This window comes from Ahaetulla prasina, chromosome 5 (assembly GCF_028640845.1).
Source record: "Ahaetulla prasina isolate Xishuangbanna chromosome 5, ASM2864084v1, whole genome shotgun sequence".
Lineage (NCBI taxonomy): Eukaryota > Metazoa > Chordata > Lepidosauria > Squamata > Colubridae > Ahaetulla > Ahaetulla prasina.
In genome coordinates, this window is record NC_080543.1 from 106,198,731 (window position 1) to 106,270,819 (window position 72,089).

The following is a 72,089-nucleotide window of genomic DNA, read 5'->3' on the forward strand; positions in this document are numbered from 1 at the left end:
GGCAGGAGCTGGGACAAGCAACGGGAGCTCACCCCGTTACACGGCAGCACTAGGGATTCGAACCGCCGAGCTGCCGACCTTTCAATCGACAAGTTCAACGTCCTAGCCCCTGAGCGTCCCCACTTTTGACTCAGTAGTACATGATAAACTCCTAAAACTAAAATCCTACGGCATTTCAGGACCTCTTCACAATTGGATAAATGCCTTCCTGTCAAACAGACAACAATTGGTCAAAATTGGCAATGCTCTATCAAATCCTGTTCCTGTCAAAAGTGGCATTCCCCAAGGCAGCGTTCTTGGATCAATGCTCTTCATACTATACATAAATGATCTCTGTGACCTTCTCTCAAGTTATTGTGTCCTCTTTGGTGACGATGTCAAACTATTTAACACCCCCAACAATACTTCTACCCTTCAAAAAGACCTTGACTTTGTATCCGATTGGTCTAAAACTTGGCAACTCCAAATCTCAACCAGCAAATGCTCAGTCTTACATATTGGAAAAAAGAACCCTAACACTAAGTACAAGCTTGATGGACATTACCTTACAGATGACCCCCTACCCTGTTAAAGACCTTGGAGTTTTCATATCAAATGATCTAAGTGCCAAAGCCCACTGCAACTACATAGCAAAAAAGGCTCTAAGAGTTGTAAACCTAATTTTACGCAGCTTCTTTTCCAAAAACTCTACACTACTAACCAGAGCATACAAACATTTGCTAGACCTATTCTTGAATACAGCTCACCTGTCTGGAACCCATACCACATCTCTGACATAAATACAACTGAACACATCCAGAAATATTTTACAAGAAGACTTCTCTGCTCCTCTGAAAACAACAAAATACCTTATACCACCAGACTTGAAATCCTGGGATTAGAAAATTTAGAACTCCGCTGACTCCGACAAGACCTGTGTTTAACACACAGAATCATCTATTGCAATGTCCTTCCTGTTAAAGACTACTTCAGCTTCAATCACAATAATACAAGAGCAAACAATAGATTCAAACTTAATGTTAACCGCTTCAATCTTGATTGCAGAAAATATGACTTCTGTAACAGAGTTGTTAACACTTGGAATGCACTACCTGACTCTGTGGTCTCTTCTCAAAATCCCCAAAACTTCAACCAAAAACTGTCTACTATTGACCTCACCCCATTCCTAAGAGGACTATAAGGGGCGTGCATAAGAGCACAAAAGTGCCTACCATTCCTGCCCTATTGTTCCCTTTCATTATATCAAATTAATTTAGTTGTTGCATACTTTTGCTTACATATTATGTTTGTGTATACTGTTGTGACAAAATAAAATAAATAAATAAATAAATAAACAAGATCAGAATAATAATGCCAGCACTGACCTTTGGTATACCAAGCCTTAGGGGAGAAAAGACAGAGAAGGAGGAGGGTTAGAAGATAGGCTAAATCCTATTTTTGGCCCAAAGTTATTCTGTTCCTGGACGAGGCATAGTAACAATACTGGTAAAGACTCCATCACTGCAGGCTTTCAAAAAGAGACTGGACAACCATTTCTCTGACATGTTATAGAGTCATGATGGCAAACCTATGGCACGCATGCCAGAGCCTCTCTGTTGTCGCCCCAGGTCAGATTTCTATGGTGTTTCTTTCATGAGCTTCTGTTTCCCTGCAAACGACGAAACAGAAGCTCACAAAAGAAAAAGATCTTACCTTTTGTTGTGCTGCTGGTGTTGGGATGCCCCACCTCCCGTCGGCCAGCTGGTCTTCGGGTCTCTGCTGCGCATGTGCACATGCATGCATCTATGTGCATGTGCATGCCTGTGCATGCCTGTGCATGCACACACATGTCCACACATCATGCACTCGTGCACACAGACACATCTTTCAGTTTGGGCATGCACACGTGCACATTTTGGGCACTCAGTGTCTAAAAGGTTCACCATCATTGGTATAGAGAATCTCCTGCTTGAGCAGGGGGTTGAACTAGAAGACCTCTTAGGATCCTTCCAACTATATTATTCTATGTTCTAGGGTGTCAATGGGCAACCATTCCTTTTCCTTTATCAGTAATGTGCTATAAAGACAGTAGCAAATGTTTTGGGTTTTTTTTCCTTTTCTCTTTTTGTACTGATGTCTTCTCATTCTAATGTGCTAACAAGGAAAACTGCAGGCCAGGAAATGTTTCCCAATTCATAAATTTGCAACTTTCTCAATTAATGGTTTTTGTTTTTGTTTTAAGTTCACGCTGTCATAAACTGTCATGCTTACTATAAACCAATAATGCTACTTAGGATCACTATCTTATTCAATGTGCACATAAAGAAAATAAGGAACAGGAAGGAGTTAGAATAAAACAGACATGAATGACCAGCAGAGTAATCATCGTATTCCCTTTCAGATCTGGAATGTTGTGAGATAAGCAAGTATTTCATTTTCTTTCTTTTTCTTTTCACCTTTGCTTCCTGCCAGGTGTAAAATAAAGGAATAAAAAGCTCTATTGCTTGAACAGACAACAGTGATTATTGTCTGCAAGCACTCAAAGCCACATAATTTCAGCAGTTTTTATTCACAAGAGTACCATTATTTACACTCCTGGTATATTAAGGGCCTTTTTTAACCTTATTTTCTTTGGCCAAAAGAGAGAGGGAGTGGAGAAAGAGTTATCTGATATAGGCCTCAATTGACAATCTAAGAACTATTTCAGTGTGATACTGTATATTAAGCCATTGTGTTAATGCATCTGTCAACATGGCAATATTCATAAAAGCAAGATGGAAAGAGAAAAGGTTCCACAATTTGGTTTTCCAAAGATCCTCTGTCTCAGTCTGAACACAAATTACAAGGAGGTAACAGAGCAGATATGGAAGGAGTGGATCACATTTCTGAATGTGGAAAATTCCCTACAAATACAAAGGTCGAAAAATAGGTGACATGTTCCAGGGTTGTTGGTTTTTTTCCCCTTTCTGATTTGCTAGTTTCTCACCTGGAGGGTTATGTCCATATGCAGCATCACTAGGAACTTCAAGGGTTTTGTTATACCAATGCAGCAGGGGTAAAATCTAAAAATTTTCCTTACCAGTTCTGTGGGTGTGGCTTAATGGGTGGGCGTGGCTTGGTGGCCAGGTTACCAGGTGGGCATGGCCAATAACAATAAATAATAAAAATAATAAACAAAGTACACAAAACAATAAGAGGTACCAAAAACCAACTTTCACACTTTACACACACACAACACAACTGACTCACACACAATGTAAAAGCAGCTGTACTTCACCCAAAATGGCCCCTGCAACAAGCTTGAACCTTACACAGCCACAAAAAGCTCAAAAACCAACTGTCACACTTTACAGACACACAACACAACACAACACAGCTGACTCACACACAAAGTAAAAGCAACTGCACCTCACCCAAAATTGACCCTGGAACAAGCAGGAACCTCACAAGCCGCAAAAAGCTCAAAACCCAACTTTCACACTTTACACACACACAACGCAACACAACTGACTCACACACACACACACACACACACAATGCCACATACAGCTTTGCGAGATTTTGTGTTTGTGTAGTTAGAGTGAAACACTACAGAAACACAGAAAGCTGCACAAATATTTTATTTTATTTATATTTTTTAGATAAAAGCAGCTAAATTTAAAACTTCCTTAACTTTAAATTGCTGTCTAAAAAAAAACTCCTTAAAAAAACCCAATTAACTATTTTTTAAAGCTCCCCTCCCCCCAGTTACTTACCCAATTGGAGGCAGGCAGATTGAGTTGCTCACCAATGAGATGGATTGCAGGCAGGCAGATTCAGCTTAGCTGCCTGAAAGAAGCAGCAATTAGGCAAGTGGGGACCGGGCGATTGTGTGGGCATGGGCAGGGGTTGTTGTAAGAGGTTGTAAAAAATGATTTTAAAAGCCTGTGATGATAAGGCAACTCAGCTGGGATCGCCAGAGGAAAAAAAGCTTTTAAAAGGCTCCTCTGACGATCCCAGCTAAAGTTGCCTGATCGCCAGAACCTCTTAAAAGGATTTTTTTTAACAACCTCTTTGACCGAAGAGCTTGTAGAAAACATGCTTTTTAAAAGTTCTGGCAATCAGGCAACTCAGCTGGGATCACCAGAGGAGCCTTTTAAAGGTTTTTTTTTACAACCTCTTTGGCGAGGTTTTTTTTTACAACCTCTTTTTTTTACTTTTAAAAGCATTTTTTGGCTGAAGAAAAAATACTTTTAAAAGTAAAAAAAAAAAACTCTGATGATCACATGGCTCAGCTGGGGCAGGGGGCGGGGCCAGGGATTTTTGCTACCGGTTCTCCGAACCACCAGCCGCCATCACTACCGGATCGGGCGATTCTGTCCAAAACAGGAGCATTTCACCCCTGCAGTGTAGTCTTTTTAACTAACTCAGAACAGTGTCCATCTCTGTCTGGATTGAGATTCCAATTTCCATCAGGCCTATACAGGGGTGGGCTTCAAAAATTTTAGCAAGGGGTTCTCTGCCAGGTTGCTGGGTGAGTGCGGCCATGGTGAGCGTAGCCTAGTCAGCCTCCTGCACCACAATGGGGGGCATTTTTACCCTCCCCAGGCTCCAGTGGTTGTTGTTTTTTCCGAGCCTCCAAGAGGGTAAAAACGGCCTCCCCAGGCCTTTCCAAACTTCCAGTAGGCCCACTCCCCAAGCCTCCATGTGTGCCCTGTACTTACCTGCATCCAAAACAGGCCGCATGGGGACTCAGAGGAGGGGAGGAAAGGGGTGGGCAGGACCAGACAGGAGTTGGATTTGGGAGTTCTCTGAACTGCACAGAATCTTAGCTAGAGATTCTCCCGAACCCCTGCGAACCCCCAGAAGCCCACCTTTGGGCCTATCCTTTATTGTCCCTACCATTATATTAAGCGACTGGCATTTACCTGCTTATCATACCAAGATATGCTAGAAAAATGTTCATTTAAATGTAAAAGAAATGAACAAGGAAATAAATGCAACCTTATTGGTTTCTCATTCGTCTATAAATGAAAATATTGAAATGAATAGAAAGGTGGTGGTGAAGGCATGGTTAAGCCAGTACTCCAGGAAGTTTAAGTTCAAGCAGAAAGAGCAAGTATTGCATTATAGGCTTCCCTTGTCATTCACAAAGGGAGCCATGAAAACTTTTTTTTTTCTAAAATAAAAGTCACTGCATTAGGAAATGTTGTTGTTGTTGTATAAAGAAAGAATGCTTATCAGAGACAGATCTTTTGTCTAATCTGTCTGAAACTTGGCAGTAGTGCTGTCCAAGGGGGGTTTCCAAAATTTTAGGCATCAAGAGATAAGATGGGTCTTTATTAGTATCTGCCTAGAAACAACATGATGCATAACATAAATTAAAAGTAATATTAATGAAGAAGCAGTATGAAGAAAGCAATAATTCAGTGTGAATGAAAATAAAATGGGGTCCCTAATAGAAAATAACAGATGAAACAATCTCCTCCTCCTTCTCCAGGTTTTGGTGCTTACATTAGGTTGGCAGTGCTACCATGATTTTTTGCAGAGCTTGAAGCCTTCCTTCCTCTTGGGTGTATAAGCCAAGGCTCACAACAAGGTTGCAGCATTCTAGATTTATCCTTCCTCATCTCTGTCCTCTTGTCCTCATTGGGTTAATTCTGGCTAACTGGTTGCCTCACCCATGGGCACCTGCAGCAACTGGATGTCTAATCAAAATGACCAAATGTCGATAATGAGATCAAAACACAGGCCCCACCTCTTATTTTCTTGCATATAATGTTACCATGGAAGAACAGAAGAAATGAAGTATGTATCAAAATATTTCAATGCACATTTTGTCATTTACTGCCCATTCCACCCCATCTCACAAGCCCATCATCTAAAATATACCAGAAGAGGTCCTTTGGATCATGCAACTTAGTCTTCTTAGTCTTGACATCAACAGTGGGGTGAAGTAATTAGCCAATTCACAGCATATGATCAAATCAAAATGGTTCTTGCCCCAGTAAACTCAATGTTCCCATTTTAAATTTTATCCTTAACTTGCTAGTGAAAAATCTCTCCTCTTTTGTGAGCATTTTTCCATGTGTTATGAAGTGGTCTTCTAAATTCAACAACGTTTGTGTGCAATGTGCTCTGAATACCACCAATCTAAATTAAGTTTGACAACATGTAAATGAATCTGCTAGATTCCATAAAGGTGAAATAAGATTTGACACCCAGGTGCAACTACTATCTTGTCACAGCACAAAACAGAAAGTCATAATGTTGGGAAAGTTTGGAAGAAGGCTTGATTATACAAAAAAAATGATTCTGAAGCTCTTTAGAAAACTATATTGCAACCCATCAAAATCAACCTGATAGAAAAAATTAATTCTACTTGAAAGCCATTCCAATGTGCCTGTGCTCTCTCTCTCTCTCTCTCTCTCTCTCTCTCTCTCATATATATATATATATACACACACACACACACACACACACACACACACACACACACTATAGGTATGATCTTATTATTCTGCGGGTTTTGTGGGTATTTTTGATTTTGATTTTTTTATATCGAGGAATAGAGACATCAGACATCTAAACTGTAATGAAAATCTGCAAACGTGTCAAATGGAATCAACGGGTCATGTCTTTCTCCCTCTCTGTTATTAGAACTAATGCAATTGGATAAATTGGAACTACAGCAATTTTAATTCCATGAAAATCCCAGACCATCTGTCATGTTTTGTTAGAAACTAAACAATGCAAAATTAATTCCCTTTCCAGCTCACAGGTGTGTGCCACTAACTGAAATGTGGCATCATCCCAATAGAGAACACAATTTCATCAGCAAAAGAAGAGGAACGTCATCGGGGGAAAAAATGATAGAACGAGAAGCATAAGGTAAAAGGTTAGCAAATACTAATTTATATTTATAGATACAAGTTTAAGAAAAGCACTGTAGTCAGAACAGAAATATAGTCTAATAGAAAAGACAATGAAAATTATCTACTTGTTAATTGAAGCTGCTGTCCAATTGTTAACTAGTTGATGGACATTAAGGGACTAATACTTTCTTCTTAAGAGTTTTACAGTAATCATGAGTCCACCTAATCAGGCAGCCTTTCAGAAAGAATTTGGAGGCAAATTTCGGATTGTCTCCTGAGGGCAGCCTTCATAATACAGAACACTTGACTATTCTTTGCATAAACATGATGAAAGCAAGTATGCATATAGAAAGATTTAGAACCATTCAGAAGATACAAGCTGTATGATTCTTTATCCATGAGAAATTATATATAATATCTGTGAATTTTAGCTAGAGACGCTGTTGAGGTCCCACAGATTTCAGAATTTAGATAGGTTGCAAGCAGCTCAGATGGCATCTCATGTATGTCTGGTCTGTATCTGCTTTTTCCAGTTGAGCATTCTCTAAATGCACTGGGACTACAATAGCCAGCAATTCTGTTTAGAAAGTTGAAGTCAGACTTTTATAATGCATAAAGATGGAAGATAACAGAAACACCAGTAACAAAGAAATGGATTGGGAAGATGGTTGAGTTTGCAGAATTGGCTAATTGACTTGTTGAATTAAATAAGGCGTTCTAATTTTATACAAAAAAAGTGGGAAACCCTTTATGAACCTTTTGCTGAAAATGGATAAAAAGTGATTTTGAATTATATTGATTTAAAAGGTTTGCTGATAAGAAAAAGGAAACTATGATATGAAATATGAAAGGTGGAGATGGTAATTCCTATGTTTATTATTGTTGCAAAGAAGCTGGGGAGTTGCTCAGGGGTGAAATCAAAAAAATCTCCCTACCCGTTCTGTGGGCATGGCTTAATTGGTGGATGTGGCTTGGTGGTCAGGTGACCAGGAGGGTGTGGCCAATAACAATAAATAATAAAAATAATAAACAAAGTACACAAAACAATAAGAGGTACCAAAAACCAACTTTCACACTTTACATACACACAACACAACACAACTGACTCACACACAATATAAAAGCAGCTGCACTTCACCCAAAATGGCCCCTGCAATAAGCAGGAACCTCATATAGCCACAAAAAGCTCAAAAACCAACTTTCACACTTTACACACACACAACACAATACAACTGACTCACACACACACACACACAAAATGCCACATACAGCTTTGTGAGATTTTATGTGTTTGTGTAGTTAGAGTGAAGTACTACAGAAACACAACAAATCTCAGAAAGCTGCACAAATATTTTATTTTATTATTTTATTTTATTTATATTTTTAGATAAAAGCAGCTAAATTTAAAACTTCCTTAAATTTAAATTGCTATGTCTAAAAAAAAGATTAAACTCCTTAAAAAAAAACCAAGTAACTATTTTTTAAAACTCCCCCCTTACTTACCAAATTGCAAGCACAAGGCAGGCAGATTGAGTTGCTTACTGATGAGATGGATTGCAGGCAGGCAGATTGAGTTGCTAGCTGATGCAATTGATTGCAGCAACCAAAGCAAGGCAGGAATAGCGAGTGAGCCTGAAAGAAGCAGCAAGCTGCTAAGTAGGCAAGTGGGGACCTGGCAATTGGGTGGGCATGGACGGCGGGGTCAGGGATTTTTGCTACTGGTTCTCCAAACTACCCACCCCCATCGCTACTGGATCATCTGATCCGGTCCGAACCGGGAGCATTTCACCCCTGGAGTTGCTTCTTTAGATATTTTTCTTTTTCATTCTTTTTTGCTGTCCTTCACACTTTTTTTACCTTTTTCTAATTTCCTTTTCTACTTTTTCTTTTAAAAAAATTAAAAAAAGGAAAATTAAAGTCTCAATGCTTCTGAAGGAGGTCATGTTGGTGATGCCTGATGTGGATCATTGTGACTATATTAGATATAGGTTAAGTAAGATGAATTTTAATTCTCTAAGTTTTGATTTAGTACTCTACGAAAAAAATTCAGAAACTTGGAATGACAGAGATGTTATGTTAAAAACATCTGAAAGCCATGAAGTTGTAAAAGGACCATATATACTTTGATCCCAATGTCTCTTTCTGCACTAGTTCCAAAATTTTATATTTGGTAAATTTCAATCTTTTTAATGTCCAATTGAGAATAAGTTCTTTCCCTTTATCTCTAGTCTTTCTGACATCTCAATCAGTTAGAGCCATAATGGAAATGAGTATACATAAGAAGGTGCTTTTTCACGATGTTCACTTAAATACCATTTCTTTTCAATACCCCACCCTCAAGGGCTACTGAAATGGAATGTCAAAAATTAAAACAACCATTGCAACAAGAGAGGCGTGCAACTCATCACTCCCTCCTAATGGTTATATGGATTTTGGCAGCAATTAGGTAACCCTAAACTAGCTGGGATTAGAGTGGTAGAGTCAGGGAGCCTTCCTGGCAAATGCTCATGAAATGTTTGGAACTGCTTGGAGAGTCCCGCTAACGTGATGTTCTGAAGCCAAGAAATCAGTGTTGTTTCTCAAGGTTCAATTTCTATTAGGTATTAAAGTCCTTGATTACAGAATGATAGTTTTATTTCTCAGACTCAGGCAGCAAACGAGGGAAAAAATCATTTCCATTATGGCTCTAACTGATTGAGATGTCAGAAAGACCAGAGAGAAAGGGAAAGAACTTATTCTCAATTGGACATTAAAAAGATTGAAATAGAGGCATTGGGTAATGAAAACCAGGTAGTCTGTATATGTCAGTTGAAAGAGTCACTGTGCAAAAAAAGGAAGTCTTGAAAGCGGGGAAGGTTAGTTTTCAATCCTGTTAAAACTTATGAGATTTATGTGCTTCGTACCAAAGTTATAAATATAACACTTGCCAGTGGTGCAGAGGTAAAATTTTGAGGTTAGGAACTCAGCATGATAGCTTTCTTATTGAAAGAAAATTCACAGTTATGCCCTAATATATAGGTAATTGTATCAATTTAGATATATGGCGCTATTATATGGAGTAAAACCAAGTATCAAGGGAAATAATTTCCATATTATTTGTATAAGCTACGCCAACCAGTTCTTTATTAGACAATCACTTCACTTAATTGGGTGCTGGATGGCCATGAAGGGATAACTAACTCTTTCCTACCTACATGAAATGAGGCTATGTGTTTCTAGAAACATAGCTTTCAGCCCTAAAAATTCCTCAGTCCCATTGTCGATGTTCAAGTATATTTATTTTTAATCTTCTCAACCTCTTTGGACTTGAGAGATCAACTTAACCTTCAATTTATAAGCAAGCACTCATCATAAAACTATTAAACAGATATAAATGTTCCCATTTCAAAACAAGGAAGGTCCATTGATTACTTTGCATTCTGATAGATGACATCATCCAACCTGTGAAGAAAAATTATGGAGTGCTTTCCCACAACCATCTCGTGTTATTAATTACTTATATAAATTTATAGTCATCTTGTATTAACAGAATAACAGTTCTGGAAGGGACCTTGGAGGTCTTCTAGTCCATCCCCCTGCTCAGGTAGAAAGCCCTATACCATTTCAGGCAAATAGTTGTCCAATCTCCTCTTAAACATGTCCATTCACAACTTCTGGAGGCAAAATGTTCCACTGATTAATTGTTCTAGCTGTCAGGAAATTTCTCCTTAGTTCCAGGTTGCTTCTTTCCTTGATTAGTTTCCATCCATAGCTTCTTGTCCTGCCTTCAGGTGCTTTGGAGAATAGTTTGACTCCTTCTTCTTTGTGGCAACCCCTGAGATATTGGAACCTCTAGTCTTTCTTTTTCATAAGACTAGACGTATCCAGTTCCAGCAATTGTTCTTTATATGTTTAGCCTCCAGGCCTCTAATCATCTTTGTGGGCCTTCTCTGCGTTCTTTCTAGAGTTTCAGCATCTTTTTTTTTTTACATCATGGTGACTAAAACTGGATTCCAAGTGTGGTCTTACCAAGTCATTATAAAGTGGTATTAACATTTCACATGATCTTGATTCTATCCAGTGGTGGGCTGCTGCTGGTTTAACAACTGGTTCGGTGATCGCGCGCTTTGCACACACAAGCACACCAATGCATGCTGTGTGCGCGTGCGCAATTTTACAAATACTAACTTTCTGTGTTACCACTTGGGACTAACTCAACTGACACACAGCAATCCACTCTGCCACACCAATCAGCTGAGAAGATAAAGGTTAGTAAAGCGCAGGGGTGGGTGGGCGAGCTGACCTGATCATCGGAGCAAACTGGTTCACTTCCAGCTGATCATCCTAGCTACCAGTTTACCTGAACTGGTGCGAACCACTAGAATCCCACCCCTCATTCTATCCCTCTGTTAATGCAGCCTATAACTGTGTTGACTTTTTCGGCAGCTGCAGCACACTGCTGGCTCATATTTAAGTGATTGTTCACTAGACTCCAGGATCCCTCTTGGTGTAATGACTATGGAATCAGATTAGAAACTGGGAGACCATGAATTCTACTTTTGCCTTAGGCACAAAGCCAGCTGGAGAGCCAGTCACTATCCTTCAGCCCCATCATCCCAAAAATAATGCAAACCATTTTCAAACATATTGTCAAGAAAAGGCAAAGAACTTGTCCAAGAACTTGCTTTTATCCGATGCATCGGGCTAGGATGATACCTGGAGGCTAGACGGGAGATATTAGATTCTTTAGGATTCATAGGTAATACCCTCAAATCATGGAGAAAGGACAAAGAGGATTTTATTGAATAAATATGGAGAGATTTTCATAGAAAGAAAGATATACCAATCTTTCATCGCTCCTTTTTGCTGATCCTCAGGAATGGCAAAGCCAACAATTTCACAACAACTTTCTAGGGCTTTAGGTCTATACCAGATTCAGACCGTTTGTGGGCTTTTGTCACCTTGTTTTAAGAGATGGGGAATACACCTGAAGATAGCCTGGCAGTACTGTCGTGTCCCACTCCTCCGCTGACGCCTGGGTCCGGGAAATCCGAATCAGGCTTGCCTCTGCAGCTCTGCCCAAAGTCCTAGCAAAGTCCTCAGAGCAGGCAGGAGACCAGTAAGTGACTTCAGCAAGATAAGTTCGACTTTTGCCTGACTCAGAGACTGCCAGAAAGTAGCTCCTTTATATAGGCCATGGGGTGTGGCTCCATGACTCAGCACTCATTAAGGCCTGCCCTCCTTCCTCTGTTGCCTCCGCCTCCAATCTTCTGATGCGAGGGTCACTCCAATCAGCTGTTCTTGGGAGTAAACCCTCCTCAGGCTCACCTGCTGTGGAGGAGGGGGAGGGGTCTAGCTGCTCCGTTTGCCTGGGCATGGAGTCAGGGCTGGGGCAGGGAGATGCTCCTTCTTCTGCAGTTTGTGGGGGCATGGAGCCAGGACTTGGGCCGGAAGGCATACATTCCTCAGTGTTGGGGAGCAGGTAAGAAGGCCCCGGCTGCTCTGAGGGCGGGCAAGACACAACACTATCCCTCACCGCAGGGCCCTTCCCCCGGGGCTGACGATCGGGATGCGGTCGGGCCGGGTTCTGCTCGTGGAAGGCCCGCACCAGGTCCGGGCGTGACGCCGGAGGCGTTGACCCAGGTGAACTCGGTCCCGCACTTTGCCACGCAACCAGGTATTGGAAGCGCCTTCAGCCAGCGGAGTCGCGTATGCTGTGCACCTCGTACTCCTCCGCCCGTCCTCGTCGACAGCGACGGGTGGCGCCCGGGCGCCGGAGGGGAGACGGCGGGCCTCAGGGACCAGCAAGGACCGATGGAAGACGGGATGGATCCGCATGGAACGCGGCAGGGTCAATCGGTAGGCCACGGATTGATGACCGCCTCGACGGGGAACGGACCGATGAACCGGTGGTCCAGTTTCTTCGCCGGCTGGTCGGACGGGAGATGCTTTGTGGAGAGCCACACGCGGTCTCCGACCACCAGTGGGGGTGTTGCCCGTCGGGGACGATCGGCGACCGCTTGTAGTCCTCCTTCGCCCGATTCAGCTGCCGACGCACCATCTGCTGGACGCGTGCAACTCGGAGAGAAAGGACTGTGTCTCGGGAACCGGGAGTCCGGGGCGCCAGAGGAAGAGCGGATGATACCCCAAGTTGGCCAGGAACGGGGTGGTCTGGGTGGAGGTGTGTTGGGAGTTGTTGAATGCGAACTCCGCCAGGGACAGGTAATCGGCCCAGTTGTCCTGCTGTTGGTTCACGAAGCACCGGAGGTACTGTTCCAGGACGCCGATGACCTTTTCCGTCCCGCCGTCGGTCTCCGGATGGTGCGCCGACGGCAGGCACACCTGCACCTCCAATGCGGCCATCAGGCTCTTCCAAAAGCGAGCCGTGAACTGCATCCCACGGTCCGACACCACCCTGTCCGGCAGGCCGTGGAGGCGGAAGACGTGCTGCAAGAAGAGACGGGCTGTCTTGGTGGCGGTGGGCAGCCCGCGGCACGGGATGAAGTGTGCCATCTTGGTGAGCATGTCCACCACCACCAGCACCGTGGTGAACCCCGAGGACGGCGGCAGGTCCGTCAGGAAGTCCATGGAAATCGCCCCCCAGGGTCTGTCAGGAGTCGCCAAGGGCTGGAGGTGACCGAGGGGCCCCCGTGGCGGCCTTGGCTTGCCGGCACGGCACGCAGGACGTCACATAGGCATGGACATCATGCCGCACCCGGGGCCACCAGAAGGTCCGCGTTACCAGGTTGAGAGTCTTGAAAAACCCGAAATGGCCCGCGGCAGGGTTGTCGTGGCACTGGGTCAGGACGAGGGACCAGAGCGCCCTGGGCACATACAACCGCCCCCAGGACTTGAGTACGTCGTCTTCCAATGTCCACGGAGACGTGGGGCCCGCCTCCGCTCGCCGCTGCTGAGACCAGGCGTCTTGGCGCTGCACCTCTCGCACCCGGGCCCCTAAGTCCACCGGTTCCCGGCGGCGCCAAGGCTTCCGCCGCAGTACAGTCCGTGGAGGAAGAGGGTCTTGGGCGCCAGGTACTCCGGCTTACGGGACAGGGCATCCGCCCGGTTGTGGCCACTGGGGATATAGGTGACGCGGAAGTTGAACCGGGCAAAGAACAGCGACCACCGGATCTGCCGCTGGTTCAACTTCCGAGCCGTGGTGAGATGTTCGAGGTTCCGATGGTCCGTTCGGACCTCCACCTGATGCCGGGCTCCCTCCAGGTGGTGCCGCCACGCCTCGAACGCGGCCTTGATAGCCAGCAACTCCTTTTCCCAGATGGTATAGTTGCGCTCGGAAGGGTTGAGCTTCCGCGAGTAGTACGCGCAGGGAAAAAGAGTGCCGCCATCCGCCGGGGCCTGTAGCAGCACCGCTCCGAGGGCGACGTTGGAGGCGTCCGTCTCCACCACGAAAGGCCGGTGCGGGTCGGGATGTCGCAGGATGGGCTCCGTGACGAAAGCCTTCCTGAGAGCCGTGAAGGCTTCCTCCTGCGGGGGACCCCACCGGAACGGGACCTTCTTCTGAAGGAGCTGGGTGAGCGGAGCCGTCAGCGTGGCGAAGCCCGGGATGAAGGTCCGATAGTAATTGGCGAAGCCCAGCAGCCGCTGGACATCCTTCACCCGACGCGGGGCTTCCCAGCTGCTCAGGGCCTCCACCTCGCGCGGGACCGTGGCGATCCCCTGGGCTGAGAGGATGTGCCCGAGGAACTCAATGGACGACCGGAGGAAAAAACACTTCTCCAGCTTGGCGTAGAGCTGGTGCTCCCGCAGGCGCTGCAGGACCAGGCGGAGGTGCTGGAGGTGACTTTCCCTGGACCGGGAGTAGACCAGGATGTCGTTCAGGTAGATCACCACGAACCGATCCAACATGTCCCGGAACACATCGTTCATAAAATGTTGGAAGACGGCGGGGGCGTTGGTCAGCCCGAACGGCATGACCGTGTACTCGTAGTGTCCATACCGGGTGCCGAACGCCATCTTCCACTCGTCCCCTTCACGCATCCACACCAGGTTGTAGCCCCCCCAGAGGTCGAGCTTGGTAAAGATGGAGGCCTTCCGCAGCCGGTCCATCAGCTCTGGGATGAGCGGCAGGGGGTAGCGATTCCGCACCGTGATGGCGTTCAGCCGGCGGTAGTCGCAACACAGGCGCAAATCCCCCGTCTTCTTTTTTACGAAAGGGGCCGGGGGCGGCAGAGGGACTTGAAGGCCGGATGAACCTCGGGCCAGATTTTTGTCCAGAAAGTCCCTGAGGGCGCCAACTCGGCTCGGACATGGAATACAGGCGCCCGTGGGCAGCGGGGCGCCGGGTTGCAGGTCCACGGGGCAGTCGTAGGGCCGGTGCGGGGGTAAGCGGTCCGCCTCCTTTTCGCTGAAGACGTCAGCGAAGTCCTGCAGCTCCGGGGGCACGGCGACGGCCGGGGTGAAGACGTCCTGGCCGGCGCAGGTGTGGCGGATGTGGTCGACACACTGCAGGCTGGGAAACGAGATGGCGTTCCGCGACCAGGCCACCTGAGGGTCGTGCGTCCGCAGCCAGGCCAGTCCGAGGATCACTGGGAAGTGGAGGTCCGCTGTCACGTAGAAGCGAATCGCCTCCTCGTGGTCCCCGATGGCGGGCGCAAGGGCTGCGTGGCGGTTAATGGGTCCGCCACCAGCTCCTCCCGTCGATGGTCTCGACGCTCATCGGAGGGTCTACCGGAACCAAGGGGACACCAAAATGGTCCACGAAGGCCCGGTCCATAAAGTTCGTGGTGGCCCCTGAATCCACCAGCGCGTGTGCCGGGATCCCTTCCGGCCGGTCACCCACCCACACCCGGGTGTCCAAAATCGGGAGCCGGGGGGGCCCAGGGCCCACGCCGGCCATGCCGGGCGGGGGCTGGGCCCGTGCCCGGCCTGGGGTTCCCCCTGGGCCGGGCCTGCCCCGTTTCCCGACTGGCCAGGCCGGGATTCGGGGACGGGCGTACGTGTTCCGCCGCGCTTCCTGGGGCATGCGGCGGCGAAATGGCCGGGCTCCCCACAGTACAAGCACAGCCCCTTGGCGCCCGCCCGCCTCCTGGGCCGTCAGGCGAGGCCTGGCCGCTCCTAACTCCATGGGCTCCTCGGCGGCGGCCACGAAGCGCGGGGTGGCCCGGGACGGGGTCGGCACGGGTCGAGGGAGGGCGACGGTCTTTGACGGTTGCGGGCGGCGACAGGACGGGCGTTGCTGGAGACGGGTGTCGAGGCGCAGGCAGAGGGGCACCAGGTCAACGAGGGTCCGCGGCGCCTCCACCCGAGCCAGCTCGTCCTGGAGCTCTTCCGAAAGGCCCCTCTTGAACGCGTCCGCTAGTGCCGTGTCGTTCCAGTCCGAATCATGGCACAGCAACCGGAATTCCGCGATGTACTCCCGGAGGGGGCGGGGCCCTTGTTGGATCTCTCCGAGGCGCCAGGCAGCCGTCTGGGCCCGCACAGGGTCTTCATACATCAGGCGTAGTTGCCCCCAGAACCCCTGGTAGTCCGCCAGCAAGGGGCTGTCCCTGAGCACCAAGGGCGTGGCCCACTGCGCAGCCTGGCCAGACAACAGGTTCATCACGAAGGCCACCCTGGCCCGGTCATCTGGAAAGTCCCCCGGCCGCATTGCCATGTAGGTCTGGCACTGGGCCATGAAGGCCGGGAACATCTCCATCCGTCCTGAGAACTTCTCCGGCACGGTGCGGGCTGTGGCGCTGAGGAGGAGGAGGAGGAGGAGGTTGGACTGCTGGGGCATTCCCAGCAGCCAGTTGAGCAGTCAGCTGGGCGACTTGCTGTTGCAGTTGCTGGTTGTCTGTTTGTAGCTGCTGCACAATCAGCGCCAGCTGTTGCTGATCCATCTTGTAGATGTGTGAGGAGTCAGGCAAGATGTCGTGTCCCACTCCTCCGCTGACGGCTGGGTCCGGGAAATCCGAATCAGGCTTGCCTCTGCAGCTCTGCCCAAAGTCCTAGCAAAGTCCTCAGAGCAGGCAGGAGACCAGTAAGTGACTTCAGCAAGATAAGTTTGACTTTTGCCTGACTCAGAGACTGCCAGAAAGTAGCTCCTTTATATAGGCCATGGGGTGTGGCTCCATGACTCAGCACTCATTAAGGCCTGCCCTCCTTCCTCTGTTGCCTCCGCCTCCAATCTTCTGATGCGAGGGTCACTCCAATCAGCTGTTCTTGGGAGTAAACCCTCCTCAGGCTCACCTGCTGTGGAGGAGGGGGAGGGGTCTAGCTGCTCCGTTTGCCTGGGCATGGAGTCAGGGCTGGGGCAGGGAGATGCTCCTTCTTCTGCAGTTTGTGGGGGCATGGAGCCAGGACTTGGGCCGGAAGGCATACATTCCTCAGTGTTGGGGAGCAGGTAAGAAGGCCCCGGCTGCTCTGAGGGCGGGCAAGACACAACAAGTACATTGTATCAGTAATTTGCTCTCAACTCAGATAATTGATCTAAAACTAGGGATTTTTTTTTTTTTTAAACTTGATGTCTCTGGCAGGCAGTAATTGGTGATGGTTTGATGAAATCTTTGGTCCATAGAAAGTCAAATAAGTTACTTCTTGCGAAGAATATGTTCATGAAAACATTGCTCCAAAAAGAGTTATTGTTTTGCCTTTTTTTCTAAAGAAGATACTCCAGTTTTTACAGAAATGTCAACGTGTTTTGTTCTATTGACTCCAAAAGGTGATTGCCCATGTATTTTTTTTCCTACAGCAGCTACTTCACTTCTCACTGACCTATTACAAAAACCATTCTGACTCTAAGAAAAGAAAGAGAAAAAAATCACTGGTATTTGCTTTTTCTCCTCTTCTTCCTTTTGCAGAGATAATAACCTCTAAGGCTTTTGCTCAAAGCTCAATTTGAAGAAATGTTGTTTCATTGTCATGATTTGTTTAATTGGATGGTTTCATTTTCTTTCTTTCTTTTGAATCGCCTAGACTAATCTACTGTTGTTCTTGTTTGGTTTCCACGTGAGTCAAGCTTGAAATCTGTTCAACAATTCTTTCCCACCATCTTAGGACAATTTATCTTTCATTTGTGCTGCAACAGTTGGCTGAGCACCAAATGGTAGATTTATAGCCAAACACCTTTTGTCTGACCTCTTATCAGCTTATATGGTTTGAGAATCACCTGTGTCACAATTCTATTGGCCCTGTTGATAACACAACAGTGAACTTCTTAAGTAAGCACATTGGTTGCTTCAAATCCTCCATTAAAAATAAAAAAAGGTTATAAAAGGAGGCTTAAAGCATAGAGTGGCTCCCATGTGTGGTATCACAGTAAATACCTGAACCTGGACTTACCTTCTATTGGAAACCTACTGCAGAAAATTCAAGAAAATTGCTTACAACAGGAGGACAAAGTAACATTTTAAATAGGAAAATGAACAGATGCTTATTTTCCTCTCCTACTTTGGTTTCCATTCGGCAGCCCCCTCTTCTCAGTTCTCCTTCCCCTTTCAAATGAATGCATGCTGTCAAAGATTATTTACATATAATCAGGAAAAATTAAAGGTAATTCTTTCTAAATTGAAGATAAATAAAGCAGAACCAATATCTATGGTAAAAAATATACACTAAATATACGGGTGAGACGGCTGAGGGTGGTCTTGGTGACATTGTATGGGATGAGTTTGACCCTGTCGCTCCCGAGGACATGGACAGGTTGTTGGGGAGGCTGAATGCCACCACATGTTTACTGGACCCGTGCCCCTCCTGGTTGGTGCTGGCCACGCAGGAGGTGACACGAGGCTGGCTCCAGGCGATTACGAGCGCTTCTTTGGTGGAGGGTGTCTTTCCGGCCGCCTTGAAAGAGGCGGTGGTGAGGCCCCTCCTCAAGAAGCCTTCCTGACCCGCTGTTTTAGGTAATTATCGTCCGGTCTCCAACCCGCCGCGAAGGTTGTAGAGAGTATGGTGGCATATCAGTTTCCCTTGCACCTGGATGAAACTGTCTATCTAGACCCGTTCCAGTCCGGTTTCCGACCCGGTTACAGCACGGAGACGGCTTTGGTCGCGTTGGTGGATGATCTCTGGAGGGCCAGGGATAGGGGTTGTTCCTCTGCCCTGGTCCTATTAGACCTCTCAGCGGCTTTCGATACCATCGACCATGGTATCCTGCTGCGCCGGTTGGAGGGATTGGGAGTGGGAGGCACCGTTTATCGGTGGTCCTCCTCCTATCTCTCCGACCGGCCGCAGTCGGTGTTGACAGGGGGGCAGAGGTCGGCCCCGAGGCGCCTCACTTGTGGGGTGCCGCAGGGGTCGATTCTCTCGCCCCTTCTGTTTAACATCTACATGAAGCCGCTGGGTGAGATCATCAGTGGTTTCGGTGTGAAGTACCAGCTGTATGCGGATGACACCCAGCTGTACTTTTCTACACCGGACCACCCCAACGGTTATCAAGTGCTGTCCCGGTGTCTGGAGGCCGACGGGTCTGGATGGGGAGAAACAGGCTCAAGCTCAATCCTCCAAGACAGAGTGGCTGTGGATGCCGCATCCCGGTACAGTCAGCTAAATCCGGCTGACCATCGGTGGCGAGTCACTGGCCCCGATGGAGAGGGTGCGCAACTTAGGCGCCTCCTGGATGAACGGCTGTCTCTAGAAGATCATTTGACGGCCGCCTCCAGGAGAGCGTTTCTACCAGGTTCGCCTGGTGCGCCAGTTGCGCCTTTCTGGACCGGGAGGCCCTATGCACGGTCACCACGCCTCGTGACGCCTCGCCTGGATTACTGCAACGCCTCTACATGGGGCTTCCTTGAAGGGCATCCGGAGGCTACAGTTAGTCCAGAATGCGGCTGCGCTGGTGATAGATGGAGCCCTCGTGGCTCCCGTGATAACACCCATCCTGCGCAGGCTGCACTGGCTACCTGTGGCCTTCCGGGTGCGCTTCAAGGTTTTGGTGACCACCTTTAAAGCGCTCCATGGCATAGGGCCGGGTTATCTACGGGACCGCCTACTGCGACCCGTGCGCTCTCACAGGGAGGGACTCCTCAGGGTGCCGTCAGCTAGGCAGTGTCGTCTGGCGACGCCCAGGGGAAGGGCCTTCTCTGTGGGGGCTCCCGCCCTCTGGAACGAGCTCCCCCCAGGACTCCGTCAACTTCCGGACCTTCGAACCTTCCGTCGCGAGCTCAAGACACATTTATTCATCTGTGCAGGACTGGCTTAGATTTTAAATTTTACAGGGGTTTTAAATTGATTTTAATATTTATATTTCTATTTTTAATAATAGGGCATTGGAATAAGTTTTTTAAAGATTATTTTAATTTTGTATATTGATGTTTTATATGCCTGTGAACCGCCCTGAGTCCTTTGGGAGATAGGGCGGTATATAAATTTAAATAATAAATAAAATAAATATGATATGCAATTCACAACAAAAAAAATTGTATTGTTCTGATATACATTTTCCTCTTGGGGATTCTCATCTTTCCATGCAGTGAAATCTTAATTGTATGAATGGTATAGCTTATCACAGATGATAAACTATAAATTTAGGGTCGTATGGGATCTCTGTAATTTAATATTTTGTCTGGATCTCCCTCCCAAATAGCAGATATCTCTTTATTTCATGGCACCAGTCATGACCTCTATGAATTTTGTCTTCTAATTTTTCTCCATTTCCCCCTTTGTTTCAGCCTTGTCTGTTCTTTTTTATTCATCTAACTCCATTTCTTTGTAAGCAAAAATCTCCTTTTCAAGCACACCATTTTCATGCATATGAAGTTTGCATCCTCCGTCAATGCGACAAGCATTTAAGCATTTGACGGAGCATGCAAACTGGGGAAGGGGAGGTTGGAAACAGAGCGAATTGCTGTGTTTCCAATGATCCTAGGGTCCAAACACTTGTCACCCTAATGGAGACCGCAAACTTCATCTGCATGGAAATGGGGCACTTGAAAATGAAGCTTCTCTTCAGCAGAGGCCTTGAGGAAAGGCCTTTCCTGGTGAAAATAGAGCTCCTGTGTGATGCACGCTTCCTCCGGGGGCTCCATTCTCAGCAGCAAAGGCTTTTGGCAAAGATGGCAAAAGGCTCTGCCAATGGAGGGAAAGCTTCGATATTTCAGGCCTTCCCTCCATTTGCAAAGTCTTTTGATGCAGCTCTCATCAGTTGTAGAGAAAGAGGCCTAAAGTACTGTGAGATCACAAGAGATCAAGAGCGTGAGTTCTTGCGCTACTGATCTAGCTGTCAAGGTTCCAAGTAATAAATCTTGCGATACTTTAGGCCTCCATTCTCTGCGTACACACCAAATGCCAAGTAAGTGACGACTCTCTAGATTTTCACATAGAGTAATGCCTATGGAGACCCGGCGCAGAGGAGGGAGGGATGGGGGGGAATAGGCAGGGTGAATATTGCAGAGCCTCTGCAGTCATTCATAAGAGCAAACAACTGCCGTGGTGCTGCAACATTCATGGTTTTGGGACTTGTTCATAAATGCTAGGGGGTGCTTATCACATAACTTCAAACATTCACTAAGGGAATGCTCATAACCTGGGGATTATCTGTATAAGATTCTCCAAGATGCAAAGGAAAGACGAAGACTTGGATTACCTGATTTTAAATTGTACTTTACTGCCAGCTATTTGGTAAGGATGAAGGAATGACTGTTGTTGTTGAGATAATAGACATTTAGATTTTGATGGGATGGTTTCTTAAGATGTGAAAAGTTGAAGTAAATGTAGTGTAGGCAATTACCACGCTCAGCCGAAAGGAAGGCTCAAACATGCCATCAGTCTCGAGTCCCTTTGCACCCACAAAACATCTAAATCCAGCTCACCTTGAATTCCATTGAACTTTATCTATCATCAACACACTTTGACCATTAGTGATTCAGATTCTTGTAGAGAGCTTTAGCATATAATAAAACTATATATTCATTTGAACTGTCTGGACTCCTGATTTCCTGTGCTTGACATGTAGATTTTAAAAACCATTGTATTAGGAGCATCGCACTATGAATATGGAGTACATACAAACTCAGGCTATGCCCGAAAATAACTTTATTGGCCTCAATATGTGTTTTATAGAAAAGAAACAAGGGTTAAAGACAAATGGTTAATATATAAAGACACACTAGTATAGAAAAATGGAGAGCTTCAGATGAAATCAAGGGATCAATTGACTACAGAGGACTACAGAGGAATTCATTTTCAATGGTTCCCATATGCACAAATAAGCGAAAGATTTAATACAGACTTTTAAAAGTTCCAGAAACAGAATATGATAAAACAGAATTTGGAAATGATTATGTACAAATGATGAATATGTGATTGCTAAAATTAATGTTTAACTTTTGTTGAGATTTGAAATGGAGGAAGGCCAAGTTAAAGAATGTATGGCAAAAAAAGGGGCAAGAATTTAGGTTACAATATTCAAATGCATCAATAGGAGAGAATGTGGTTAAAAGGTTTGAAATTCACACTGTCTTACAATTAAAAAGAAAACTTTTTTAAAATGATGTACCATTGTCTAAGACAGTGATGGCTAACCTTTTTCTCTCTCTTTTTTTTTTTTAGTAAAAAAGTTTTATTTCCATTTTCCAACAACCTATTCAATATACAGTCTCTTATTCAACATTAGTCATTAACTTTCATTTGTTACTTATTCGGACCTGCCCAGCTACCACTTCCTTGATTAACAAACCTTTCCTCCTCCCTTCTCTACTTTCTTTCTGAAGATTTTAGGAGTGGAATGGACTGATATATAATGGACTGGAAGAAGAATGTACTTTTTTGTTTCTGGAAGGGGAGTTAAGGTCTTAGAGAGAGGAGTGACTATGGATTATGACTTATGTTGTATTTTAATTTATGATTGTTAATCTTATACCCTGTACTTTGTTCTGGGAAGTCTCGGGAGGAGGGAGGGGGGAGGGAGGGGAAGTGGGGAGGGGGGAGATGAAGGATCAATGTAAAGGAATGATTGAAGATATGTAATTAAGAAATAGAAATAATTTGAAATGAAATCGGGGCTGCTCAGCTGCCATTTCAGAAGGGAATGGAAAGGGAGAGGAGAGAGTGAAGGAAGAAAGTAGGTAGGAAAGAGAGAGGTAGAAAAGGGGGAAAGGAGAGGAAGAAGAAAGAGGAAAGAGAGAGGGTTAGAAAGAGTGGAAGAGAAGAGTAGGGAAGGAGGAGAGGATGTAGAAAAGCGAAGGAGAGGAAGGATGAAGAAAGTAGAGGAAAGTAGAGAAGGCTAACCTTTTTCTCATCGTGTGCCAAAAGCGCAGGGCACATCCTCCACGCCCCATTTTGGGCTTAGCAGGCCTCCCTGCAGCCTCCTGGGCCCAAAAACAGGCTGTGTGGGGCCATGCCACCCCATGCCCCCATGCATGTGCTTGCATATATGACCCACCCACCCGCACATGCACACACATCTCTCACATGCGCCTGTTGTGGTCCATCAGCAGCCTACGGTGCTGGCAATGGAGTCAGACAGCAATGAGGCTGAGGTGAGGCCAGGGCCATTGGGAAGTGAGGTGCGGACTCCAGAGCCTGATAGTAGTGAGGCAGAGGAACAGGAGGAGCCTGTTCCTAATGCACGCATGAGGAGAGCTGCCAAAAGGCAAGAGCAGCTCAAGTAGAGAGGACAACTTGGGAGTAGGGCCAAGAGATGACTGGCCCCTCCCATAAGGCTTAATAACAGACCATCACCGGTATTTCAGCTTGCCGGGAAAACAACATGGTAGCTGTGTCCTCTGCTTCATGTTTTGGTAACTTCTGGACATTTATCAGGAAGGGCCTTTGGCAGTTTGCCAAATTGGACTCAGGTTTGTGATAACTGAAGAATTTATGTTTGGGAGGTCTTTGTTTTCCTTTGAGTTAAACCACGCTGTGATGAAGTAATTCCCAGCTGTTCGAATAAAGTTTATTTTATCACTGACTGAGTTTGTTGCTACCTACTTGGCTCTGGGTCACAACAGCACCCCATCCCTTGTGCATCCCAAAAATCAGCTGGCCGGATGGAGGCACATGCGTGGTGGAGCTGAGCTGGGCTACAGCTCATGTGTCCACAGAGAGGGCTCTGCGTGCCAGCTGTGGCACACGTGCCATAAGTTTGCCATCGTGGGTCTAAGACATATCAAGGTACTTTTTATCAAGTATGGCAGAGTTGTGTAAAGGTGAAAAGAAACATATAAGAAACAGATTGCAGTTGATTTCATGATCTAAAGTAATGTTTCTCAAACATGGCAACTTTATGATGTGTGGCCCAACTCCCAGATTTCCCCTATAGGTTGCCAAGGTTGAGAAATGTTGATCTAAAGAAAAAAAGCAGAAATTTTCAGGACCAAATCTGTCTTAACCTATAAGATTGAAGCTCAGCAGAATTAACCCAGAGCACATGGAAAACCCTCCACCATAATTTAATAATTATCCTTTTGCTTCCAAATTTCAGTAGATCACAGGGTTGTCAGGCCATAAGAATGAATCTGGAGCTGTGTCTATTTAGTAGGCCATAGGATGACTATAGATTCAGACTAGACTTGAAATATTGTGTAGGTTGCACATATGTGTCTGATGCTCTTCCTGGATAAAATATACAGACTCTAAATGCAGACACAGCTTGCATAAACTTTGTTGTGCAACCTCAGGAATATGATAAAATATTTCCATAGAAAAAGCTGAAAGTGACTACAGAGCTTACAAATGGCCAAGGAAATAGGATGTGCCACATAAAGGACAGATGTGTGTATCTGAAAGTGATTTTAAGAAATATTTCAGGCATATTTTAGTTATCTTATTTAACAACAATAACAGATCCTGGCATCTTTTCCTCTCCTGCATTGTCTTAATGGAAAACAGATGGCTGAACATTAAAAGACATTTGCAACCCTTATGATGTTTCAGCTAATGGATGAGCTGAGTCTGTTCTGGTATCATAGACAGTTATTAACTGGACACGATAATAGATATACTTGATTACAGTGTGTGCTTGCTTCTGCATCTAAACCTCTGAGATGCTCAGAAATGAAACATAGTAAGTAATTTTTACTGACATATACAAGCTAGATGGAACATAACATTTTTCATTTTCTCTGCAAGGAGCCCAAAAATATTACCTCTATGACCTTATTTGATTGCATTCCTCTTTTTTTAGCTGCAACTGATATTTGTGATTACAAGTTTTAAAAAAACAGCAATGCTTTTTAAAAAGCAATGAATGCTACTCAGCCTTTGGAAATGTTCCAATTTCCTGCTTCCCCAAGTAATAAAAAATTGTTTGTGTTATATTGAGCATAAATATCAGATATTTGTTTACACAACCCTTCCAATTGTAAAGGCTGCTCTACAGGAGTTTCATTACAATCTGAGTTATTGATTGAAATGAGCTTTTCTGTAGTATTTTCTCTGCAATGGCTTTAAAGATGAGGGAAATGATCCCACATAGCTGAGAATGTTAAGTCCCCTTGATTTCAGCTGTATCATGACAATCACAACCTTAACTCCTTTTTCTGATGAAATCAATATGACCTAAGATGTTGTGATTTTGCCTGAATGGTGTCCACAGCTGTTTCATTTCCCTGAAAGAAATTTAAATTATCTCCCACATTTTTGTCAGCTGTGCCAGCTTTTTCTCTGACTGCCTCTCTTCATCCTTAAGTGGAAACTTCATTTCAGTTTCAACATTTCTTATCTTCTTTCAGTTTTCTGAGTTATCTTGCTTAGAACAGTCTGTTAACTATTCTGGTATAGCAGTTCTATGAAGCAGATGGTCTAATAGGATGCTTGTAAACACGCACATCTGGGATGTGGCAAGTTGGCCCCCCTGGCTTCCTTGAAGAAAAGTTTAAAGTTCTTCCCCCACAATATCTAGTGCACCTTTTATCACATTCCTGAAGAGAGCCTAATTGGTAAACACTGCCACCAGTGACTTCTCCCTAGAGAAATTATCTTTGGTGCTGAATTTCCAGGAGTTAGTGAAATGACACCCTCTTCCTTTTTGTAGTTTAATCCAGTAGGGAGATATATATGCTTGGGTTGAAATCCTTTCAGAACGAAAAACATTGATTCAATAAGAATTCAACCCTTAATTAGTTATGTTGATCAGGGTTAAAGAACTAAGGGGGAGTTTTAAAAAAAACAAAATAGAAATAACTTCTAAAAGATATATCCAAGCTACAGACACAGAGGAAAGACAGCAAAATACAAAGTAGCACAACTCAAATCATTTTCCTATAATAAAACCTCAAAATTCTTATCTACATGTAGCTCATTATTTCCTAGATAAATGCATTTTTTTCCTGGAACTCCAACCTAGCCTTTGTATCTGAATATTCCTGACCTGACTTTAAGCTCAGGGTGGGGAGCAATTATTCAACAATTTTCATGAAATAAAAAGGCTTCTCCCTTTCTCCATCCTCCATTTTATTATATTCTGGAACATTTTAGTTCCATCTTTCATTTAAAATTAATTTGAAAATGGAATTGTTCTGCCAGATTTAAGCTACTGCTTGTAGATTCTTGCAACTGACCATTATTACTTAATGCTAAAATAATGAAAGACGATAACAAAGAACAAATATGCATACACCCACACACAGAGACACATAAAGGCATAAGCCTGTAGCATATATCTATTGAGTTTCTTGTTCCGCCTTACCTCTGATTCTTGTTCTCTTTTCTCTCTCTGTCTCTCTTTCTTTCATTCCTCACTACATCCACACATTTTTCTTTGTGCAATTCTATCCCTCAAAAGGAGGTTTCTCTATATGTAATTTTGGAATGGCCAAAATTTTACACTCAACCAAATGAAAACCCATCTATTTGTTCAAGGCACCTTCTGAGGTCTGCTCCATTCAAGATTAAAAAAAAATGTATCAAACAAGAGAAGACCTTTTTTGGTAGCAGCAATTCAGTCCTGGATGTTCCTCCCGTGGAAACTCACGCAGCTTCTACTACTCTCCTACTCATCTTTTGCAATACTGGACTCTTTCCTGCTATTGCTCTTTCCATTGCTTCATAATGTATATTCCTTTCTGTTCAGATTGTGCTGAGTGTATTGCTGTTAGCCTCCTTGTATTTCAGGATAGATGTATAAAAACTGAATCACACTTGTGATCACAGAAATTTGTAACTGGGGCGGGATTTGATATCTGGGATATCCTTCTCTAATTTTCATTCTCTCTGTGTTGTTGTTGTTTTTTAATTAGCAGATATGGCCATCACTGAAGTACAGTTGTTGTAGTAGGGTGATTAAGTTGTTACCGTAAGTTGGGAAAGAGGAGGGTTGGATTTTTTTATTGATTTGATTTGCATGACTGCCCAATTCATCTAAGTCAGGGGTCTCCAACCTTGGCAACTTTAAGACTTGTGGACTTGTGGACTTGTGGAAGTCCACAAGTCTTAAAGTTGCCAAGGTTGGAGACCCCTGATCTAAGTGACTCTGGACAGCTCATTAAAAAACAGTCTAATTAAAAAAAAAACAAGTTAAGAACCCAAACTAGCAATAATCAGTTTAAAACAGAAAAAAGGATTAAGTCTTTGACTGATTCAGGACCAGTCACTATCTCCCAAGCCAGCCTATGCTAAAGTAGGACTATGCAGATCTTCTGAAGGGGTCCTCTGTTTCAGTGAAGCAATGAGCCCCCAAAAAGCTACTTCACAAAAGGAGTGTAGCAATTTTTCTGCTAGAAAAGAACTCTTGGCCAAGCATAGGATCCATGAAAAACTAGCTGTTTTTTTCTAGGCACTGAAAGAGATTTAAGAGGAGACTGACAATTTGCTTCATTGAGTTATTATTTCTTCAGGTCCATAAGGGGAGTCTTATCTAGTGAGAGGGAGGCTTATCTAGGGGATAATCTTATCTAAAGAGAAGCTTATCTAGTGCAAAGCTGCCTCACACAGCGTACTTCCTAGGATTGTGGTCGGTTGTGAGAAGAGTTATGCTATGCTTTGTGCTCCTGGAATAAAGAGAGATTATAAATCTCACAATGTAAACATGAATGCAAACAAGAAGAATAGATCTGTATCCTACAGCTATTATAACTATAACCTGGAAAAATATGTACAAATAAGCTAGATCAGTATAGGCAAAACTACTTAGCTCGCATTGAAAGAAAATTTGGATTAGCTGCTCAAAATTATTTTTAAAGGAAACTATTTAAACCATGAAGAATATTTCACATATGTCATTAAGGAGGTTTCAGGAAGTCCACAAACAAAACAAAACAAATCCTTGTGAATTGATCAAATCTATTCCTATCTTCGAAATGTTTTGATTGCCAAAAAGCTTTCTGTGTCCTTTGCACTTAGAGCATCTAACCAGTTCTGGGATGCTGGTTTCCATGGTTCCCAAATGTTATTCATTTGTTTAATAAATATCATTAGGGACAGTCATCTTCCCAGCAGCTCAAGCAATTTTGCCCAACTGAAAACACAATAGTTTCTGCAGCCTTGCTTAATGTGACCCTGAAAATTAATTTCCCATGCAACTTCAGTCATTAAGGAGGAGAGCAGCTGCATGCTGAACCGATTTCCTTCTGAGTTCTGAAATCCAGTCCTGGCCTCACTTACATTCAAAATAATTGCAGCCAGGCAGCTATAAAATACATTTGAAGTGAAAGCTCTTTAAACATTACAGGATCAGTTCTATTGGGAGTCAAAACTCCGGCACAATGAGATATATTAGTTATCAGCATTCAGCGCTGAGAAAGCTACCTTTTGATGCCTGGAAAAACAAATATTTATTATGGATGCTTCTCATAAATTTGCTCAGAGAAACTCAACAACCCTTTACAAAACTGAGATGCAAACAAGAAACAGGAAATAAAACTATCCAATCTGTTAAGATCCAAAAGCACACTCCATGAGCAAACTGCCTGCACTAGACTGGAGTGGAGAATTTATTTTATTGTCCACTGTGCTATTGGTTCATTGCATTTCATTGTTTTAACATTCACCCCTTTCTTGTTTAAAAAAGAATTAGAAACTTTTTAAGCACTGCCCAGAAAATTAAGTAAATTTTAATAGCACATCTACTGTATGCTAATAATGTCAGAATATAATAACCATCCAAGATATGTTAGTTAATAAATTATATATCAATGTAACAATGCCAGTACACCATCACTAACATCATGTCGTACCATAATTATTGTTTTATGCACTTGGGCATGTATGAAAGATTGTAAAACCTAATCAAAACATGCCCCAAAGCAGAATGGTGTTCTTGGGAGAAAAGATTGCCAAAATAATTTTGAAGCCAATTTAGTCTAGCGGTTATGTCACCAGGAGACTGAGTTCCAGTCCCATCTTAGCAAGGGTGGGCTGCTGGGGGTTCGTAGGGGTTCGGGAGAACCTCTAACTAAGATTCTGTGCAGTTCGGAGAACCCCCAAATCTCACTCCTGGGCTGGCTCCACCCACCTCACCCCACGCCTCCCCACATGGCCCATTTTGGACATTTGTAAGTGTAAAGTGCATGCAGAGGCTTGGGGAGGGTAAAAACTGGCCTACCGGAGTTCAGAAAGGTCCGTTTATGGCCTCCAGACAGCCTCCAGAGCCTGGGGAGTCTGTTTTCGCTCTCCCGGAGGCTCGAGGAAAGACTCCAGAGCCTGGGGAGGGCAAAAACATCCCCCTCCCCGCTGTGGTGCAGGAGGCTGACTAGGCCACACCCCCATGGCCACGCCCACCCAGCAACCAGGCAGAGAACCCCTTGCTAAAATTTTTGAAGCCCACCCCTGCATTTTAGGTATGAAAGCTGGCTAGGTAACTTTGGGCTAGTCACTGTCTCTCAGCCCAATTCACTTACAGGGTTGTCGTTATAGGGGAAAATAGGAGGTGGAAGGAATACTAGATACGTTTGCTACCTTGAGTTATTTATAAAAATAATAAAGGTGATATTTAAAAAAAATTAAAATCATATTTAAAAGATAAAATAAACATTTTTATCAAGATATAGTTTTATCAAAACACTTTTAACAAGATATAGTTTAAGATGGTCCCCAAATCATCATCCACTTCCCATAATGAATTTTATGAGGCAATGATTCTCTGGTGGACAAAGTACCACAAGCGTGAGAAAAGTGCCAAATAGGGACAGGGCAGAATTTATGGCACAGGTCAAGACTAGTTGGAAGTTAGAAAATAAATGGGCATAGCAGTTACCAGGAATCTTGGCAACTTGTGTGAATTATTCTGGAACTCAGAGCAAGCCCGGATAGGTAAAGTTTGAGTTGAGAAGATGTGAATGTGAATGAGTAGACAATGAATGTTGTAGTAGAAGCACTTGCAGGGAGGAGGTAGTAAATAATTCAAAATGACCCTTGCAATCATGTGAATGATGCTTCACCCCTTTTTATGTTTGTTACATACAAAACATGTAAAAAGAGGCAGGACTTCAGTCACAAGGGACACTTGCCATCTGCCCTCCAGACACCTCTGTAGGCAACATTCATAGTTGCCACTGAACAAATGAGGCAAAGAGTACAAAGATCTTTGTCAAGTAGTAGTTTATCTATGGTTTGATCTTCAGCAACAGTGCATGTCAGGATAATTGACTTACGAAATTTATAATTTTTAAAAGGGGTTGAAATATTTTTGCTTTGTTCCATTTCCTCCTCTCCAAAAAAGAGAAAAAACACACACAACAGATCAGGAGGGGTATTCACTTACCTTCGCTACTGATTCACAAATGTGAGCACAGGCGCCACCTCCATGCATGCGCTGAGGGTAAAAAAATGTGATGTGATGATGTCCGGGTGGGTGGGCGGAGCCTCCTACAGCCACCACTACCAGTTCACCCGAACCGGATAGAACCGGCTGAATTCCACCACTGAAACAGACCCATGTGATAAGTTGTTAAGTCCTCACCATTACGACCCTGCTGTAATGGAGCCTGCCTGTTGCTAGCCTTCGCGGATGAGAGCTTCCTGACCAAAGGCAAAGTGAAATCAGTATTTTTAAAATCCCTTTCCATACCCTCAATTTGCATTCAGAATCCAGATCTCTGAAATTTGGTGTAGGATAGTTTCAAATCATTTTCTTGGGGCCAGTTATGAATACAAATATCACTGTTCTTGATAACTCTATGATACCCAACAGATCTACAGACAGAGATTACATAGAATAAACCTGATGTCATGGGTGCCAAAACAGTAAACATATTTAAATATTCTTGAGATGATAAAATGGCTAGGATCTCTTGCAACAATTAAGCTTTGTGAGATATGGGTTTCTGGCATTATTGGGGCCTATTTATTTATTTTCAGTATTTGAACATTGTCCCAGTTGCGAGGCTCTGGGGAAGTATATAACAAAGTATTCAAAAACAGCAAATTAAAACAAGAGAATTATGAATCTGAGATGAGAGAGAGAGAGAGAGAGAGAGAGAGAGAGAGAGAGAGGTGTCATGGAGTGCCATCTACTGGTGCTATTAGCCTTACGGCACATGTTGCATTGGAAAACCCAACAGTAGAGTCATCCTTATACAGTTGCTGCAACAAAGGTAGGCTTAATGAGACTCCAATGTGGACCCACACTGATAGATTCAGTGCCATGGAACAAAGACTCTATTCATTGGTTCATCCCATTCAAATGTTACACGCATAACAAGAGATGAGATAGCCACTACTATTCCTCCTTGTTTTCTCCCTGACCTATTTTCCTGCTTTCTCCAACCAGCCAAAGGTCACCAGGGCCTCACATATATTGCAAAGTAGTGATCATGGGGTTAGAGTTGTAGAATTCTACCATTTTGTGAGATAGATAGACTATCAGAAAAACAAACGACATTATTGTAAATACTATTTCATGCTTTTCCATTTTATCCCATTCTTTAGTTTTGCAAAAGAAGTTCAACCATTATTTTCTTTTTCTCCTTGCTAGTCTGCTCATTGATTAATAAAGCCATTTAATTTTTAGTTAGTGCTTCCAAAGTGTAGAATTAAAATGCTAACTTCTTTCTTAAAAAAAAAAAATATGTGGTGTAACCTCCACCATCCATATTCCACAGAAAGTTGTATCAAGTTCCACAGGACCCATCTTCTACTATACAGGCTTGAAGTTGGAGTTATGAATTGTTAAGAGTAAATTGAATTTGCGCATGTCCAAGATGGCGCCGCGCTGCTGAACGGGAGATGCGGCGATGGGCCTCTTTTGGACCCGACCGGGCTGGGGGGGGTCTTTTTGAGAGCTTGGACCCCCCGCCCGGGTAGAGGGCAGTGTGGACAGTCGGAGGATGGGCGGATTGAGGCTGGGCGGCTCCGGGTCGCTTCAGGAGGAGCCCCGGAGCGCTCTCCCCCCAACGGCGATGGCCCGGCCTTTTTCAGCGGCGGCGGCCGCGGCCGGCTCGGCGTTGCTTTGGGAGGAGCCCCGAGCCTCTCCCCAACGGCAGATCATCGGCGGTGGTGGCGGCGGCCGGGCTTCGTGTGGCTTTGGGAGGAGCCCCGGAGCTCTCTCCCCCCAACGGCAGATCATCGGCGGTGGTGGCGGCCTGGCCTGGTCTTTTCTGGCACCGGCGGCGGCCGGGCTTTCAGTAGCGGCGGCGGTGGCGGCCGGCTCGGCGTTGCTTTGGGAGGAGCCCCGAGCCTCTCCCCACCGGCAGATCATCGGCGGTGGTGGCGGCCTGGCCTGGTCTTTTGTGGCACCGGCGGCGGCCGGGCTTTCAGTAGCGGCGGCGGTGGCGGCCGGCTCGGCGTTGCTTTGGGAGGAGCCCCGGAGCCCTCTCCCCCCAGCGGCAGTATCATCAGCGGTGGTAGCGGCGGCGGCGGCAGCCTGGCCTGACCGGTCTGGCGACGGCCTGGCCCAACAGTGGGTGGCTGGGCCCGGTGAACTGGCCTGGGGATCGGAGCCGGTAGTATGGCCCAGCAGGCCCAGCGGGCAAGTGGCCTATTCCAGCGGCCTATTCCAGCGGCCTAGCGGCCGGGCCGGTTGGGTGGCCTAGCGGCCGGGCCGGTTGAGCGGCCTAGCTTAGAGGTCGCAAATAGGCCCGATGGACGCCTTCTTTGTGTCACCTTTGGAGGCTGTCCACGGGTCTGGTGGACGCCCCCCTCTTTATCATCTTTACCATCTAGAGGACGTTTATGGGCCGCCTGTGGGGGGGACCTTTCTAAGACCTTTTTAAGATCCTGCTTTCCCCCCCCCGGACTTTGGGAGAGAGATGGCTTGGCGGTTGAGCGGCCTGGCCTAGTGGATGCCCCTGGCCTGGCGATGTGATGGCCTCCCCCTTCCTCTTTAAACCACCCCTCGGGACTGTATAATGAGGGGTTGGTGAACTGACTGAATCATGGCGGTGTTATCCATCTACCGCCTAAGAACTATTCCTCAACTGTGGCTCACCCGGAATTGCTGGTATTGTCAGTTACCATCTTGACTGGTCCAGGATGGCCTGCTTGCCGGACTCTTTACTATGCGGACATTCACAGCGGCTGACCTTCTTGCCCTGCGAGATTCCCCTCTCTCGCGGGTTTGGCCCCCCACACTATCGAGGGCCCATCTTGAAGACAGGTTTTGGAACCCTGAGAGGTGGCATGCCAAAAATAGGAGACTTAGGGGATTTTTAATTAACTGTTTTAATCGGTTTTTTAAGGGGAGTTTTAATGGGAATTTTAAGGGGAGGGTGGAAATTGACGGGTTTGGGGCGGGGGGGCGGGGGGGAGGGAGGGTAGGGGGGGAAACCCGTCGGGGGGGAGACAAGTCTAGCTAGTATTCACGGCAGTAATTTATTAGGTCCGAGGGTGGCGGGGGAGGGCCTCGTTCCAGTTTATCAGGGCTCTGTTATCAATACGGTATGTGGGAGAAGCAGATACGGCAGAAGGGGGGGCACATCAGGTTTTGGGGGTATGCCCTCGCTATTTAAGAGCGATCGCATGCTCCGGCCCCCCAGAATTTTCCCGTTCCCCGAGTGGCCAGAGTACTTGGGCCTTCGGCTGATGTTATGCAATGCAAGATCCGTGGTTAATAAAGCCCCCCTGATTTCAGATCTAATTCAGGAAGGGACCACGGACGTTATGGGCATTACGGAAACCTGGTTGGGCACTGAAGGGGGGGTTCCCCTAGTAGAGATGTGCCCATCAGGTTTCCGAGCATTCCATCAGCCGAGGGCCCAAGGTAGGGGTGGCGGGATGGCGGTTATTATTAGGGAGAGTCTGGAACCGAGGGAGACCACTGTGCCTCAGATAGCTGGGTGTGAAACCCTCTATGTGAAGTGGGGTCGTAGGACTCAGGTGGGCTTGTTGATCACGTACCTGGCTCCTTGCTGCGTGACAACAGCCCTGCCCGAGCTGTTGGAGTTGTTGGCCAGGTTGGCAATTGAAACCCCTAGACTGTTGGTCATGGGGGATTTCAACTTGCCATCAACTGGCGCGGCATCCTCGATCGCCCGGGAGTTCATGGCTTCCATGACGGCCATGGACCTGACTCAATTAATTGATGGCCCTACTCACATTGGGGGTGGCACCCTAGACTTGGTTTTTATCTCTGGCCAGTGGTTGAATGATCTGATTTTAAATGATTTACTTTTTGAGACTTTATCATGGTCAGATCGTTTTCTCCTTCGTCTGGACTTTCAGACCGCTACCCACCGCTGCAGGGAGACAGAACCAATGCGTTGGTTCCGTCCCAGGCGCCTGATGGACCCTGAGAGGTTCCTGACGGAGCTTGGGCCGTTTCCCGAGAACCTGGCCCACGGCACGACTGAAGAGCTAGTCGCGGCCTGGGAACAGGCCGCGGCTGGAGCTTTGGACCGTGTCGTGCCTTTGCGGCCTCTGACCCGGCATCGATCTTAACCAGCTCCTTGGTTCTCCGAGGAGCTGAGGGAGATGAAACGCCGGAGAAGACGCCTAGAGAGTGTCTAGAGATCCAGCCGTTCTGAGACTGACCGGACACTAGTTAGGTCCTATAGCAGGACCTACCTAGTGGCACTGAGGGATGCGAAATGTTCCTACATTTCCTCCCTCATTGCGTCGGCAGATAACCGCCCGGCCGCCCTGTTTCGGGTGACCCGTTCTCTCCTTCAACAGGAGGGGCGGGAGGACCCCCTACAAGGGCGTGCCGAGGAGTTTAACGGTTATCTATACGATAAAATCGTTCAGCTTCGGGACGGATTGGATCAAAATTGGGTAGATCCAGACGAGAGTTCCGAGACCCGTCTTGTTGAGTTGGTTTGGGATGATTTTGACCCTGTGACTCCCGAGGACGTGGACAGGTTGCTGGGAAGACTGAATGCCACCACATGTTTACTGGACCCATGCCCCTCCTGGTTGGTGCTGGCCACACAGGAGGTGATACGAGGCTGGCTCCAGGGGATTATTAATGCTTCTCTGTGGGAGGGGATCTTTCCCGCTGCCTTGAAAGAGGCGGTGGTGAGACCTCTCCTCAAGAAGTCTTCCCCGGAACCCGGCTGTTTTAGGTAATTATCGTCCGGTCTCCAACCTTCGCTTTACGACGAAGGTTGTAGAGAGTGTGGTGGCACGTCAGCTACCCCAGTACCTGGATGAAACCGTCTATCTAGACCCGTTCCAGTCCGGCTTCCGGCCAGATACAGTACGGAGACGGCTTTGGTCGCGTTGGTGGATGATCTCTGGAGGGCCAGGGATAAGGGTTACTCCTCTGCCCTGGTCCTATTAGACCTCTCAGCGGCTTTTGATACCATCGACCATGGTATCTTGCTGCGCCGGTTAGAGGGGTTGGGAGGGGAGGCACCATTTATCGGTGGTTCTCCTCCTACCTCTCTGACCGGACACAGATGGTGTTGACAGGGGGGCAGAGATCAACTCCGAGGCGCCTCATGTGTGGGGTGCCACAGGGATCGATTCTCTCGCCTCTCCTGTTCAACATCTACATGAAGCCACTGGGTGAGATCATCAGTGGTTTTGGGGTGAGATACCAACTGTACGCTGATGACACGCAGCTGTACTTTTCCACCCCAGGCCACCCCAACGAAGCTATCGAAGTACTGTCCCGGTGTCTGGAGGCCGTACGGGTCTGGATGGGGAGGAACAGGCTCAAACTTAATCCCTCCAAGATGGAGTGGCTGTGGATGCCGGCACCCCGGTACAGTCAGCTGCAGCCGCGGCTGTCTGTTGGGGGCGAGTCATTGGCCCCGATGGAGAGGGTGCGCAACTTGGGCGTGCTCCTGGATGGGCGGCTGTCTTTCGAAGACCATTTGACAGCTGTCTCCAGGAGAGCTTTCTATCAGGTTCACCTGACCCGCCAGTTGCGCCCCTTCCTGGACCGGGATGCCCTATGCACGGTCACTCATGCTCTCGTTACCTCTCATCTGGACTATTGCAATGCTCTCTACATGGGGCTCCCCTTGAAGAGCACCCGGAGACTCCAGCTAGTCCAGAATGCGGCTGCGCGGGTTATTGAGGGAGCAGTTCGGAGCTCCCATGTAACACCTATCCTGCACAGACTGCACTGGCTGTCTGTTGTCTTCCGGGTGCGCTTCAAGGTGTTAGTTACTACCTTTAAAGCGCTCCATGGCTTAGGACCGGGATACCTACGGGACCGTCTACTGCCAACGTCTATTTCCCAACGACCGGTGCGCTCTTACAGAGAGGGGCTCCTCAGGGTGCCGTCAGCCAAGCAATGTCGGCTGGCGGCCCCCAGGGGGAGGGCCTTCTCTGTGGGGGCTCCTACCCTATGGAACGAGCTTCCCCCTGGATTCCGACAAATACCTGACCTTAGGACCTTCCGCCGCGAACTTAAAACCTACTTATTTCATCTTGCTGGACTTGCTTAAATTTTATATTATTAAATTGATTTATGGGTTTAAAATTTTTTAGTAAATTTTAGAGGGAATATTTTTATCTATAAGTAGCCAAATTAAATAGGCTTTTTAAGGGTTGTTTTTAGTTTTGTATTGTTGTTTTCTTTCTGTATTTTATTTGTGGCTGTACACTGCCCTGAGTCCTTTGGGAGAAGGGCAGTCTATAAATAAAAATATTATTATTATCATTATCATTATCATTATTATTATTATTATTATTATTATTATTATTATTATTATTATTATTATTATTATTATTATTGGAAAACTATAAAGGGTAGAACATACAGGAAAATGAGATAGAGACACTCCTCCAACAAGTCTGTTTCACAGTAAAATCAAATAGTGCCACTTTATTGTATATGTCGAGGGGAAAAATCTTTGAACTCTTCTAGCAGCAGGTATCCCTAGAAATGAATAGAAATGGGAATCCGCATTGCCTCAAAGACTCTGACACAAAGTGGTCTCTTAGATCTCTGCTTCAGAGAGCCAAGAATTATTGTAAACTGTTGACTTCCTTGAGGCAATACATTTACTTTTAGGGAGATTGGGTGCCATTAGAATACCAATATGATGCAAATGAAGGAGTAATATATAATGATTGACATTTCTCAGTCTATTGCCAACCTGTTGGAGGGTAACTACATAGAGAACGCTCCTGATTTGTATGCACTCTTAAGACATGTTATCTGTGATCTAACAAAGCACCAGATGCATTTGACCAAAGTGTCTGACTGCATTCAATAAGTACATTTTATCTCGGGCAGTTTACTCAAATGTTTGACTCTGAGTCTATTTGCTAAGAAGATACAATGAAATGAAACGAACCCTTTAAGCTACCAAATACTTTTTTTTTCCAGTTTCAATCTTCTCTCCAGCCAAGCACTGTAGACCAATAAAGCCTGAAAAAGAATGTGTTGTTTTTCCAAAGAGGCACATTAGATTAATGTACAATTTCATTACTTCAACTGCACAACTCCTCAGTGCTCTTTCCAACTGTACTGCCACCATGTGAGCCAACAACAGACTTAATGCTTGTAAAAGAAGAGCAGAGAAGTAAAAATTAATGGATATGATAAGGACATGCTGTACCTGTCTTAATTGTTATGTGCAGGAGATTTAGCTGACATCAAGGAGAAAATTAGAGGGAAGGGGAAGATAAATGAAAATGAAAATTTTATAGCAGATAGGAAGAGCAGATGCTCAAACAATGTGGCATTTACACTTTCTCATAAAGACATATTTGACAAAAAATAATAGGAAATTTAAACATCTGTGATGTTTCAAACTTTCTTTTTTTCTTCTAAATTATCAGGCACAAATACACATAGGTACCATCCAAAGTAAATGCACATAGGTATAATCCAAAGCAAGGGACTAGGATGGTTAAATAAACAAGGAACAATCACAAAAAATTATACTTCCTATCTTTTATGGCTATGAATTTTGTTTTAAATCATAAACAGAATTCAGAGTGTCAACATTGTTATTAGGATTATGGACTCTTCATTTGGAAGAGACATTTCAGAAGACAGGCAAGTACACAGGACCTGTATACTACAAATTAAAGTACCCACATCTGTTTTTTTTTATTTTGTCACAACAGTATACACAAACAATTGTCATAGATAAAACAACATGTATTGAAGAAAATATATAAGTAAAAAATATGCATCAATAATATTAATTTGATATAATGAAGGGAACAATAGGACAGGAACGGTAGGCACTATTGTGCTCTTATGCACGTCCCTTATAGTCCTCTTAGGAATGGGGTGAGGTCAATAGTAGACAGTTTTTGGTTGAAGATTTTGGGATTTTGAATAGAGACTATGGAGTCAGGTAGTGAGTTCCAAGCTTTAACAACTCTGTTACAGAAGTCATATTTTCTGCAATCAAGTTTGAAGCGGTTGACATTTAGCTTGAATCTATTTTTTGCTCTTGTAATATTGCGATTGAAGCTGAAGTAGTCTTTTATAGGAAGGATATTGCTATAGATGATTTTGTATGTTAAACACAGAGAGGCAATGGAAATGTTCCAGCAACAGTCCCCATGATCCTGGAAAATAGACATGGTGGCTTAAATCAGAGTTCCTCAACCTTTCGACTTTGTGGCTGATCGGGGTGGAGCAGGGGTGGTTCCGCATGCATGGCGAACAAGTGTGCATGCAGCAGCTTCATTTGTACAAGCAGTGGGCACACACACACGCCACTCATGGAAATGTAGCCCACGCATAGCATTCACCTGCTGCTCACATGAGTGGGGATGTGCATGCGTGCCCACGTGCTCGCTTGCCATTTCTGCAACCTGGTCCCAAAAGACTCAAGGCCTAGTAGTGAGCCATGGCCTGGGGGTTGAGAACCCCTGGCTTAAATGAGTTGCAATCCGATGCTCTGTGCTTGCTTCTGTGTGTTCTAAAGCACAATTTTCCAAATCACACAAAGTCCAAAGCATTGTATAGACACAACAGTGATATAAGCTGAGGCTGATTGCAAAAAGATCTACAGTAGAACCTCTGGTCATGACCATAATTCGTTCCATAAATCTGGTCGTGACCCGAACCTAATTTTGGAAATTTGGCGCTTACAAAAAAAAATGTTGCTGAAGGGGAAATTGGCCACGAAAACGAATTTGTGAATTTTTTGGTCAGAATCCGATTTAGTTGTGGTCAGAAGGGTTCATGACCAGAGGTTCTATTGTACTTAAAACCAAAGCACAAGAAAAATTAATCAGCAAATCAAGCTATCAATCAAAGCCAAACGAGCATGAGTTATAGTTTATATCTCAAAATACAAAGATAGGAAAACAATATTTGAGGCCGCAAAAAATGAATTATGAGGAGATCTCTGAAGCAATTCAGGGAGGGAGTTTGATGGCCTACGTAGGCTACAAATGATAAATGCAGATTCCAGCAATGAAACTCTTTCAAGAATAAAGTTTTCTAATGGAGACTGGAGCTATCCATGTCCTTAATTGGCAAGCATCAAATTTGAACTGGCAGTTATTGAGGTGTATTGAGATACATTCAAGTAAATCTTTAGTACCAAGGTCTCTTGGAATGTATTATTATCATTCCATATTCCAATATACAGCAAAAGCATTTCCAATGGATAGATGTCTGCACTAGTGAAAATTCCTCTAGGATTGTTGATGTGAATAATCAAAATCAGTCATGGCATTCTTTTTTTCAATACGTTTGTAACCCTTTTGGTGGCATAATTGTACTGCTTAATGAAAAGCAAGTTTCTGCCATATAATTAAATAGAGTCATACTGTATATGAATATTAGCAATTAAAAGAAGGTGGGGTAAAATTATGGTTCATTTTTAATTTAAGATGTACTTAATTATCCAGCTATGTCTACTCAGGTGTTCATACAGTTGATTATTAGGTATTAATGAAAGTTGAAGTGAAGAACTGAAAAAGAAAAGAATAATATCTATCACCTTATGCTAAATCATTTTATTTCTTCCCCACACATGTCTTGGCTGAGAGCCTGAATGAGCTTTAAATTTCATATTGTAACAGAACATCACCTATGAGGCTTAATTTGAGAAGTTTGTCATAATTACCTTGCTCATTAGGTCTGAGAAGAGTAGCTATATCCTCTGTCCTTCTTGAATGTATGACAGAGGTTTGGTTTTAGCACAATCATGAAATTAGACAAATGGATCCAAATCTGAAATCAGACAAACAATATTTTGAGCCCAGCTTCGGAAATTCCGATTGACAAGTCAATTTGTTTATCAGCCAATTCAGTGCAAATAAGGGGGGGGAAAGCTAATTTTAAAATTGCTTTCTCAGATTCAGAAAACAGAATAACAGAGTTGGAAGGGGCCTTGGAGGTCTTCCAGTCCAACCCCCTGCTTAGGCAGGAAACCCTACAAATATAGTCATAGAGTCTAAGTTCCACATTCTAAGAGTTCAGTCTTATACATGCTTACTTGCACATATATATTTCACTAAGTTTAGTGGATCTTACCTCCAGGGAAATATGCAGAGGATTTGTCATTACACAACCACAACATATACTCTATTATGTTTTATTAGCACCATTGGAATACAAGGCAAAATGCAGTAGGAATACTACCAACAAGGGTTGACCATGCTTTAAAAATAAAGTCAAAAATTTTTTTTTGAAAAATGTCAGTGTTTCACATTGGCACAGCATATCTTTGCTAGTCATCAACGCAGACCTATTTTTTCAGACCTTTCTACCAGCTTTAGTAAAAAGATACACTGTTTTAAGGAATCCATTCCTGAACGTGAACAGCCCTCTTAAAGCAGCAGCAGCTTTTTATTGAAACCCATGTAAAAATCTGAGGGGGAAAAAGGCCAGGCAGCTTTAATGAACTGCAGAAGCAAGCTGTGTCCATGGGAAATCCAAAATATTTCCAAATCCAAATCATTTTTCATCCATCAATTGCCTTTGTAAAGTAAAATTGAATTAACTGAAGAACATACGAATTTCACAAAAACATTAATGCAGGGAGCATATGCCCAGTATGAATCTGGAAATGAATATTATTTATATTTACATCAACAATACATTTTTTCATCCAGTATGGAATGAGTTTAGGAATATGCCTTCGATTGTGCATTCCCAACAAAATGTCAACACACATCCTGCCATGACTGACTCAAAGCTTCGAAGTATTAGAAACTTTAGCTTTGTTGCCATGCAAAGCAGGGGTGAAATCCAGCCGGTTCTGACAGGTTCTGGAGAACCGGTAGTGGAAATTTTGAGTAGTTTGGAAAACAGGAAATACCACTTCTGGCTGGCCCCAGAGTGCGGTAGGAATTGAGATTTTGCAGTATCCTTCCCCTGCCACGCCCACCAAGCCATGCCCACAGAACCGGTAGTAAAAAAATTTGGATTTCACCACTGATGCAACGGTTGACCAGGCCCAACAAGCTGTGAGGCTGGCATAGGAAACTGAGGCAATTTATGACTGGATCAGCTTCTGCATCAAAGGCACTACAAGAGGGCAATGGGCTTTCAATTGGTGAGAACTTCTGTGTCTTTCTTCCTTCTGGAATTCCTTGGAGCTTTCCCTCCTTTCAGCCTTCTTAGCTTCTCTGAAGGCCATTTTTCTTTACCTTCCAGAGGAAGGGGGAGAGGGATGTCCTTCCATTGTCTTCATTCTTAAAAATAAACACTGCAAGAGGGAGGAGATTGTCTGAGTTTATACCAGATAAGAAAGCTTCAAGTAACAAAATTTAGACATCTACACCCCAAAACTCTTTCTGTGTTGCTACCATAAAAATTATAAAGACATGCCCATGAATACACCAGGTGTAAGGACTGACTTAAAGGAGATCATACTTTATGAATTTATAATTCCACTTTATGAATTCAAGAGGTTTGTTTGAATTTTAATCAGGATTTTGGAATTTAGCATGTGGCTGGGTTTTCTTTTTCCCTAGTCAAAAAAAGCTGACTAAAATCTCCAAAATAACCACAGAGAAAACTTCAAAAAATCAAACTAAACATTCTTTACAACAGGGCAAATCTTTGTGTATAAAAAGGGAGAAAACTCTATACTCAGTAGCACCAATGCTGCTATTTAATTGGATAATGAAATATCTGCAAACATTGTGCACCTAGAAATAGAGGTCATTTTTTGTGTATAAAATGATTATATATGAATTTTATGAATAATTTTGATACTTTTTGATTTAGACATCTTGATAACATAACATAACAACAGAGTTGGAAGGGACTTTGGAGGTCTTCTAGTCCAACCCCCTGCCCAGGCAGGAAACCCTACACCATCTCAGTCAGATGGTTATCCAACATTTTCTTAAAAATTTCCAGTGTTGGAGCATTCACAACTTCTGCAGGCAAGTCGTTCCACTGATACTTTAATTATAATTTAGTACCATTAATTTTTTCAAATCGAGTTTGAATTATCAATCTGGGAAAAGGTATAATTGGTTCAATCAATGGCTCTACCTACATTTTGAACTACCCTTATTTTTAAATCAGCTGATAATGTAAAATATTTACAATTCCTATAGGTTGTAACAAAAAAGGGTATATATAAAACTCTTAGACTAGCAATAGGATGATATACAAGTAAAACAAATGTTATGTAATTGCTGAAATTACCTCTATAAAAAGAAGTATAGGAAGTAGGAATAAGAAAATTATATGGAACAGGAGCAGGAAGAAAGTCAGATGGTGAATATTGTAAATCAGCCTAATAACATCAGTATATGAAGAAGTACAAGATTTATAGGTTGTTACAACTGCTCTTTTTGGGCAGCAATTCAACACATACACATACACACACACAATCACACAGAGACAGAGGGAGGGAGGGAGGGAGAGGGAGAGAGAACAATTACAGATACAAAGATAAAAAATGAATTCAGCTAAGAAAAATATAAAAAGAAAAAATGCAGGGAAAAGAAAGAAAAGTCATCTTAGTCCACTTATAACTTTCTGAAACCAATGTTCTTATCACCCTTTTGCTATTTATTCCAAAATAAGAATTTAAGTCCTTGAACTTGCATAAAACTTTTTTTTACCTAGGATAGAAGGAAAAGCACCAAATGTAATGAAAGTTGCCTTTCTGCAGGTTGATTAAGTGATTAAGAAAGGAAATGTGTAAACCCAATATCCTTTTGAAGGCTCAAAACCATTGTTTGGGAAGAAATGGCTTTATTTCAGCTCCCAGTACAATAAAGCCTGCTAGAGATTGTTGTCTTATGTGAGGAGTCACTGTATAGAGTAGTTCTGGGCAATCCCAGGTCCTTTCTTATTCCAGAGAGGAATTCCGAGAAGCTGATCCATTTTAGTTTTTTAACACTATCCAAGTTTAGCTGGTTGGCCTTCATTTCGTTTCCATTACTGGCCAATGTTTTTTTATTCTTGTGTAAAATGGTCAACACAGCAACTTCTGAGAACTTCCTCAGAGTGTTCTGGGTTCCCCCCCCCCCCGTAAATGGGTCAATCAAAGCATTCCAGGTATGTTCAATGATTCAATCCCGTTCTGGAAGTAATCTTCTAGATAAGGAGGTGGCTTGTGATCAGTGGTGGGTTTCAAAAAATTTAACTGCAGGGGAAGGATACTGTAAAATCTCCAATCCTTCCTCAATCCAGGGGAAGGTTACTGCAAAAATCCCCATTTCCTCCCAATCAGCTGAGACTTGGGAGGCAGAGAATAGATGGGGGCGGGCCCAGTCAGAATTTTTACTACCGGTTCTCCGAACTAGTCAAAATTTCCACTACCAGTTCTCCAGAACTGGTCAGAATCTGCTGAAACCCATCTCTGCTTGTGATGTTCTGGATCAAGTCTGATCTTGAAATAGGCTGATTGTTCCTATGATGGACACTTCTGTTTTGTACACAAATAAACTAAGACCTTTTCTTTCTTCTTTGGTAAATAATCAGTTAAGATCACACAATTAATAGAACAAAGTTATAATAGAGATAGTTTAAAGACATGATTTTTGTAAGGGCAGATGAAGATTTCTAAATATATATGCAAAAATTGTTGAAAAGTGAATAATTTTTTAATATTGTTTAAAACCTCTCTGAAATTAGTTTTTTTCAATCAATTTTTTTTACGGACACAGACCAGCATTAAAAATAAATGGATTAAAAACAGTAATAATAAAAAAATAAAAAAAAATAATATACTGTGATTAGTGGTCAAGGAACAGTTAGAGTCTGCCTAATTTTGCTTACAGTATAACAGAATTTAGCCACATTCAGAGAAACTACTTTTAACTGATATAATAATAGTAGTAGTACATAAAAGAGATCAGTATTTCCTGGGTATTTTATTAGGTGAGGTGTTATAAATTGATTCTGTGAGTCCTTATGGAAGATGCATTTACAGTAAGGCATGAGCTGTAGTTTCAGTGGCCCTTTGTCCACAGGGGCACAGTCTCAACTTATATGGTATTTTTTGTATCAGCCTAAAAAACTACTGTGGGAAGTACATTGCAGTGCAGTATACCTTCACATTTCAGGGACAGTTATTTGATATAAGTATCTCATCAGTTTAAAAGGAGGCGTTTGACTGCCGAAAAGAATAAGAGTAAACTGATGTTGGATTTCCAGATCTTTAGTACATCGTTTGAGTGCACTAAGTGCACACTCAGACCCTATCATTAAAACAATTTCCCATTGTTGGAATGCATGTTTATGCATTTTATGCAGCTACAGTCAACCAGTAGATGGCAATGTTTATAAGGTTGCGTCTATGGTATATACTCTTATGTCCTACTCTGAGTAAACTTTCCTGTTTCCTATTACAGTTAAGCAGAAAGGCCCACGTGGACTGTGCCCTTTGTTCTGTAGCTGTAGGGCTATATACTGTACAGAATTTCTAACACCCATCTCTGAGAGTCATTTGAGTTTCCATATAGTTAGAAATGGCTATTAAAAGTATCTGGAAAAGCAATCCATCTACATTGGGATTTTGTCAATATATTATCTTTAGAATTGAAATGTATTTGAATTTTAGGAGGGAAATTTGGGCGGGAAAATGCATGTTGCTGATTGGCTGATGCCTCAGCCAAAATACTATTTAAAGAGGGGTTTTTGCCTGTTGGCTTTTGCTGGGATCACAATAAACCAAAGAGCTGTTGTCACTTGTATCGTCTCCTGCCTCTTCATTGCCCGAACTTAACAAGAATAATGTAAATTAAACACTAATTAATAGAATACACAACACAGGGAAAATAATGATCAAGACAGACAGTTTTCTGTTTCATATTCTGTATAATTCTATTCTATAATGTTTTTGTTGTTATGACAAACAATCAGTGGGGCCACTAACATCTAGATATGCGGTATATTAAGAGGAAGTCACTTCAAATTAACTTTTGAAATATTATTTCAAAACCCAAGCTCTGGTTGTGTACGTTTTAGATCAAAACCTGAATATTTGCACTTGTCAGCAGAACAATTTTTCGGGGAGCTAACAGTATGCATTTGAAAAATGGATATGCCTTGAGGAATATATCCAGAGGTGACTTATGGGAAATCAAGAGGTGTGTAACATTTGTAAATGTCATTGAGAGGTCACTGAGGCAAGTAAAGCCATAAATGAATGCTGGCACCTTGAAACATTTTAGACAAGAAAGGAAAATTATTTTTATTAGAGAAGTAAGAGGTTGGAAATAATATCAGCACAGAACAAATTTCAAAACTAGTTATTATAAGATCTATGGAGCTAGGTAAAGTATCAGAAGTATTTTGAATATTCTGATTGCTCTTGTTTGAGCATAGCATCAAAGATGCTATTTAATCTTATAAATTAGTGAACTGAACAAGGGTGGCAGATGCCGAACACATACTCTATAAATACTAATCTTCAATCTTGCACCACTGGAAACTGGAAAATCCAAGTGATGGCATACATATTTTACTCAGTATCCTAAAATGAATAAAACTGTTCAAAAGATAACATTTAACAAATCCCCATTTTATTTTATGGAAGTGGCAGGCTGTTTAGGAATTCATAGCTACAACTGGGAAAATATGAAATACAGATTAAGAGCACAGATTACCTTCTGGTATTTCCAGGTCTGTTTTGCATTGTGATAAATTCAAATGTTTGTCTTTGTATTATAGACCCTTTATGGTACTGATTACAGCATGGAAGCTCACTGCTATGTCTGCACCATGAATTTCTATTGCTTTTTAAAATGCTTTCAGGGGGTGAGGTGGGATGAGCATTTCCTTTTATTAGCATCTTATGGGAGGGGGCTTTGTTTCAAAAGCTTTTAGCACCCTGCTTTAGAAGAAAACTTCAAAACAATGAAATCAGTGAGGAGACTATCTTGAAGACATTAATAGCAAAAGCATGGTGCAGCCATCATCAAAGACCTGGTCTGTGCGAGCTGGCTTTGATTTGTCTCACACTGTGGAGTTAACATAATTTGCTTTTTTAACGCAGTTTGCCACAGCACAATATTTCCTATCACCTTGATGTCTCACCATTGTATTATTTGTTTGCTTGTTTGTTTATTTTCCTCTTAGTTAATTCCATTCCTTTCAAAGGCAGAAGAAGTTTCTTCTGATACCCAGAGGACTGACAAAGGAATTAGAATCACTCTTTATATGTGTGCAGAAATTTCTTGCAGTTTTTCTAAGAGCTAAAGATTTTGTGTTCATTTTCTCACTAGCAACATACAGCTTCTCAACTGTTCTGCCAAAGTAGGAACAATGAGAACAATCTTTCTATCACTTCAGCAGTAGCTGGATGAGGCTATGAAAACACTATAAATTAAATAGTGGGGAGATTGATTAAACTATAGTAGAAATCGCTGTCTCAGCCTCCTCTTACCGCCCTCCAGTGTTAACAGAAGCCAAAATTGTTTTTGAAGAGGTTGCATAGAAAAACAAACCATTTTTCTTGGCAGCAAAGGGATTGTACTGCTTCACAAAACAGTTTCAAGGGGGCAGTTATCTCAAATGATTGTCAAATTCTCCCTTAAAGATCTGCAAAATTGGCAGGAGGGATTGGTATAGTACCAGCTTTATGGTAACTGGATTAGCCATTCTGGATAGCCAATAGCTTTTACACTGTAGAGCAGCCAAATGGAGGAAGAGTTGTCCACAATATACAGTACAATGACATTTGTAGAATAGAATAGAATTTTTTATTGGCCAAGTGTGATTGGACACACAAGGAATTTGTCTTGGTGCATATGCTCTCAGCGTACATAAAAGAAAAGATACCTTCATCAAGGTACAACATTTCATGTTAAAAATACTTATATCTGATCTAATACCGAATCTATATCAGACAGTGTATCCATACCAATGTATGGATTAATCTTTGCTTACAATTTTTGAAAATACAGATAAATTTCAAAAAAATGGAAAGCAACCTTGGGCTATCTAGAACCATGGCTCACCATGGGATGTTGGGAACATTAGGGAAACAGAACTCATGCATCTGGAGGCCACTCATTTAGAGAAACCTGTTCTAAGGCAGATATTGGGGGAATGGGGACATCAAAACTGTCATCCAAAATGAAGGACCCTAGTGAAGAAGGTATTTCCCTAACCCCATAGCAGTTCTATAGTTAAGCCTTCAAGTTAGGTATGGAGAAACAGAGAGAGACAGACACTTCTTATTAAAAAGCATTTCTCCCTTAAATAGCACTGTATGTATTATGGGAAATATCACTACATATATGATTGGTCTCATTTGAGACAACGATGAATCTGCATATAGATAGGAGGTTGAACAACTAGTCTTGTGGTACGACCAGAACAATCTTTGAACTAAACACACTCAAAACTGTAGAAATAATGGTAGATTTTAGAAGAAACCCTTCTATACTACCACCTCTTACAATACTTGACATCAACAGTAGAGTCCTTCAAGTTTCTAGGTTCTATATATCTCAAGACTTAAAATGGACACCTAGCATCAAAAACGTCATCAAAAAAGCACAACAAAGAATGTTCTTTCTGTGCCAATTCAGAAAGCTCAGACTGCCCAAGGAGCTGCTGATCCAGTTCTACAGAGAAATTATTGAGTCTGTCATCTGAACCTCTATAACTGCCTGGTTTGGCTCTGCAACCAAACAAGACAGACACAGACTTCAATGGATAATTAGAACTGCAGAAAAAAACAATTGTTAGCAACCTGCTTTTCACTGAGGATCTGTATACGGCACAAGTCAAAAAGAGAGCTGTGAAAATATCTACAGACTCCTCACATCATGGACATAAATTGTTTCAACATCTATGCTCAAAACAACGCTATAGGGCAGGAGTGTCAAACTGGATTTCTTCAAGGGCCAGATAAGCATTGTAATTCTCCTCTGTGGGCCAGCGGGGGAGATGGACAGATGCCTCCTGCAGCACCCTGCCAGCCAAAATGGAGCACGGGGGAATGTGCCGCCCTCTCTGCCCCGTTTTTGGCCTGAACAGCCTTCTGCAGCACTTTACCAGACAAAAGAGGCTCCCCTGCACCTCATTTTTGCCATCCATGGCCTCCTGCAGCACTCTGCTGGCTGAAAACAAGCCAAAAATGGGCTAAAAACAGGCTGTACAGGGTCCCCATATGGCCCATTTTTGACTGTCAGAGGCACCGCAGGCCGATCCTTTGATATTTCCAGGCCATCCTTGACACCCCTGCTATAGGGCACACCAGAACAACTAGACACAAGGAGAGTTTTCCCCCCCTGCCATCACTCTGCTAAACAACTAATTCCCACAACATTGTCAAACTATTTAGTAAGGCTGTATTGTTGTTCTCATCTTTCCTATTACCTATCTCTTTTTCTAGTTATGATTATAACTTTGTTAATTGTATCTTTATTATTTATATTGTTTTATTTAGCTTCCTAGTATGATTTGTGTTAATTGGTTATTTAGTATCCTATGACTAACAGTAAGTATTGTATCTTATGATTTATGATGAATATATTTTATAATGACTATGATCATGATTTATCACTCATAGCTTTTATGAACGCTGAGAGCTTATGCCCAAAAAACAAATTCCTTGTGTGTCCAATCACACTTGGTCAATAAATAATTCTATTCTATTCTATTCTATTCTATTCTATTCTATTCTATTCTATTCTAATCTAATCTAATCTAATCTTATTCTATTCTATTCTATTCTAATTCTATCCCAAACTGATTAGAAATATCCAACAGAAACCTGTTTTGAATGAGATCTTCTCTGTAGTGTTTCGGTTTTAGTATATGTGCTGCCAAGCTGCAGCCATTTTCTTTAGGTCACATTACACCAGCCTGGGATGTCTCATTACCATGTCTTATGACTTCATGGTCCTGTAGCTTATATTATAGCTGCAAGACTATACTCTAATCTGATGTAGTGTAGCGTGACATGTTATTAAACTAGGATACTCTAGAGAATCAATTAAGTAGACTGCTTTACCAACCACTGTTTCAGAAGCTTTTTGGAAGAATGCTGTTTCCTTAGCTGTTTTATTGAGACCTACATAAATCTTGTGTCTTCAAGAATTGTCACTGAATTTCCACAGAGTTCACTTAATAGATTTAGGCCTCTCTTTGTGGGGGAGCAGTTAAATTCAAGCAAAAATCAGCTTTCAAAGAAAGCTAGCTGTTTGACTCTGAATTGTTTGTTCATACTTCTTTTACAGGTAAGTGTTCATATCTATTGAACTTACTCTACTAACATGGATGCACAGCAACATGCGGCCTTTGTGGTGAATTGTACCATCTGAATAAGAAGGCTCTGAACAAGTGGAATCCCAATATTATCAAAACTGTTCTTTTTATCAGTTTCTGTGGACTTTAGGCCTGAATCACTAATAATTTAAACACAAATATGTTCAGAAGGGATGAAAGAAAACTAATTCATCCTTTTCTATACCTTCCTCTTCTGCCTGAAACAAGAGGAGAAAGTCAAAAAGAAATTATCAAGGCCACATTTTTGACCTAGGACTGATTGGTAAGAAATTCTCCCTAACAAATTGCCTATAGAAAACACCTTTGGGCTTGGTATGCTTTCTTTGATGGCAACATCCAGGATTTGGCCCAAATTGGAATCTTTGACATGTACAATTCCTTCTGGATAGGTGGGCTTGCATCCATAAGTTAGGATGGCTAAAGGGAATGTAAAGTATTTTATTTATTTATTTATTTATTTTGTCACACAGTATATATAAGCATAAGCATGAAATAACTATACAATATATAAGTATATATATAAGCACGAGTATGAATTAACTATATTAATTGGATATAATGAAAGGAAAAAATAAAGTACCAAAAATACTGAAAGTATTTGGAGGGCAATAGCTTTAAAAAAACTGATGCTTGTAGCCAATCAAAACTAGGTCCAGTTCTTCAACTTAATGAGATTTTACATGGTCTTTTGCAGTGTTTACACTAAGCAATGCAATAAAAACACAAGTTTTTCTCCAAAGGTGAAAAACTCTCCTCCAAAATATAATAGCCAGTTATTTTAATTACCCAAATTATTGTGAAGGTTCATATTGTTATTTATTTAACATTATTGAAGTACTACAGAAATAAGTAGACAGCTGCCATATTATGATCACCATAAATAATGACATCTCCCTGGTGAATTTCCTTGAGCCAAAATGCAAACGAGGATCTTGCCAGGAATACAAAGTCATTATGCATCGAATATTCCCACAATCAATATACAACTTTGTCTTGGGCCACTGGTAGATAGAGGCTTAGATAAATGGTAGATAGAGGCTTAGACAAATGGTAGACAGAGGGTTAAACAAACACAAGCTACTTTTTTTCTGAATATATAAGGAAAAAAATACTGATTTTTTTTTAAGCAGCATGAGAAACTGAAAATTACAACCCTAAGAAATTGATGCATAGAATAGCACACAGGTATCAAACTCACCGTGTCATGTTGCCATCACATGACATTTCGCAATGTTTTACCCCCTTTGCAGAACTGGGGTGGGCGTGGCCCGGCCATGACACATCTGACCGTGGATCACCAGTTTGACACCCCTGGAGTAGCATCTTTATTTACAATGGATAGGGAATAGTAGTCTTCAGCTTTCTGTGATCCATGACATACTTTTTCACAGTCTCAGGAGGATGGTCCAACTCTGCTGCCAAATTTTAACTATCTGATTGCTACAATTGTACAATATAATTTAGCACTTCTTGAAAGAGGAAAAGAAGAAAAGAGGAGGAGAAGAGAAGGGAGAATTATATATCCTCCTCCCACAAAAACGTAGCACCCTTACACCATTGTCTTCCTATTGTAGCATTTTCCTCCCACTACCCCCTCCTATTACCCTGGCATCAAAAAGTTGTGTATTTCTGATATAACAAGTAAAAATAGAGGGGTTAAGTATCTCTCTCCTAAAGTTACCAAATCTAATATATGCAGAAGATACTTATAGAATTGGGATTCAAATCCAGTTTCATTTCTGTTAGTGACTAACTTTATGTAACCAACAGTTTGTACTGGCAATAGCAGTAGCTGTGTTCACATCACACATTTAGCCACATGAATCATGATTTATTCCATTCACCATTTTTTTGGCTTTGCAGAACACTTAGAACTAGAAACTAGCCAGAGAGGTTATGCCTCATAATAATAGGCTAAACTAAGATAAATGGGCAAGTTTGCAACTTCTTCCACTGAACAGGAAAGTTTATGGAAGTCACTGCCTGAAGATGCCATTTTGACTTCAGTGATAGCAAGATAACACTGATTTCTTACAAAATTGTTATAATGATAAGTATTTGAGCACTCCGGATAAGGGGAAGCATTAAGTAATAGTTGCAGAAAGTAAAAACAAGCTCTAATATGGTGGTGTATTTCCTTTTGTCCTTTCTTTGTTTTGGCTCAGCACTAAATCTGAATTACACACGCTCACACCACCTTTATCCATAGGCTCGTGGAAATCTCCCACAGAGCCCCACTCCTGCAAAATTCTGCTGGGTATGTTCTGTGAAGTAATAGAAAGGATACATGTTCTTATTGATTTTCCTCTTGTAATTCTTTTTTAAAAAGGTTCTGTTGATTCCACTGAAAGGAGAATAATTTGATGTGCACAACTTCCAGATTTGGCATCCATTTCCTCCTCTAGATCTGATTGTCATTTAATCTCAACCAATGCAAGCACCAATGCCAGTGAATTAAGAGTTGCAGATCGTTCCCTACCTAAATGTTTTTCAATCTTGGCAACTTTAGGATGGGTGGACTTCAAGTCCCAGAATTCCCCAGCCAGCTTCAATTCTGGGAGTTGAAGCTCACCCATCTTAAAGTCGCCAAGGTTGGGGAACACTGCCCTAGAGGATGGGTGGCTTTGAAAATTTGTTTCTCTCCCCTTCAAGAGCAGACTTCCTTCCAATTCTTTGAACCACCCACGTGAGTCTAGAACATTCCCCCAGAGAACCACATGACTGCAGCCTTACAGTCCTTTTGTTATATGCATTATCTAGTCATCTTCGTGTGCCCATCCAGCTGTAGTCTCTTTTTAGTGATCAAGTACAGGGATGGGAATGGGGGAGAGGGGATCAAAAGAGTCAAAATGGTGGACACAAAAATGCAGTTGAGTCCTACACTTTTTTTTTAAAAAAGTGTGATATGCATGATGTATATAAAATGGAGCAGACTTTCAGCTGCATAGTCACAAAGGCCAGCAGAGACTTTTGCCCTTCCCTCCTTGCAAAACTTCCTACAAGACTTCTTGAAATTAAAGGAAAGCAGGATTTCATTTAGAAAATGCCTTTCAGACTTCAGCAGGCAATGAAACAAGATTGAAAACAGAAAAGCCTGGAAAGGATGAAGCTCTCTGCAGCCTTACAGCCTGACCCATTGATAAGAATTTACTCCTTCCAGTAATGTAGTAGGCAATGTGTCAAAGTAAGCATGCATCAAGTTGCATTGCCAGGCACTCATGGCTAAGTTTTTAGCAGCCTTCAAGTCTTTCATTTGATCCAAACTCAAAGCCCCCGTATCAACAAATCTATTCTTTCTTCAACCAGTGCTTCTTCCCACATGCCTCCTGACCACCAAATTAAAAATGGCTGGATCTAAATAAAAAGTTAATTACAACAAAAAATACAGTGGTGGAAAAGCTATTCATCATCTTGTCAATGGCTGGTTCTTTCTCACACCAGCAAATGTATAACTGAGACCTATTTTTCATACTGTCTTGAAAGACAGTATATAAGATATTTGTGAAAGCCTGAAAGTAAAAGCTAAATGCTTATATATAAGCTCTCCTACACTTCTCTTTTATTGTTTTGATTGTGTGTGCTTTTAAAACTGCTATATGGACAATTGATCAAATAATTTTTCCCCGCTGAACCAGGATGTCAAACTGGCGGCCTATTGGCCAGATGTGTCATGCACTGGCCACACCCACTCCTGCTCCGCGAATGGGAAACATGTCACGAAATATCACATGACAGCAACATGATGCGGCGAGTTTGACACTGGTACTCTAAACCATCTCCCTGGTCAGAGGTTTATCTGGATCTCTGCAAATCAAAGATATCCATAATCTTTGACCAATGGTCAGTAATTTCATACTGTGTGACATCAAAATTGGTGTTTGCATTTGCAAGGAAGGTTTAGAACATAATGGTAATGAAGGCAACACATTTCATGCAGTGGTAGGTTTCAAAAAATTTTACTACCGGTTCTGTGGGCGTGGCTTTGTGGATGTGGCATGGATTGGTGGGTGTAGCTTGGTGGGCGTGGCAGGGGAAGTATACTGTAAAATCTCCAATCCCACTCCACTCCAGGGGAAGGTTTCTGCAAAATCCCCATTTCCTCTGTATCAGCTGGGAATTGGAAGGCAGAGAATAGATGGAGGTGGGACCAGTCAGAATATTTACTACCGGTTGTCTGAATTACTCAAAGTTTCCACTACTGGTTCTCTGAAACCCACCTCTGATTTCATGTCAAGCTTGCTTTATTTTTCTTTTGCCATTCCAACACACTATTGTAGAAAATAAATCACAATTTCTATTTTTTAATCTTTCCAAGTAGTAACCTTATGTTCAACAACATAATAGGACAGGGGAAACACAAATTACCTGAGATGAAAGATACCATACCTGAATTTAATATAATAAATACCATCTTAAAACTTATATTGATTTATATAAGATAATTCTCAACTTTCTTTTGCCTTCTGCTTTAAATATGAGTTAACTATTTGTCAGAAAGAATTAAGAACAATTTCAAAGTGTAAATGTACTATATAGCATTGCCTCCACCACCAGCACATAAATGTTAATATACATTTATTTCTACCTCATACTTCTTCCAAATAATCTAGAATATTTCTTCTATGGTCAAGAACATAAGAAGTTGCCTATACAGTCTCAAATCATTTACAGTATCTATCAAGCTGAATGTTATCAAAAGAAACCAAAAACATTCTACTCACTTGGGGAAGGACGCATAGACTCTGTGGGTGTGCAAGGGGATGAATGATGTCATCTAGGTTCATATACCATGATGTAGTTGACATCATCATGACTTCTATTGAAATTGAATCCTAGTAGAGCACGGCTGTCAAATTCATGGCCCACTGGCCGGATGTGTCACGCGCTGGCTACGCCTACATCCGATTTAGAGACTGGGGGGAAAGTTGCAAAGATCACATGATGCTGCCATGACAATGCAACTGTGACACCTCTGTAGTAGAGGAATACATTTTTCTCTCTCTTAGTATCCTGCAGGTAAAGAAATTTCTTTCAAGGGTAAGAAATAAATTGTTACGTTTGCTTGCTTGCCATTGTTTTAGATGACCAAAGATTATTTGAAAGCTTAATAATGCTTATTTCTTTTTGTTTCCATGGGAAATCTTTGAGATAGTATGCCCCAAATCTCAGTGCATAAACCCAAACACTTTTGGAGGATCTTTAACCCATAACCACAGACCTGCGGTTATAGTGACTGCAACAGTTTTTCAAAATGTTCAGAACTCCCCTATTTTAGAAATGGACCATACCGGTTGCAAATAGCTTTGTTTTCCACCAATAATAACGTATGCAGCATCATGCTTGTGTCAATTATTTGATATGTTCTGTAGCGACATTTGAATTTGAGTTTCAATCATTTTCTCCGCAGATCTTTGTTAACTTTTTTTAATGTCGGGGCCAAGTTTTCTGAGAGGTGGAAGTATGGAAGGGTTTTCCTAAAGTCTACCACCATTTCTACGGTTTTGAGTGTGTTCAGTTCCAGATTGTTTTGGTTGCACCACAAGGCTAGTCGTTCGACCTCTCGTCTATATGCGGATTCGTCATTGTCTCGAATGAGACCAATCACTGTTGTGTCATCTGCGAACTTCAGTAGCTTAACAAATGGATCATTGGAGATGCAGTCATTGGTATACAGAGAGAAGAGAAGTGGGGAGAGCACACAGCCTTGGGAGCCCCTGTGCTAATTGTACAGGTATTTGATGTGATCTTGCTTAGCTTCACCTGCTGCTTCCTGTTTGTTAGGAAGCTTGTGATCCACTTACAAGTCTGTTCCGGTACCTGTAGCTGGTTTAGCTTAGTTAGAAGAATGTCTGGAATGATGGTATTGAATGCTGAACTAAAGTCTACAAAAGGACCCTTGCATAGGTCTTTGGAGACTCAAGATGTTGTAGGATGTAGTGCAGAGCCATATTAACAGCATCATCTGTTGATCTATTTGCTCGGTATGCAAATTGCAAGGGGTCTAAAAGCGGATTCGTGATGGTTTTCAGGTAGGAAAGCACTAGCCTTTCAAAGGTTTTCATGACTACAGATGTTAGAGCAACTGGTCTGTAGTCATTCAGTTCCATGATGGTGGGCTTCTTGGCACTGGGATGATGGTAGGCGTTTGAAGCAAGAAGGAACATAGCACATCTCTAGTGATTTATTGAAAATATGGGTGAAGATGGGGCCAATTGGTCAGCACAGACTTTTAAGCAAGAAGGAGTTATCTTGTCTGGGCCTGGAGCTTTTCCTGGCTTTTGTCTGTGAAATAGGTCCTGCACTTCCTTTTCTGTGATCACTAGGGGTTGTGAACCCAATGAAATGGGGTCAGTTGTAGGAGGCTTGGCTGTTGTTGGTGTGTCTGAGATGGGGGTTGTGGAGATAGGTGGCTGTAGTTTCCTTTCAAACCTGCAGTAAAACTCATTCAGGTCATCTGCCAGTTGTTGATTACCTTCAGCCTGGGAAGGAGGTTTGCCATAGCCGGTGATATTTTTAAGAGTTTTCCACATGTTTGCTGGTTCATTTGCTGAAAATTGATTCTTTAGCTTTTCAGAGTAGCTTCTTTTGCTGCTCTTATCTCCTTGTTAGTGCATTTCTGGCCTGATTGTACAGCATTTTATCACCTTTTCTGTAGGCTTCCTCTTTGGAATGTCGTAGCTGCTTAAGTTTAGGTGTAAACCAAGGTTTGTTATTACTGTGTATTCGCAAGTTCCTTGTAGGTACACATAGGTCTTCACAGAAGCTGACATATGATGTTACAGTATCTGTGAGTTCATCCAGGTCTGCAGAGGTATCTTTAAAATATTCCAATCAGTGCAGTCAAAACATGCCTGTAGCTTTAATTCTGATTCCTCCGTCCAGGTTTTCACTGATTTAATTATTGGTTTTATGGCTTTAAGTCTTTGCCTGTAAGCAGGTACAAGGTGAATCATGCAATGATCAGAGTGTCCTACAGCTGCACGTGGTAAAGACCGATAGGCATCTTTTAGTGTTGTGTAGCAGTGGTCTAGAGTATTCTTGCCTCTGGTGGGACAATTGACATGCTGAAAGTATTTTGGTAGTTCTTTCCTTAAGTTTGCCTTGTTTAGATCTCCCAAAACAATGGCCAGTGAATCAGGGTGTTTGGCTTCAGCCTCCATGATTTGGTCAGCTAGAGTTCGTAATGCCTCGTTTACACAGGCTTGTGGTGGGACATAAACAGCAATTAGAAGAAATGAGGAAAATTCACGAGGCGAATAGTAAGGTTTGCAGTTGATAATTAGAGTCTCTAAATTGTTGTCACAGAATTTGTAAATTATGTTAAAATCTTGACACCAGGTTGAATTAATATATAGGCATAAGCCTCCTCCTTTCTTTTACCAGATGTTTCTGGAATCCTGTCTGATCGTTCAATTTGAAATCCTGGAATGTTCAGGCTGCTATTTTCAATTGATTCATTTAACCAGGTTTCAGAGAAGCATAGGACTGCTGAATTGCGAAAATCAGAATAGTATTTGTTTAAGAGGAGTATTTCATCCATCTTATTTGCAAGTGAGCGTATATTTGTTAGGAAAATTGAAGGCAGAGGAGTTTTAGTGCGAGTTCTTAGCTTGATTAAGATCCCAGATCTTTTACCTCGTTTCCTTCGTTTCCGTCGTTTGGTTTTTTTAGTAATCCATGGCTCCGTGGGAATTGCCTCCTCCTGTGTTAGAATCTCCTCCGTGTTTGTAAAGACAGGCGGGGGTGAGATTAAAGAAAGCTGCTCCTTAAAGAAATGTTCCTTAATTTTTAGCAGATGGTCTCGTGAGTAGGAAATCCGTAGTGAGTCACAGAGAACAATTAGAAATAAAGAAACAATTAGAGAGCATTTCACCGAGGCAGCCTTCGTCGGCGCCATCTTAGGTGGAAAAGATCACATGATGCTGCCATGACAATGCAACTGTGACACCTCTGTAGTAGAGGAATACATTTTTCTCTCTCTTAGTATCCTGCAGGTAAAGAAATTTCTTTCAAGGGTAAGAAATAAATTGTTACGTTTGCTTGCTTGCCATTGTTTTAGATGACCAAGAGATTATTTGAAAGCTTAATAATGCTTATTTCTTTTTGTTTCCATGGGAAATCTTTGAGATAGTATGCCCCAAATCTCAGTGCATAAACCCAAACACTTTTGGAGGATCTTTAACCCATAACCACAGACCTGCGGTTATAGTGACTGCAACAGTTTTTCAAAATGTTCAGAACTCCCCTATTTTAGAAATGGACCATTCCGGTTGCAAATAGCTTTTGTTTTCCTACCAATAATAACGTATGCAGCATCATGCTTGTGTCAATTATTTGATATGTTCTGTAGCGACATTTGAATTTGAGTTTCAATCATTTTCTCCGCAGATCTTTGTTAACTTTTTTTTTTAATGTCGGGGCCAAGTTTTCTGCCAAAAAGAGTGCAATTTGGTGATCCAAACTTCAAAGAAACTGTTCTAAAATGGTATGGAGAAGCAGAGGGTGATGTGACAAAAATTTTGTAATGGACGATGGGGAACCCACCGCCACCACTAATTCTGACATCAGCGATGATGAAGCTCCCAATGAAATTGATGACCAGGTACAATCTACGTCATGCAATAATTTATATGGCAAGAACAAATTCAAATGATCTTCTGCACCTTTTGGAAGCAATAGATCCAGAACCACTAGTCACAATTTTGTTGTGCAATTACCTGGACTACAGCCAGCAGCCAGAAATAGAATAGAATAGAATAGATTTTTTTTTTAATTGGCCAAGTTTGATTGGACACACAAGGAATTTGTTTTGGTGCATATGCTCTCAGTGTACATAAAAGAAAAGATACCTTCGTCAAGGTACATTTACAACACTAATGCTGGTCATAGGGTACAAATTTAACACTTAATGATACAACATTAAAATCTCGGAAATTCACCTACTCCCCTAGAGATTTGGAAATCATTATTTTCTAAAGAAATTATTAGCGGCATCATTCAATGAACAAATGTAAAAACTAGAGGAGAAAGATTGAAGTTCAAGGATGGAGAAACAAAAAGTGACCTGCACGATGTGGATTTGATAGAGACAATACATTTTTTGCTCTATACATCAATTTTTAGATCCAACCATGAAAACATCAAATGTCTTTTTGCTACTGAGGTCATTATGACCTCATGCCTGTAATAGCGTAGCCAAAATAGTATGTCTGTGGTTAACAGTTAAAAAAAAAAGGAGTTAGAAGGTCCTGCTTGTCTGACTACTTGTTTGACCACACCACTTATTAGCACAGCAAAAAAGTGCCTCTCCACATCCTACTACAATCTTTATAATAGATCATTTCTTCCTGCTATATGTAGTTCCAGCCTATGAAAGTCTTTGGTCCATTCTCTGAATATTCGGCAGGGCAAGTATAGAGAAGAGGAAATATACATGCATACCTTCACAATTTAATTTTTTAACTATTTGTTTGATTGTTTAGAGATTTGAACCATACTCAGATCATAGGATCACAGCTTCCAAAAGCCAGACAGCCACTGGACAGATACAGAAAACTTTAATCGGGATTTATACAGCCCATAACCAGTAAACCTAAGCTAAGCACAAAACCTAGGATATCAATGATTAATGTTCCCCTGGTAGAAGGAACACTTGTTACTTCAGTGGTTTAGGAATAATTAAAATAAGAACATCTGGGAGATGTTTCCATTCCAATAACTAAAAATAATCCTCACATATGGCAGAAGTAGGAAAAGTAATTTAATTAAGGTCAAGTAGTATATGGAGGATTCAGCTTACAACTAGAACTTAGTTCATTTAGAACACAAGTGCATGCAATAGAGGCACACTGACAAAACTGATGCAATTTAATTGATGTAATTTAATTTAATCAAAAATAACTTTTGTCTCAGCCTTATTCATTGGAATAGAGCTTCATACTCACAATACATATCTGTATCATTAAAACTGCCAGAATCCAGCAAGTTTGCTACACAAATTGAAATACCCTTAGGTAAAGGTTAATGATTAATGATCTTTGTGACCATATCTCAAGTAATTGTGTTCTCTTTGCTGACGATGTCAAACTATTTAACACCACAGACAACACTTCTATCATTCAAAACGACCTTGACCATCTAACCGCTTGGTCTAAAAATTGGCAGCTCCAAATTTCAACCAGCAAATGCTCAGTCTTACATATAGGAAAAAAGAACTCTAAAACTAAGTACATACTAGATGGACATTACCTTATAGACGACCCCCATCCCGTTAAAGACCTTGGAGTTTTCATGTCAAATGATCTAAGTGCCAAAGCCCACTGCAACTACATAGCAAAAAAAGCTCTAAGAGTTGTAAACCTAATTTCCAAAAACACCACACTACTAACCAGAGCATATAAAACATTTGCTAGACCAATTCTAGAATACAGCTCACCTGTTTGGAACCCTCACCACATCTCTGACATCAATACAATTGAACGTGTCCAGAAATATTTTACAAGAAGAGTTCTCCATTCCTCTGAAAACAACAAAATACCTTATCCCACCAGACTTGAAATCCTAGGCTTAGAAAACCTGGAACTCCGTCGCCTTCGACAAGACCTAAGTTTAACTCACAGAATCATCTATTGTAATGTCCTTCCTGTCAAAGACTACTTCAGCTTTAATTGCAATAATACAAGGGCAACCAATAGATTTAAACTTAATGTAAACCGCTTTAATCTAGATTGCAGAAAATATGACTTCTGCAACAGAATCATCAGTGCTTGGAATACTTTACCTGACTCTGTGGTCTCTTCCCATAATCCTAATAGCTTTAACCAAAAACTTTCTACTATTGACCTCACCCCATTCCTAAGAGGACCATAAGGCGTGCATAAGCGCACAAACGTGCCTACCGTTCCTGTCCTATTGTTTTCTTTTCTTCTTCCTATATATGTTTATATGTGTATATACTATATAATCTTTTGTATGATGTTGTGACAAAATAAAAAATAAATAAATAAATAAATAAATAAATAAAAAGGTAAAGGTTAATGATTAATGATCTTTGTGACCATATCTCAAGTAATTGTGTTCTCTTTGCTGACGATGTCAAACTATTTAACACCACAGACAACACTTCTATCATTCAAAACGACCTTGACCATCTAACCGCTTGGTCTAAAATTGGCAGCTCAAATTTCAACCAGCAAATGCTCAGTCTTACATATAGGAAAAAAGAACTCTAAAACTAAGTACATACTAGATGGACATTACCTTATAGACGACCCCCATCCCGTTAAAGACCTTGGAGTTTTCATGTCAAATGATCTAAGTGCCAAAGCCCACTGCAACTACATAGCAAAAAAAGCTCTAAGAGTTGTAAACCTAATTTTGCGTAGCTTCTTTTCCAAAAACACCACACTACTAACCAGAGCATATAAAACATTTGCTAGACCAATTCTAGAATACAGCTCACCTGTTTGGAACCCTCACCACATCTCTGACATCAATACAATTGAACGTGTCCAGAAATATTTTACAAGAAGAGTTCTCCATTCCTCTGAAAACAACAAAATACCTTATCCCACCAGACTTGAAATCCTAGGCTTAGAAAACCTGGAACTCCGTCGCCTTCGACAAGACCTAAGTTTAACTCACAGAATCATCTATTGTAATGTCCTTCCTGTCAAAGACTACTTCAGCTTTAATTGCAATAATACAAGGGCAACCAATAGATTTAAACTTAATGTAAACCGCTTTAATCTAGATTGCAGAAAATATGACTTCTGCAACAGAATCATCAGTGCTTGGAATACTTTACCTGACTCTGTGGTCTCTTCCCATAATCCTAATAGCTTTAACCAAAAACTTTCTACTATTGACCTCACCCCATTCCTAAGAGGACCATAAGGGGCGTGCATAAGCGCACAAACGTGCCTACCGTTCCTGTCCTATTGTTTTTCTTTTCTTCTTCCTATATATGTTTATATGTGTATATACTATATAATCTTTTTGTATGATGTTGTGACAAAATAAAAAATAAAAAAAAATAAATAAATAAAAAAAGGTAAAGGTTCCCCTCGCACATATGTGCTAGTCATTCCGAACTCTAGGGGGCAGTGCTCTTCTCCATTTCAAAGCCAAAGAGCCAACACTGTCTGAAGATGTCTTCATGGTCATGTGGCCAGCATGACTAAATGCCAAAGGCGCACGGAACACTGTGACCTTCCCACCAAAGGTGGTTCCTATTTTTCTACTTGCATTTTTTACGTGCTTTCGAACTGCTAGGTTGGTAGAAGCTAGGACAAGTAACAGGAGCTCACCCCGTTACACAGCACTAGGGATTTGAACCGCTGAACTGCTGACCTTTTGATCAACAAGCTCAGCATCTTAACCACTGAGCCACCACATCCCAGAATTAGGAGTAAATTCTAGAAAAGAAATAGATTTTTCGTAATCTCCTAGATAAAGTAATCCAAATTCAACAACTCTTGTGCAGAGTATTGAATAATAGTGGAATACAGCTATATATTATTTCCTATAAAACAATACTCTCAGAAAATTGCTGTAAATATTTTTAAAGGCATTAGCATTTGATATAGTTAAAATTAAGAATTTTCAATTCCTTAAGCAGATTGGTTCTCTTTTTGACTTAATAGACATAAATACTTGGCTGCAATCTAGAGTGTATGTCCAGACCCTGAATTCATCATTATTATTCAGATGAAAATTAAAATCTCAAGAAAGGTAATGTAAATGCACATTCTTGAAACAGTTATTTGATGGTAAATTTTAATACCAAGATATTAAATGTCCAAACATCAAAATTGAGATAACAAAGGTGAGAAAATAGAAAAGAAAACCATATATTTGGACTACATGACTACATTATTGAAAGTATCCACATCTATAATATAAGGGTCCATGTTCATTGTTTCTGCAATTGGAAGTGCAGATGTTATGTTTGTATATTAAATCCCTGATTGTAAAACTTTGAATTCTTGCTTATGAATCAAAATGTCAATGTCTGAAGCTGGGGGGGGAAACTTGTTGTTCCTGCCTTAAGGAGGAAGAAGTAAGTGTTTGTGACATCAAAATTCATCATGAAATTACATGGTACCTGATTGTGTAGAATGCTGTCTGAATAGAAACTAAAAGAGGGCATCAAAGTATTATCGTTTAGTAGCTGTTGTTGGTTTCTTTCATTCATGCATGTAAGAAAGTCCTTTTGAAATTAGAGGTGACAGATGGCAGAGCCCCATTTCAGTATTAGGGAAAGAGAAAAAGAAAGGGGGATAATGATGAAACTCTACTCTTTGTATGCTTGTGTAGAACATTGCAACACTGGGAATATAAAATGCAAAAGGGAAAAGTCTCCATTTTGTGTTACAACAAAAAGTTGTGACAAATTTTTTGTCATTTGCCACTCCTTTTCTCTCCTGCAACTAGCTAAGGCAAGGAGAAAGGGGGAAATTCATTGTCCCAAGATTGAGGGTATTAGGTCATACATTTATAAAATGATATCTAGCTTTTCAGAGCAGAGTGTAATAATATCCACAAGTAATCATAGTATCCCAAAGGACAACTTGCAACCAGAGAATTAACATTGGTCATTGGACATCTTCTATGAGAAGAGAAGTTGGTACTTTTTAAAACTAAGTGAGAGTTGGATGGAAAACCTCCAAGGAATATCAATGATATAACCTGCAAGCCATTTTTGTACTACACCCATGAAGTTATCTGGTACAGTAGTCAATTCAACTTAAGGGAAGCTTTACTCTTTAATTTGATCCCTATGGTTGCTAATTGTCTTCAAGAAGACCTACAATGCTGTATCTAAACAAACAAGTATCAGAAAAACATTGACTCCACCTTGGGAGGGATGGCCTATGACTTGAAGATCTTGGAGGCAACCGTCAGCCCAACTGAGATAGTTAAAAAAACAGCAAAAACATAAGCTCACTGTCTTTGCTTATGCCCTTGTGAATGATTTGATAACAGGTTGTAATTTTTCTCTTTTCTCTGGTATTTGAAAGGGTTGGTTTTATTTGTTTGCTTGTAGCATTTAATTAATGCTACAAGCATTAATAGAAATAGATTTGAAATAGATTTTTCTTAAAATTAGTACCCAGCAGCTGATATTTAAAGTTGGTTGCCTTTGATTCAGGCAATCATCACATAGTGAATGATACAAATAGTCATCAATATCCTGACTTTTCATGCATTTGTCTAATCCATTTTTAAAGCCAACCTAGTTGGTAGTTATCTCAATGAGGGAAGCAAAGCTTATGGTTTAACTATGCATTGTGCGAAAGAGTCTAAAACGAGCCAACTCCTCTGGAAGGAAAATAGAATCTTAAGGGGCTGAACTGGTCCTTGGTACTCTAAATCTGATGATCCACAGCAAATCGAGGGATCATTGAAAACGACCTTGACCATCTAACCGCTTGGTCTAAAATTGGCAGCTCAAATTTCAACCAGCAAATGCTCAGTCTTACATATAGGAAAAAGAACTCTAAAACTAAGTACATACTAGATGGACATTACCTTATAGACGACCCCATCCCGTTAAAGACCTTGGAGTTTTCATGTCAAATGATCTAAGTGCCAAAGCCCACTGCAACTACATAGCAAAAAGCTCTAAGAGTTGTAAACCTAATTTTGTAGCTTCTTTTCCAAAACACCACACTACTAACCAGAGCATATAAAACATTTGCTAGACCAATTCTAGAATACAGCTCACCTGTTTGGAACCCTCACCACATCTCTGACATCAATACAATTGAACGTGTCCAGAAATATTTTACAAGAAGAGTTCTCCATTCCTCTGAAAACAACAAAATACCTTATCCCACCAGACTTGAAATCCTAGGCTTAGAAAACCTGGAACTCCGTCGCCTTGACAAGACCTAAGTTTAACTCACAGAATCATCTATTGTAATGTCCTTCCTGTCAAAGACTACTTCAGCTTTAATTGCAATAATACAAGGGCAACCAATAGATTTAAACTTAATGTAAACCGCTTTAATCTAGATTGCAGAAAATATGACTTCTGCAACAGAATCATCAGTGCTTGGAATACTTTACCTGACTCTGTGGTCTCTTCCCATAATCCTAATAGCTTTAACCAAAAACTTTCTACTATTGACCTCACCCCATTCCTAAGAGGACCATAAGGCGTGCATAAGCGCACAAACGTGCCTACCGTTCCTGTCCTATTGTTTTTCTTTTCTTCTTCCTATATATGTTTATATGTGTATATACTATATAATCTTTTTGTATGATGTTGTGACAAAATAAAAAATAAAAAAAAATAAATAAATAAAAAAAGGTAAAGGTTCCCCTCGGACATATGTGCTAGTCATTCGAACTCTAGGGCAGTGCTCTTCTCCATTTCAAAGCCAAAGAGCCAACACTGTCTGAAGATGTCTTCATGGTCATGTGGCCAGCATGACTAAATGCCAAAGGCGCACGGAACACTGTGACCTTCCCACCAAAGGTGGTTCCTATTTTTCTACTTGCATTTTTTACGTGCTTTCGAACTGCTAGGTTGGTAGAAGCTAGGACAAGTAACAGGAGCTCACCCCGTTACACAGCACTAGGGATTTGAACCGCTGAACTGCTGACCTTTTGATCAACAAGCTCAGCATCTTAACCACTGAGCCACCACATCCCAGAATTAGGAGTAAATTCTAGAAAAGAAATAGATTTTTCGTAATCTCCTAGATAAAGTAATCCAAATTCAACAACTCTTGTGCAGAGTATTGAATAATAGTGGAATACAGCTATATATTATTTCCTATAAAACAATACTCTCAGAAAATTGCTGTAAATATTTTTAAAGGCATTAGCATTTGATATAGTTAAAATTAAGAATTTTCAATTCCTTAAGCAGATTGGTTCTCTTTTTGACTTAATAGACATAAATACTTGGCTGCAATCTAGAGTGTATGTCCAGACCCTGAATTCATCATTATTATTCAGATGAAAATTAAAATCTCAAGAAAGGTAATGTAAATGCACATTCTTGAAACAGTTATTTGATGGTAAATTTTAATACCAAGATATTAAATGTCCAAACATCAAAATTGAGATAACAAAGGTGAGAAAATAGAAAAGAAAACCATATATTTGGACTACATGACTACATTATTGAAAGTATCCACATCTATAATATAAGGGTCCATGTTCATTGTTTCTGCAATTGGAAGTGCAGATGTTATGTTTGTATATTAAATCCCTGATTGTAAAACTTTGAATTCTTGCTTATGAATCAAAATGTCAATGTCTGAAGCTGGGGGGGGGAAACTTGTTGTTCCTGCCTTAAGGAGGAAGAAGTAAGTGTTTGTGACATCAAAATTCATCATGAAATTACATGGTACCTGATTGTGTAGAATGCTGTCTGAATAGAAACTAAAAGAGGGCATCAAAGTATTATCGTTTAGTAGCTGTTGTTGGTTTCTTTCGTTCATGCATGTAAGAAAGTCCTTTTGAAATTAGAGGTGACAGATGGCAGAGCCCCATTTCAGTATTAGGGAAAGAGAAAAAGAAAGGGGGATAATGATGAAACTCTACTCTTTGTATGCTTGTGTAGAACATTGCAACACTGGGAATATAAAATGCAAAAGGGAAAAGTCTCCATTTTGTGTTACAACAAAAAGTTGTGACAAATTTTTTGTCATTTGCCACTCCTTTTCTCTCCTGCAACTAGCTAAGGCAAGGAGAAAGGGGGAAATTCATTGTCCCAAGATTGAGGGTATTAGGTCATACATTTATAAAATGATATCTAGCTTTTCAGAGCAGAGTGTAATAATATCCACAAGTAATCATAGTATCCCAAAGGACAACTTGCAACCAGAGAATTAACATTGGTCATTGGACATCTTCTATGAGAAGAGAAGTTGGTACTTTTTAAAACTAAGTGAGAGTTGGATGGAAAACCTCCAAGGAATATCAATGATATAACCTGCAAGCCATTTTTGTACTACACCCATGAAGTTATCTGGTACAGTAGTCAATTCAACTTAAGGGAAGCTTTACTCTTTAATTTGATCCCTATGGTTGCTAATTGTCTTCAAGAAGACCTACAATGCTGTATCTAAACAAACAAGTATCAGAAAAACATTGACTCCACCTTGGGAGGGATGGCCTATGACTTGAAGATCTTGGAGGCAACCGTCAGCCCAACTGAGATAGTTAAAAAAACAGCAAAAACATAAGCTCACTGTCTTTGCTTATGCCCTTGTGAATGATTTGATAACAGGTTGTAATTTTTCTCTTTTCTCTGGTATTTGAAAGGGTTGGTTTTATTTGTTTGCTTGTAGCATTTAATTAATGCTACAAGCATTAATAGAAATAGATTTGAAATAGATTTTTCTTAAAATTAGTACCCAGCAGCTGATATTTAAAGTTGGTTGCCTTTGATTCAGGCAATCATCACATAGTGAATGATACAAATAGTCATCAATATCCTGACTTTTCATGCATTTGTCTAATCCATTTTTAAAGCCAACCTAGTTGGTAGTTATCTCAATGAGGGAAGCAAAGCTTATGGTTTAACTATGCATTGTGCGAAAGAGTCTAAAACGAGCCAACTCCTCTGGAAGGAAAATAGAATCTTAAGGGGCTGAACTGGTCCTTGGTACTCTAAATCTGATGATCCACAGCAAATCGAGGGGTCATTGAAGGACAGGAGAACAAAAAAAACACCAGTTGTAAAGGTCACTTTGGAAGCTACCTCCAATTTTATTTTAAGCATTAGCTTTGTTTGAAAAGCTTATGGAGGCTTCATATAAGGTGAACAGCCATGCACTTGAGCATCCTTATTCCACATTATGAATTATTCCAGCCTTAAGATGTTTATTGCATGGGCTCAAAGACATTAATAATTTCTTACGGCTGTGAAACAAAATGTTGGACCAGACTGCTAAAGTACAGAACCAACCGACAAGTGAATATCAAGCACATACCAAGCAATGGTAATGCAGTACCATTAATGCATAATCTTAAGCATCTTATTTACCCTCATTACATTTAATCTATTCATTAATGTGCTGATCTCTCCAGACACCACAATTATTCAAATGCATTCTCTCTGTGCTTCAAGATTTTAGCCACATTTAAAATACTCTGCGGCAGATTGAACAGAAGGTGAAAGCCATTATTCCCACAGCATACCATATCTTAAAGCAAATTCAATATTTCCCTTTATGTTATATAACTAACCCTGTCCTTCACTCACCTGTGTGTTTTCAGATCCAAAAGTCTAACAGAGGATAATTTATGTGACAGTTCTACTTAATTTAATGTAGCTCTCTTATGCACATCGCTAGACAAAAAAGGATGTCTCTTCTATCCACCCCATTACTCTATATGACAATGAATTAAATTAAAATTATGCTAACCCTCGTCTTCCCAACACTGCATTAAAAGAGAAATATGCCCTAAATACAAATTTAAAAATAAATAAAACCTAAACCTGAGCATTTTGACAATTTACTGTGATGATCAGAAGCTGTTTTGGATTTAGTCTGACATCTTCATGCAGAATGAAATAAATGAAATAATTAAAATGCATGCTCTACACCTTTGTATCACAGGTGTCATTGTGAGGCAGTAAGTAAAGGCTTGCCAGAAGAAACCAAGTAATTTGTCTGTCCATGTAGGTCCCACTCAGAAATAGAATCTTGGGTGGGCAGACAAGTGATTAGAGCATCAGATGGAAACTTAAAGGTTGAAGCAGTCAAGGTGTTCAGGGCAAAGCATATAATCTTCACTATAAGCCATCATTACAGAAGATCAGTTTCCAACCTTTGATCGCTTGAGCTCATTGGATGGTTTCTAAACCAGTATCATCCAGCAAGAGATTATGCCAGGGCTCTCCAACTTCCTCCTGCTGGCTGAGGAAACTCTGGGAGTTGAAGTCCACAAGTCTTAATGTTGCCAAGGTTGGAGATCCCTGGATTATGCTATTACAAATACAGATGTTGTTGAATTATAATCTTTTTACTATGGACTAAGCAAGCTGGAGATAATTAAACTGATAGTTTGGAAACATGGATATTTACAGTTTCTTCATTGTTGGAGGTTTGGGAGCACCATTCTCCAATAGCACTTCCAAGCAGGTAAGTGAGATAAGAAACCACAGTTTCTCAAGATCATTGAGATTTCCATGTAGCTACTAGAATTGTAAATCATTGATTGTATAGGGAAATTATAGAATTTTCTGCCATCGGGACTGATGATTATTTAGATGACTAAACAAACTCTTGACGAGAAGATCAGTCGTTTTGATGGATATATATTATTTCCAAAAGAAAAAGCATCAACCTTTCAGAGCACTTGTTAGAAAGTTACATAGAAGAGGACTTACTTCTGAGATTCCAACATGCATTTGGTAGGGTTAGGACTCTAAGATTCTTATGTAATGTAACCAGTGGTGGGATTCAGCCAGTTCGCACCACTTCGGGAGAACCCATTGTTAACTTTCTGAGCAGTCTGGCAAACTGGTTAGTTAGAAGAAATCATTAGGCAGAGAACCAGTTGTTAAATTACTTGAATCCCACCACTGAATGTAACCATGGGATTGCTAAACCATTCTTCAGGGTCATCATGGATATTTTTGCTTTTATATAACACTGGAGGCCAATCTATAATTAAATGCTTCTGGAGTCATCTTGATCTGATACTTTGTTGAAAGTTATTTTTTTGCCCTGCCTTATGAAATGTATTTATTTCTAGTAAGATTTCAGAGAATTATCTGCAGATACAAGCACAAATTTGGAAAAACATGCAGTATTAATTCCTCCGACATCCCCACCATAAGCTTTTGATTTCAAGAAGATGGGGGATATAAAAGAAAAAAATGCAGAAGGAAGAAAAACAATTAAAACTATAATTATCTGGAATCTAATAAACGTATCATGTAACATCTCAACTAAATAAATACTTCCTTTCTTTTGATAAGCAGATACAAAATGTCTCATGTAAAGTTGTTCTAACTATTTTTATATTTTCTTCAGCAAAAGTTCTTATCATATCTTATTCTCTCCCCTGTTGCCTTTCTTAGTGGATATCATTTCCAGCATACTGTATCAGTTCAATTTGTGATTTCTTGGGAAACGCAAACACTTATTTTGTGATTCTATTTTCTTGGCTTTCATGAAGAGCCTTGGTTTTACAATTGATTGATCTAAGGCCCAGGGTCAGGTCAAACAATACTCATATAGATCATTTTTATATGATGGAACATAAAATACACTTGAACAGCTTTCTACTTTCTTCCTCATTTCCAATGGCCAGTTATTTTCAGAGATTATTCTTCATTCCACAGAGGTTCAGATCGCACAAATTCCAAGATTATACTCAGAAATCAAATCTCTACCGATATGGAACATAATTTGTAGGTATGGTCTCCAACTGAAGAAATACTGCACTCTAGAAATGAAGGCAAAAACAGAGGCTGGGCGCTAACAACATGTTTATCCTCCCCATAAGGGAGAAATCTACAAAAATATCATCTAAATCAGCTTTGTACACATTTGCCGTATAACCCACAATCTTGTCACCACTTTTCTTCCTGGCTCATGGTTTGCTGCCAATGTACTTGGAGGGCAAGCTGATCATTCTAAAGAGCATAGCATAAGCCAAGAACAGAACTAAAGAGACCATGGCCTGATTATACCTTCTAAAAGTAATTTCCTTAAAAGCAGTCTTTTAGGTCTTTTGTTCAGCAGAGTTATTCCTCACAATCTTGGATGCCTTTAGAATTGGGTTGGAGCAAAGTAAATGTGCAGAAAAACATACATTTCCTACAGAGAACTAAATTTTTATCAATAGAAGTCAAAGTGGAATAGTACCAAGAAACCAGCAAGAAGTTACACAGGTTAAAATGTATAGCCATGTTAAAGTAATCTTTAATGCAGCTGTGGAAGACCCATCAGCTACTACAATATACAGTGTTTATTAGAATAAAAAATGCCAGCCATTATTTGACTCACATATTTTTTTTTTTTGCCCCAAGGCCCATTTCTCTTACTACAAGTGTGAGGAAAGCAGTGAAAGTGATGGGCATTGTAGGTGAGAAATCAATATTTCAGCACTGCATCTCACATCTGTCACTTCTATTGACTATAGATTTGATCTCCCAACAGTATTGTGAAATCTAATTACCAAATCATAACATCACAGTTTTAGATGTCTTCATCCTATTTTACAAGACCAGAGAGGGATGTAATTCTTTCATAATAGTGTGCCTCTACTCAATAGATCAGCTTTACAAATGAGCAGTCAACACTGTCCATACATATAAAAAGGACAAATTCAGGAGCTTTGCCTTTCAAAATTATGGGAATCTGAGGGATTCCTGAGGTTTTAAGCATATAACTTCTGAGAAAGACAAAGTGATTTTTCAAAAACATTATTTTGCCAGAATATCTTTTGTATAACAGCTATACAGAATGGAACTATTTCTAAACTTGCTTCTCAGGGTATCTGTCTTTTTGGCACAATAGCAATAGCACTTACACTTAAATACTGCTTCACAGTGCTTCACAGCCCTCTCTAAGTGGTTTTCAGAGTCAGCATATTGCTCCCAACAATCTGGGTTCTCTTTTTTTTTTGAATTTTTTTTTATTTTCATCTTTTTAAAAAAATAAAAAATCATTTTTGAACAGGTTATCATCAGGTAGATAATAATAATAATAATAATAATAATAATAATAATAATAATAATAATAATAATAATAATAATAATAATAATAATAATAATAATAATAATAATATTTTAATTTGTACACCGCCCTTCTCCCGAAGGACTCAGGGCGGTGCACAGCCAAAATAAAATACAAAAAGAACAATACATATGATATTAAGACCAACCCCTTAAAAAACTTATTCAATTGGCCAAAAATTTAAAATACAATAACACCCTATAAAATTTACAAAAATTTAAAACCCATAAAAGCAAATTAAAAATTTTAACATCAAGCCAGTCCAGCTAAACAAAATAAATGGGTTTTAAGTTCGCGGCGAAAGGTCCGAAGGTCGGATAGTTGACGAAGTCCAGGGGGAAGTTTGTTCCAAATGGTAGGAGCCCCCACAGAGAAGGCCTTCCCCCTGGGGGCCGCCAGTCAACATTGCTTGGCTGACGGCACCCTAAGGAGTCCCTCTCTGTGAGAACGCACCGGTCGCTGGGAGATAGAAGATGGCAGTAGACGGTCCCGTAAATATCCTGGTCCTAAGCCATGGAGCGTTTTGAAGGTAGTCACCAATACCTTGAAGCGCACCCGGAAGACAACATTAAACATAATTCAAATTTCACCCCCATTGTATTATATCCAATATATTTCCTTCTCCCTCTTAAAATTATTATTTGCACATATCTATCAAAAAAATCTGTTCCATCACCCCATTCTGTAATCAATATTTAAATCAAGTCCCCATATTTTAACCCCCTT